This window comes from Nicotiana tomentosiformis, chromosome 2 (assembly GCF_000390325.3).
Source record: "Nicotiana tomentosiformis chromosome 2, ASM39032v3, whole genome shotgun sequence".
NCBI lineage: Eukaryota > Viridiplantae > Streptophyta > Magnoliopsida > Solanales > Solanaceae > Nicotiana > Nicotiana tomentosiformis.
In genome coordinates, this window is record NC_090813.1 from 126,532,694 (window position 1) to 126,604,782 (window position 72,089).

The window sequence follows — 72,089 nt, forward strand, 5'->3', positions numbered from 1 at the left end:
ATGCATTTGGAAACTGAGAAAAATCTTTTAGAGCCTGAACAGGATGGTAACATCATGTTGTCACTTCAACAGCCATCAATTTCATTTCCCGAATCATACTTTCCTTTGTTATCTAATGATGAAGAAAAAGAAGAGGAGATTGACTGCTCGGAAGATGTGTACACATCTTGTGAAGCGTTAAACAAAGCTGAAGTAGAAACTGTAGATCAGAAAAAGATCTTTAGCAAGGGCAATGCAGGTGTTTCCAAAAGTAATGATCCTTCAGTTGTGAAACTGAAGTTCAAGAGGGGGAAGGTAATTGATGGCAAAGAAAGTTGTAGCAATCCTAACTCAGGAAAAGTTGTTTTGAGACATCAAGATTTGCAGGAGAAGAAAGATGCTCAGGTTTTGCTCAATGATGTGATTGAAGAGACGGCAAGCAAGCTCGTCGAAAGCAAGAAGAGCAAGGTTAAAGCTTTGGTTGGTGCCTTTGAAACCTTAATTTCCCTACAAGAGAATAAGCTTACTGGACTGACAGTTTCTTGATTAACAAACAGAATTTCTATAAAGCCTGTAGTTACAGATACCTATAGAACTAATTTCAATGGTAATGTATGATAATGAGCTTTTCTGACAGGGCTGGGCACTGTTTCTCCAACTACTGTTTCTGACTAAGTTCTTATCCATTTCTTAACGGGTATTTCGATATTTTCTTCAAGACTGAATAAAATCCAATGTCTCAGGATGTTCTAGGAAAAGAAAATTGAAGCAAGAGTACCATATGTCTTCTAAATATGTGGTGTTTGAATGTAATATATATCTTCTGAGGTTGGATACTCAGTATAACAAAGTAACAAGTATTGACTATGTAAGTCATTTTATCAAGGATCTGTCCATTTTATTTGGAATAGAAGTGCATTGAAGATGACACAGCATGTCAAAAAAATACTTGAAAGCAAATTATTGGAACTCATGTGAGATCTCTTTTACTGTTTTCTGCTTGTTCTCTGCTTTCCGTGGCTGTTTACCTTTATTAGATTGTCTCACATTGGTTGAGAGGATAATTGTTGACTTCTTACATCATGAATTAGCTTTTGGGTTTGAGTCAGGACTTAGGTTCAAGGTATATTTTCTTAACCTCTTACTCTCTATAGGCCAGCTTGGTTTTAAGTTCTGCATCTTGTCATCTACTCGCAAAGGCATTTATATGTTGAACCCCTCTAAGGCTCCTGCGTCCATAAAACTAACACTAAAATCGTTGCAATGTCACTGTTATGGAAACATATAATTCCTCTTTACACATGACGTGTTTTTTACATAAACTATTCATCTCAACTTTATCTCTAATCGGTAAGTTTTTTCGTACACCAACACCCTCGCCCCCTCCAAGTGAAAAAGGTGAAAAAAGTTTTTTCGAACACCAACTTTATCTCTAATCGATAACGAGTTTGCGTTGCCAGACATCAGATTTCCTAGTTAGAAAATAAAGAAAATAATTGAACGGAAATGAAAGAAAAAGTCAGTAACTAATCTCCCGAAAAAAGGCCAAAATCAATCATAAGCAGCTGTTTATTCTAATCAATCAATCAACATTTCCTTATATTGTTTTAATCAACTGTAAAATACCTTCACGGCTATCATCACTGATAATTGATCAGGAGGAACTTGAGAATCAAAGGTTACATTGAGTAAATCCCACAATTTGATAAGTAATACTAGCTCGAAAATTCATCATGTAGAAGAGAGCAAAAGGTACAGCACTGGAAAAGGTTGAAAAAAAATACTACAACTACACCTCAATCTTAAACAAGTTAAGGTCAGTTATACGAATCTATCACTTTTACATTGAAATACAAAACATTGAAAAAATGAAGTCTCTAAAATAATCACATCCCCCGTGTATGCTAAAAACATGGAACACATAAGCAAAGGTCAGTGAGTGGAAACTTGGTAAAAAGAATTGTGTCTGATCCTATCTAAATATCTCTCAATCATACAAAACGTACCAATATGTATTACCTACGTAGTTCCCCAACTAGGGACTTAAAATTTTCCTATAATCTACAGTCTAAAATGATCGACATGATTTAGTCAAGAAACACAAGGGAAATGTGGGGGTGATGGCAACCAAATTGACAAGAGAAAAAATGAAATTAACTGAAAAGAATCATCTCAAACCTCTAACTGGGCCAAAGGGGCAGCCTTCAAACAGCGTCAACATCCTAGCTTTGCTTATCAGGATGTCCTAATTCATCACTGATAGTAATGGTGCGCATTTTATGCCACGCCCCAGTATAGACCTATGCTACATCCAGCTAAACGGAAATACAATGTACTTTGACCCATCAACAAACTAGGCGACGAATTTTTGTTTTACAGATGGGAAGAATGAATCTCATATCCATGCTAGTGATGCAGGTTCTCTTCGTAGAAGTGCGCAGCACTCCAATACCTGAATATATCCAACCAATTCTGCGAAGTATCAGAATCTCCATCTCAATTGGACTTGAAGTTCCCCACAAATATTCAGCACAACTTGTGCCATTTAAATTTCTTTTGTGTGTGTTGTCCTTGCAGCACAACCAATTAACTACTCCAATATGTGGCAACTCCTAATAAAATCATTGGAGCAATTAACATACTTGGTCCAAAAAGGACGGAGATGCTCAAAGCCTATGTCTAGCCAAGGCTTGGATTGGCCATTGTAATGAATTACAGCAGCCTTCTTCACATTCTCAATGTTGGTCTTATTCTGATAGCCCAAGCCAAGCATGTGCCACGAGGGATCAATTGGATGAACATGACCCTTGAATGCAATCAAAGCAGGAGGCAGCGTTCCAAGTTTCCACATTGTCAAGTTTGACTTCAGATTCTACAATGACCAAAAAGTTTCAGAACGCCAATTAGTAGCACATTTATTTCTGCTTAATAGAAAATTAAGATAATGCCAAGGACTACTTATCACATGATTTCAAGTTGAATCGCAATATATAAGCAGTTCAGATTATTCAACTCTTCTCCGAATAGAAATAATTGATCAATCCTTCGACTATCAATAAGTGGCATGATACAACAAAATTTAGGGACCTAACATCAAATCTACACCAACCCCAGGGGGAATAGAAGGTAAAGCAAAGATTCCATGCCCCACTTTCTATACTTCGTCTATTTAAGAATGGAAATAACAAAAGACAATGAAGACCTCTAGAACCTTTAAACTTCTTAATCACAATATTCGTGATGTCTCAAGCGGGACCAAGATCGTAAAGCTTATCTCATATAACAAGTGACAATGCTGAACTAGGACGTACTTGTGTCTCCTAGATGAACATGTCAATAGAAAAGTTAAACGAGCCACAAAGTGGTCAAGGATTATGGAGATATAAGCAGGAATCCTAGAAGATTTGCAGATGTTGAAAGATTTAAAAGAAGGTAATCTCCAGCTCTTGAAAGATAACAAAAAATAATCTCATAGATTTCAGAAAACTCACATATTTAAAGATTAGGTTAAAGAATCATGGAGATCTGAGTACCTCTTTAAGCCATGTATGATAAGTATCTCTTATACTTGTCTTTCTCCATGCACGCAAGTCAAAGATATTCATCCCATAAGCCCATGCACACTCGTCGGGGTTCAAATTCTTTGCTATCAGATGATGAGAAAAATTGAAGTAATTTCTGAATCGCTTGGACATCACCCACTTATCTTCACCTTTACATGTCTCAACAGCTCCATTCACCTTTCCATTCAGGTCAATTTCCCACAAGGGAGATAGGTCACGTTGAATTACGACATCATCATCCAAGAAAACCACTTTGTCAAGATTTGGGAAGAGCTGCAAAATACAACACAAAAATCTCAAACTTGTACTGGAAAGAGAGTGTTCATATCCAGACAATGCAAAAGTTGGAATACAAAAACATGTGAAAGAATAAAGAGCAGAAAAATGGCAAAATGTAAATTTTAAATCCAACCAAAAGCAAGAAGGAGAAAATAGAAGAAAATATTTCTGCATAAAGTGGGATTCTTGCTGAAATGAGAGAACACGGGGCTAACACATTTGTAGTCTTTATGGGACATCTTCAAAATGGCAGAACAAGAAGAATAAAATGAGGAATGAAGAACTGCTAATATACACACTTCACGCTCCAAATTAAGTATTTTAACACCTATTAATGCACAGTAGGGGGTGCAATGGTTTGTTCATTTGGACTAGAAGCTGATATAAGCTTGAAAATTGTGAGCAGATATGTTCCAAGCAGTGGTACATAAGACTCGGCCATTCCATTCTATTGGCATATAAATGGAAAATGATTGTGGAGCTCAAAAATCCGTGCTCTTTAGCAATATGCAAACATACCATTCAGGTAAGGAGTACAAAATTATATAGCCTCTCTGCTCACATGTACATACTGAAAGTTGATTATGTGTACATACTGCTTGTGTATAAATACTACAGCCTACAGAAAGTCTCAACACTTGACTAAATCTAGGTTGAGATTAATAAAGCAAATTCCATAGCAGGCATCTTGCTTAAGCAATAATTTTGCATAATTGGACCGATCATTTGACTCTATATTTATCCTGGTATTTTGTTCCTGAGGGGTAAAGTAAGCCTTTTAGACTTGACAGATTTTCTTCTTTTTTTGGGGGGGATTTTGGATATTGAAAACCACACTCCCCTCCAAACCCCTACCCAGGAGTTCAACAATGGCCCTTCCCCACTTTTACTCCTTTAGTGACTTGAACACCCAACCTTGTACTTACTAGGTTATCCCTCTCTTGACAAGCCTTTTTGACCTGACCATTTCATCCTTCCACAATACAATTTAGAGCATAGAACGCAATTTATGCCATATGACGAAGTGTTACCTCTGGCAAATATATGCGGAGATGATTTAGCAAGGATATGTATTTCGGACTTCTAGCCTGCAATTTTGAGGCAAAAGATCGCGGAGTAATATCACTGAGATTGGCACCTGCAACATGATTTCCATGGTAGTATTTCCGAATCCCATAATGGCTCTCAACTACTTCAAGCACTGGAACGTTTTCTCTTGTCAACCAGTCAAACTGATGAACACCTTTAACTTCCACAATAGCAGGAGAGACAGGATTCAGAGCAAACCATGAATGCATGCCTGCATATGTTTTCTTATCAGTGATGACGTGGAAAACAATTTTTTCAGGCTTTAGAGATGACTGCACGCCAGAATTGACGACAACTGACGCAGCTAGGATGTTATCAGTTGACAGTACAAAATGGTGCAATGAGTTGTCAGAAAGCAAAGGGAGTAGTTCTGGTGAAGGCAACTGTTTGCGTGCATGAGCATTGGTCGAGTATTCATCAGTCAACCGCAGTGAAAGACAGTGAATGCCTTTTGGAACTGCACTTGCAGCAAAGTGTTTATTCATCAACTCTGCAAATTTTGATTCTCTGATCTCCCTTTCAGATCTCTCCATCTGCAAAATAATGAATTCATTCAGATGAAAAGAAAAAAGTAAAGGAAAGTTTAACTAAGGGCTATATACAGATCATCCCAACGTATACACGGAATCCGAATGCATGCACAGGCATTAAAGAAGCACTACTATGTGGTAAATAATACATCAATCCCTGCCCAAAACAAAGTGGCAAGCACAACAATAAAGCCAAATGGAAATGCGAGTTAATACGTCTGAATAAATAGTACACAAAGAAAGAGAGGCCAATTACATGCACATACCATTCCCTTCAGCATCAAAGCAAATTCTTTTGCGCTGTACTTGTTGTTTTTTATTTCAGAAACCAGTTGACTATATGACTCTGGGAGCTTCAAGCCAGCTGGCACTTCCTCCGAGTTCACTTGATTGAGGATCTTAACAAAATCCTTAACAAGCTTCTGCTGGAACAGCAAAAATGATAAAGGCTTGGGTTAGGGAAAGGTATTCCACTTAAAACTTGTCACAAAAAGAAAAAGGTATTCAACTTAAACGCTCAACAGAAGATTGAAAAATTATAACATCAATCCAGCAACAAGAAATGTAGATAGAAGTTTATTTACCCCTGAACCATCAGATCGACCAAGGAGCTTTGGTCCCAATCGTCTGCCTAAACAATCTGAAGATCATGTGAAGGAAATGAAGTTATGGTCTGTCAGTATTTGACTATTTTCTTGCTGAAAATCATAAACAAAATGGAAAAGTAGCACCCTTAGCAGACAATATCTGGAACTGAATTGAGAAAGAAGCAGAAAATACAAGCATCACAGCTAGATTCTTATAACATTTATTTGGAACAGAGAAACAGCAGTTAAAAATATCTCAAAGCAACTGAGTGATATGATATGAACATGTGAACTAAAGAAACTTGTGATTCAAAACAGCACAAACACATAGGAAACAAACAATATTTACTGAAAGCATATGTGTCACATGCAAATAATAGCAGTAAGCATATCTGAAACTGCACTAGATACCAGTAGTGCAAAATACATGATACAACCCTAAGGACCCCCTCTTCTGCCACACAAAAAAGCGCACAATATTCACTACTTTAACTCATGTTGCTAATAAAAACATTAAGATAATTTCTAATTGAGATGGTAAGCATTTGTAGAATCAAATATAAACAAGTTGAAGATTGCAAAAACTTATTTGAAATTGTTTTAACATCCCTCTTTCCCTTTCTAAGGGGTATTTCATTTTCTTTGAGAAGGTAACTTTTGTGTATATATAAAATAAACTACACAAAAACGGTGTCGGTTTGGTTACCCGTATTTACAGAGTGGAATACAGGGAAAATTCCTAATCCTTTGTCTTCTCTCAAGGATTCTAAAACATCAAAAATAGACTCAAGATCTTCTAAGGACTCTTGCTTACACCAAAAATAGAAAGAACTAGACACTTCATTTTCAGCTCCGGTATATTACAGCGTTTATCTTCAAAGCACCTTTGATGTATCTCATTTCTAAGGGGTATTTCTTATCAAACTGAAATACTTGGATAGGTAATCAACACAACTTTAGTAAATTAGACGACAGCCAAAAAAACTAAGAAATAAAACAACTCCTAAGGCATTACTGGTGAGAGGGAAATGATGAATGCCTATTGAACTGTAATAAAATCCAGGCTACCTAATAATCAACCAATGCCTCAAGTATACCTCAACCCAAACTAATTGAGATCAAGGATATGAATCATCTAGATATTGTGTTATATTCAAGCCCATTTAATCCTATATTGATGAGTAATTTGCCTTTAAGGCAAATCATGGGTTCTCTAAAAAGAGAAGTTCTCTAAATCCCAAACTTATTCCTATCTATACCTAATGTAGGTGCAACTGAACCCTAATCCCAACTAATTAGTATCTCCCATATGGATCCTTTGCTTTCATTATGTTCTGTTTTTAGCAACTTTTGCGTTGATTCGTAGAGATTATAGCTTTCACAGACAACTTCCCTTCTGGTACTTCAATCACCATAATGTCACGCTTAACTGGTGCATTAGGGCGTCAACACACAAAAAATTACCCAATATTAATAAACTTAAGCTTTGTGCACCGACAGCGTAAATTCAATTAGGTCACAGAGAAGGTAATTGCAGGTAACTTTATTTAAAAAGCATTCATCGTACTGGTAAGTAACCTGATGTAAGAGGTTAAATTACAGTGATGGTGTAAGAATTCATTACACGATCATCGCATATAACTTGAATCCAATGATAATTTGGGAAAAAAGAAACATGAACATTTCCACCTCAATCAACAATTTCCAACAATGAAGAAACACATTATGATCTAAGGACCAATTGGACCGGCAATGAATATTACTAATGGAGAGTTAAAAATATCTAACTAACATTACAATAAAGGAAAATGGAGGGGAAAAAGTGAAGTACCAATTGAGGAGCACTTGTTGACACCTTCAAGAGTAACAAGAGCAGTAAGAATGAAGACAAAAGGCAACAAGAAAGCTAGGATTAATATGGTGCGAAAGAGCGTCCGATAAGAGAATTGGCGAGCTGCGAGTTTGATCTTCATCAAATCACCACCACCTACACATCCTCCATTACTATTCGATATTGTTATACTTCTCATGCTAGGTGAGAAGTGCAGCTGCATCTTAATAGTCCTAAGAAAAATTACCTGAAAAACAAAAAACAAAGTGCACATTGAATTTAAACTGACTAATTGCATTTAATAGGTAAAAGGATATTAACAAAAGCACATACTCTATGAAAGGCACTAGGTCAGATCCACCAAAACAACAATTTTGAGACCAATGCATTGGGTGCTCACGCTTTCGCCCAAAACCCAAAAGCGAGCTGCACCTTTTGTATAAATGGAAATGTCTAGAACTTTCTGTATCAGTTTCTATCTAAATACACACATAAATGGCAAATGTGTGTGCAATGAATTGAACGGAAATTTTTATCTATGTATGTGTATGAATGTGTGGATTAATCAAAACAGAATGAATTGAGTATTTGAATCGGTTGAATAAAAACCCGAGCAAAATCCGAGGTGGGAATTTTTTTTCTGCCGCATATGCTAATTTAACTCCCTGAGATCAGAAGAAGGAATAGAGAGAGAGAAAGTTTAAAGAAGGGGAGAGAGTAATTGCCTATTTTTGTGTTATTCTGTGTTTTTTCTAATTTTGATCGATAATTCCTTCTCTATTTTAGGAAGAAAAAAGAAAGAGAAAAAAGGTGTCAGAATAAATATAAAAATGGAAATGTGTAATAACAGAAAATGAAATGGAATGTGTAATATTTTTCTAGTCAAAGCATGTGGGCATATGGAAGCTGCCAAGCTAAAATAAAAGAGCTGTCCTAAAGTCCTAAAATTATGGTAAAGACTGTTCAAGAATATATTAAAATATCATTTCAAATTTAAAAATAGACGCAAACTTCGTACAATTATAATCTTGTAGCACATTCTTTTTTATTTTTAAAATAAATTCTACAATTACCTACTAAAAAGATTTGGTAGTTTAAATTTTCAAAGTGTGTTAAATATTTATGGATAAGTTTGTAATGCTCTGACTCAATTAACTTTATCTTGTTTGTTCCTCTGCCGCAAATATCGTTTTGTTTCAAATAAAGAAAACAATTATTAATATCCAAGGAAATAAATTAGTTTTCTATTTAATTTGATTTTATTTACATGTTCAGCGATGTCAATGACAAGTATATATTTATATCTTTTAGAAGTAAATTATTAATTCAAACCGAAGCACAAGTGTTTTTATTGATTAAAACGATAGGACGATGATGAAAAAATGGTGATAAATGTAATATAAAAGTTATAGGTTCTAATCTTCGTACTTGGAATAACGTCATTATGTGTAGAAGAAAAAATATAATATTTAATTTGTTTTGTAATCCATCTATTCATGTAGAAAGTAAAATAAAAAATGAACATCTCCTAAATTAAACATATTTTAAGATCAGTTCATCAGAAAATCTACTTTGATCTTTTATTTTTCTAATTGCGTTAATGATTGTCATCTCAAGAAGAATTAATCGTGTAAGGCACGATTCATTAGTCATTAATTAACAGTATTAGCAATTTCATTAACTTGCTGTCGGCAATCGGCCTGTCAATAATCATGCAAAGCGCTATTTTGCAGACATATTTGAGAGTTGAAAGTTGAAACTCAAAACCAAAGAGGTCCTTTTTTTCTTTAACTTTTTTTGGCTCGATGTGGATTTTAAGTCATTATTTTGAAGATTTTAACTTCTATCACAGACAATGTAAACTTTTTTATACACTATCATGTCATCAAAAATAGAAATACAGATTATTATCAATAAAAGTGAAAATAATCAGTAAAACAAGGCATGTTTCTATTAGGTCAAGTTTATGAATAGTGTTAGTGTAAAAATTCTACTGCCGATCCTCGTATATAAGTTAAATCCTATTTTAAAATATATTGGTAACACAACTAATTAATTTTAATTTAACTAATATATAATTACAATAAAAAATATCAAACTTAAAAAGCAATTTCAAGTAACTTTCTATGAAAATCATTAATTGATAATATGCAAAAGATGAGAAGTGAATTTATCACGTCTCAAAGGAATATATCAATTGTGTAAAAAAAATTACTACACTGTAATTGCATATCGTTATATCTTCCGGGTGCAACAATTGCCACATTTCTCTTCCGGAAAAGACTTTGTGCATTCATTACTATTGACTTGGCAATTCAGTGACCGACAGAAATTTTAACCTAAGGTGGTGAGTACTATTAGACTTTACTTTTTGTGAAATGTATGAGATAGGGATAGTCAAATGAGCTCTCAGAAAGGTACATGATTTCCAGAAACTTTTTTGCTGCCTTAACCTCGTCCATTTGATCTCTTCCAAAATTTATTATAGCCAAATCTCTATAACAATTAACAATCATGTTTGTTTGGAAATTCTATAACATCTATATTTATTCCGAATTTTTTTTGCTGCTATAATAAAGTGTTGTTAAAGGGAACTTATTTTATAACATAACATAACATGAAAAATTAGTTCCAAAGCAAACTTGACTATTACAGTGAAGTTTTGTTATAAAGAATGACTGATATAAAGAGGTCTAATTGTATCACAAACAACTACGTACTCCATGGAAAGATACAAAACCCCTGTGTTGATCATACCAACTATGTACTATATATCTGCTGTATAATCTGACCAAGGTAGGAAGCAAACTAGGTCATGAATGGAGACAGCTACGAAACGAGGAACTTGAACAAGGGAATTCAAAAAATATACAAGAAACTTTAAGGTTGCTTTATTATCATGTTACTAATTCCACTTATAATTGGTAGTTATCTTTAATTATCGGTTTCACCCAATCAACTAAGCAAAATCACTATGTTGTGGGATTTCATTGGGTTTGTTGTTGTCGTTGTTGCTATGCAATCGTACCTGATGCAGGTGCTGACCGCTGTGTGAACTGCTGGGAAGGCTTTGGAGGTTTGGAACACTTAGATTACATCAATAGTCTTGTTTATCCACACAAAAAACCACTTCTCTATGAACTGATAGCTGGAAAAAACTTGGTCTTGATGTTCTGGCTTAATCAGCTCCAATTTCAAAATTAGTGTCCACTTATTTTGAGTTTTTTATAAACCTGACACGATCCCTTGTGGTTTCAGGAAATCCATTGGCTTAAAGGCAAGGAATTATTATCAAACATATTACATATGATGTCATTTACAGTGACTAGCTAGTTATAATATCCATAAGAAACCTGAACAAGGAAACATGAATGAACGCCATCTCCTCTAAATTTCCTTCAAAATTCCCATTCTAATTTACAGGAACTACTCCAGCTCCAGATGCTTGCTTTTTCATGTTAGCTATATGCTTTTTACCAGCGAGATGAACTTTGAAAACAGTCTCACTGTTGCAAACCACGTTACACACAAGACAAACACGGACCTCATTTGTGGCTGCTCCTTCTTCCAAGACTTTTCGTCTCTTGGTCTCCAAATTCTCCACCATCTCAGCTGCCTTCTTCGCTGCATCTTGCCCATTTCCTAAATTCACCTTGTCAGGCTTCTCTTGTGGTCCAATAAATGTGTTAACTGACACCTCAGAAGGAGCAAGAGAGGCAGCAGCAGGGGTAAACTTCTCTTGCTTTGACATGTTAGCAATGTGCTTTTTACCAGCGAGATGAATGCTGAAAACGGTCTCACTGTTGCAAACCACATTGCAAGCGAGACAAGTGCGAACCTCGTTTGTGGCTGCTCCTCCTTCCAAAACTTTTCGTCTTTTGGTCTCCAAATTCTCCACCAGTTCAACTGTCTTCTTCCCTGCATCTTGTCCGTTCACTGATTTCACTTTGCCAGGAGTCTCTTGCAGTCCAACAAATGGGTTAACTGACACCTCAGAAGCAACAAAAGGGGTGAAGGCAGGAGTTGCGACAACACTGCCTCCTCTTAATTTGTCCAAACTTCTTGTGTGTCTTTTCCCTAATTTATGTTGGTCAAGAACAGTTTTGCTGTTAAATTCAAGTTTGCAAACCTCACACCATACAGGCTGTATCTTACTTTTCTTGTGGCCACTTTTCCAAGACCCACTACTCTGAGGCTGGATAAAAATGTTGGAATTTACATTTGCAGGAGTCGATTTCTTTCCACCATTTAGAGACAATGCAGCAACCTGTAGATAAAGTACTCAAGTGACAATCTTTTAAATAATGAGAGTACTTATAGACATTTCTAGAATACTGAAACTATTTAAACATATATGATATAAGACGAAGCAAGAAAATAAAGGAGACAGAACGCTGTGGATGAGAAAAATATTTACAGCAGGAAATGAACGACCTTCAAGTGAGATGTCAATCCCATGAAAGATTATCATCTAAGACAACCATATGGATGAAACACTTGGTCAGTCATTTTATAAGATCATTGCAGAACAGAAACAGATGAGGTAGATGTAATTAACGGGATCCAGCCTTGGCCCTTGAATGATGACAGGTGCATCACTTATCATCAAACATCTAAATTTAAGAGCACTAGTAAGCATCTAACCATGAACAACCAAACTATTATTGATAATTTCTGAAAAAGAAAACAAACTAGCAAAGGATCAACACCATCATGGACTGCCTCAATCAGGAAAACCGACCTTAAATATGTCAATTGATCCAAGATAAAATACTTCTATTGCCTTTGACATTATGGTCAATGAACCTCGGTCTCGACATGTATAAATCTAATCAAATTCCACAGCAAGTTCCCCTTTCCTTGTTTTCCCCCTTTCTAATCACTGTTTAGTTGTATATATATATAGAGAGAGTATTGGATGTAACACAGATGGCACCACCTTGGCGGTAAGAAAAATTCCTTAATTTACCATTTGGTTTACTGCATGTGACAGAAATAGTTTTGTAACACTCACGATAGAAGTTAAACGTTTGGTGCAAATCAAACAAATATAAGAGCTTAACCGAGACTTATGGATGATTTATGACTTACTTGGGATAAAAGTTATATAAACTGAGACAGTTTGGATAGTTTTAAAGTAGCCTTTGTATCATCCGCCCTTCACTGTTTCACTTTCTTATTTTTTACTTATCATCCGAAATCTTTTCTTTAAACCTTCTCGAATTTCCACCAAAATCAACTCTACAAAATAGGGACGTTTCTTCATCACAATACCTCTACCACCAGTACTCTTCTATAGGAATTAGAAGGTAAAGGGAGAAAGGACATATTTGGTAATTATTGAAAGAAACCAAAACCTTATACTCCCTCCATAATTAGAAGGAAACATGAGAAAGGAAACAGATGGTAACTGCCGAAGGACACCAAAATCATATACTCCCTCCATTCCAATTTTTTTTTTTTAACAGAGAAATCCCGAGCACTAGAGGTAGATCCAGAATTTGAAGTTTATAAGTTCCTGCAATGACCTCAGGTTAATATGCAATAATAGTTGGGTTTACAGACAAATATTTATAGATTTCTGTTAATTTTTTAATGCATATACAAGGTATGGACAGAAGTTACTGAGTTTCCATGAACTCATGCATTATACTCTGGATCCGCCAATGTCGAGGGCCTGTGGTGCACAGTTCAAAACTCAGTAGAAATGGACTCATCCCTCTATCTTTCTCCACTCAAGACTTTCATCTGTGGTAGGATTCGAACCCATGACATGCGCCTAACCCACTCATCATGTATTGCGCTCTTACCAATTTATATAACATACTTCCCATTTTGGGGCTTCCACCAAATGTTTAGTAGCATATTATTTTACACAACGTTAAACAATAGACTAAATTCAAATTATACTATATTAGCAGCGGCTCCCACCAAAACGGCACGAACTATGAGATAATGTCCACCAAGACTTAGGAAGACTAGAGGAATTCACTTATGATGGCTATACCAGATTGGAACCTTTGTTCCCAAGGTTGTTACTCCAACCGGTCCATTTAACTATTTATATCTTAAAACTTTCATATTTTGCCCCATCCATACAATACATGAAACAACTAATACAATACATAAATCAAATTAACATATCATGTAAATGGAACTGAGGAATTAAAATTCAAATTGCTCCAATCCCATGATATTCAAGGATGCCCAATTGATAAAAGATAACTAACAACAGTAGTACTATGACTGACCTCATTAAGCCTGAATTGTTCATTTGCTACCAAATTTTGATAATATACCGCCGTTGCTTCCACAGAGTTAGCAACATTGGCGTGGCCATAACCAAAGACCAAAACCTGTTGCTGGGATTCATGTCCTGAACTAAGTGTATATGAGCTAGGGTTAGGGTTTAGAGGCACAGATTGATGGGCAGGTAAGGAGGTAGATTGGAGAATGGAAGCATAAGGGTTCGTCAGTGATGGAGGGTTAGGGTATAAAGTTGGGTTTGGTTGTATTCCCGTCCATCCATTGTAATTGTAGTCCATTGTAACTTTGTATTCAGCTCCAGGTGATGAGAGGAACAGAGAACTTCATCAATGGCGTTCCCAGTGTCCGGGTAAAAGGATCGGGCTTCAGTTCTGGTTTCGCTTTGGTCTACGGTAAATAGGATCTTTACATAAATAGCCGTTAATATTCGTTATTTACTTTTTCTAGCCATATGTATAATTTATACATTAATTATTCCTAATTCTACATATATAATACATAAATTATATATATATTATACCTTCACCAACTATTTTTAGTATAAACAGTTGGGTGGGCGGCTATTTGGATTAATTTTGGAGATATTTTCACACGTATCCACTTTTTGGGCTACAGTTTAAAATATAACCAATTTTTGCAAGAAATTAAAAATTAGCTACAACTTAAAAGAGCAACAGACCTGCTTCTTCTACTTCGCTTTTTTTGCGTTTGCTATACTTCTTTTTCTTTGCACAGAAAAGAAATAGAGTGTGCACGTACATGATTATGGAATACTGCTTCTTGTGGCGAATACAAATTTGTATGCATAGAATTAGGGATGGCAATGGGGCGGGGCGAGGTGGGTTTGAACCTATGCGGAGCAGTGCGAGTTTGGGCTTGTGCGGGTGCGTTTGAACCTATGCGGAGCAGTGCGGGTTTGGGCTTGTGCGGGGCGGGGCGGGTTGATTGTTTTTTAAAAAAAGAGTTCTTGCGGGTGGGGGCGGTTGCGGGTTGATGCGGGTCTTGGTATGGGTTTGGCCAAGCTAGAAACATATATTGATAATGCAATCACGCAATAGATTCTGGATTGACAGAAGAGCTTTGATGCTTATAACAATCTAGTGTTGTACCATATAATCTCAATATCATTTGCACGCTTATGCTTAGTATCAACTATTTTTTTGGTAAGTCCTCCTCCTGCTTCTTCACTTGTAAATTTTTGCACATTACCATTTTAGTAGTTGTTACCTCTCAATTCTCATCATTGATATTGATTAACTTTGAGTATCTTAAATTCGTCATTTTGGTCATCGGTGATTTTGATTTATGTATTTTATCAATACAACTTGAATTATGAATTATCTTTTGACAAAAAATAAATTTAATAAAATAATTTACAGTTGCGTTCATCTTAAATCCTTAATTGACTCTGACCAAAAAAATCCTTAATTGACATGGAAAATTCCAATCAAAAGATCAAAAAGAAATAAAATTGACTAGAAAAAGAAAACATTTTGCGGGGCAGGACAGGTGGACACGGATGTGGGTGCGGGACGGGTGGACGCGTGTGAAAATGTTATGTGGGGCGGGGTAGGTTGAAATTTTATTGTCTAAGACAGAACCAGCACTGCACCGCTTACCATCCCTACATAGAATTTTCTTCAATTCGAACGTCAAGAATTTTCCTTGAAGTTCATGCAATTTTCCTTAAAGTTCAAGCAATTTGTTCAAAATTGATAGTTCAAACTTGAGGAAATTTTTCTAACGTTTAATTTGCAAGGACAGAGTTCGAAAAACAGTCACATTTTTAAGTTGTGACTATTTTCGAAATATTTTACAACAACAATAACAACAATAAACCCAGTATAATTCCACAAGTGGGGTTTGGGGAGGGTAGTATGTACGCATACCTTACCCCTACGTTATGAAAATAGAGAGGTTATTTTCGAAGACCATCGGCTCAAGGAACAGTAATAAAATCAACAAACAATAGCAACAACAAGGTAATAAGGTAATGGAAGCGAATAGCACACACAACATGTACTAATAATGAATCGGGAATAAGCAAATATAACAATAGGACTAGTTTTACCGACAAGCCTATGATAGACTCGCGACTATCTGTCAACCCTCAACCCTAACACTCGTCCTCCATGCCTTCCTATCGAGGGTCATGTTCTCAGTAAGCTGAAGCAGTGACATATCCTGCTTAATCATCTCAACTCAGTACTTCTTAGGCCTACCCCTACCCTTCCTTAGACCCGCCATGGACAACCTCTCACACCTCCTAACGGGGGCAATTATGTCTCACCTTCTCACATGCCTGAACCATCTCAGCATCGATTCTCGCAACTTGTCCTCCATAGAGGTTGTAAGAAAAATAGTAGATAATATTGACCAAGAATAGAATTAAATTATCGAATAAATACTGTGTCATGGCAAGCCACTGCCTTGAAAGTGATTTCGGTCCGATTGGGTACAAATCGTTAAGACCAGTCGCTTCCCAAGGTTCTACAGTACTTCCAAATACGTGCACTCATGGCTGGAAGTTTGGAGTTTGCAAAAAAGAAGTGCCCAGGAAAAATAGGAAGAAGAATAATCTTTTGAGAGGATGAGAGAATAATGTTTTTGGTTGGTGTTTTAGTCACAAATGATGATGTTTATATAGGCAAATCATTTACGTTTTCTTCCATCAGAAAATCGCAAGAGGCCAAATGTGAGTTAATGTTATGTAACATTTATTTTGGTTTAATGATAAAATTGTCATAAAGACAGTAATTTCAAACATTCTGAAAAGTTGTATCTTTTCACAAACGAAGTCACAAAAGTTAAGAAACTATCATATGAATGAATGTGAACCATTTATGAAGTAGTAACTTCATTCTCCCACTCTGCATATACATAAAATCTAGAAATGTTACAATAAATTAATGGTGGAGAGGTATGCCAATTAATCACGCATTAATTATATATTAGAAGTGTTCTTTGTTCTTTGCATTATCAAATTAGAGTAATGCCTAAAGAGGAATAATACCAACAATTCTCCACTAATGCAAAGATAAAGAATAAGAATAATTACTGGGCAAAAGGAAGGAACATGTACTTAAGTCTCAATATATTTTGATTTGAATTGACACGTAGTGAAATGAGGCAACGACTAATATCCACAAAGTGAAGTACTCTTGAACTGAATGGACATGAGTTAAGACCCTCAATACACATACTATATTCTTAATTTTATGCAAACTCCGCGATACTAATAAAGTACTTTTATGGTCATGCACACACCTTGGATCTCATGAGTGCTCTAGAAAGGCATCTCAAATCTTTCATAAAAGTCGACCGCACCTTTACACTCACGTAGGTGATTCCATCAAGTCTATCAATCTATAGACCACCTTAAAGCTATGGAATCATTAAGAGTAAAATAGGGTCAACCTTATAAAGCACTACCACATGTCATAGGGATAGGAAATATAGTGCATATTGAAGTCTCATATTGCTTTGTTTGACCACGAACGAGTATCCACCATACTTTCTCAATCCATGGGCTTTAGCCCCATCCCCCTCGACATTTCAAGGATAACTCTCCTTGCCAAATCTTTGGTTAAAGAATCCGCCAAATTTCTTTCGGATCTTACATATTCCAAGGAAATAACACTATATTTTAATAATTATTTCACTGCACCATGTCTAATGCAAATATATCTTCTTTTCCCATTGTACATACTATTCTTGGCAATTCTAATTGCCACTTGTGAGTCACAATGTAAAGACACTGGTGAAGTTTGTCTTCCCCACAAAGGCACGTCTGCCAATAAGTTTCTCAACCATTCAGCTTCTTGCCATGCTAACTCAAGAGCAATAAATTTAGATTCCATGGTCGAACGTGCTATACAAGTCTGTTTTGAAGACTTCCACGAAATAATACCTGCACCCAAAGTAAATACATAGCCACTAGTGAAGCTAACTTCATCATTGTCAGTAACCCAATTTGCATCACAAAATCCATCTAAAACAGCAGGAAAATTATTAAAATGCAAACACCAATCAATAGTACCTCTCAAATAGCTTAGCAAGCGATGAAGAGCATTCCAGTGTTCACTAGTGGGGTTGTGAGTATATCTACTTAATCTACTAACAACATAAGCAATATTAAACCGTGTATAATTTACGAGAAATATTATACTACCAATTATCTTAGCATATTCAATTTGAGAAATACTAGATTCTTTATTCTTTCTCAAGTGTATGCTAGGATCATAAGGAGTTCTCACATGAGCTACATTAAAACAATCAAACCTTTTCAACATTTTCTCAATATAATGAGACTGAGACAATGAAAAATCATTAGCAGTTCTTTTGATTTTAATCCCTAAAATTACATCTGCTTCTCCAAGATCTTTCATTTCAAATTTAGAAGACGACAAATTCTTAGTCTCATTTACAATATCCACATTAGGGCCAAAGATTAACATGTCATCCACATACAAACATATAATCACAAAATCTGATCCTACCATCTTGGAATAAACACAAGTATCAGATGCATTAACAACAAATCCATTATCTACTAGTGTGCTATTAAACTTTGTATACCATTGCTTAGGTGCTTGTTTAAGACCATATAGAGACTTTCTTAATTTGCATATTTTATTCTCCTGGCCTTGGATCACAAAACCCTCAGGTTGAGTCATATAGATCTCTTCCTCTAAATCACCATTTAGAAAAGCCGTTTTAACATCCATTTGATGTATCACTAAATTATGAATAGCGGCTAAGGCAACAAGAGTTCTAATAATTGCTATTTTAGTTACGGGAGAATAAGTATCAAAGTAGTCAATGCCTTTCTTTTGGTTAAAACCCCTAATAACAAGTCTAGCCTTATATTTCTCAATTGTACCATCAGGTCTCAATTTTTTCTTAAATATCCACTTGCTACTTATGGGTTTACAACCTTTAGGCAAAATCAGACAAGTCCCAAGTGTGATTAGAAACTATAGAGTCTAATTCACTTTTGATGGCTTCTTTCTAAAAATTAGCATCTATTGACCTCATTGCTTCATCATAAGTCTTAGAGTCATCTTCTATTAAATAGGTAGACACTAATTCATAATTCAAAAGATCAAGCTCAATATTTTCAGTCAAGAAAGTAGTGATAAAGCCAGGACCAAAGTTAGCTTCAATTCTACGTCTCTTAGGACCAAAGCTAGCTTCAATTCTACGTCTCTTACTCTTTCTAAGTTCATTTTCATGATCATTAGCAGTAATACTAGAAGAAGGCACAATATGAGAATTAACAGATATAGATGTAGAAGTATTATTAGGTACATCAGTGGGAACATTATATTTCAATGGAAAAACATGCTCAAAAAATTCTGCATCTCTAGATTCGCAAATAGAATGATCATTCAAAGATAAAAATCTATATCCAGCACTGTTTTGAGCATAACCAATAAAAGCGGCATCAAAAGTCTTAGGTCCTACAGTTACTTGTTTAAATTCATGTAGACCAACTTTAGCCAAATACCCCCACACTTTTAGAAATTTCAAGTTAGGAGCAAATCCTTTCCATAACTCATAAGGAGTTTTATCTAACTTCTTATGAGGAACTCTATTAAGAACATAACATGCAGATAAGACAGCTTCCCCCCACATCTTGTGAGATTAACCTGAACTCAAAAACATAGAATTCATCATTTCTTTAAGGGTTCAATTTTTTCGTTCAGCTACACCATTTTGTTGGGGAGTATAGGGAACACTAACTTCATGTATAATACCATTTTTCTCACAAAAAGCTTCTAGAGTATTAGTACTATATTCACCACCCCTATCAGACCTAAGTCTCTTGATTTTCCTGTCTAATTAGTTTTCTACTTCTGCTTTGTATTTTAAAAATATGCTTTCAGCCTCATCCTTAGACTTAAGAAGATATACCTTAGTGTATCTCGAAAAGTCATCTACAAAAGTGATGTAGTATTTCTTCTCACCCTTACTAATAGTGTTCTTAAAATCAGCTAAGTTTGAATGCACTAATTCAAGCTATTCTGTCTTTCTACTAGTTACATTTTTAAAAAGTTTTTTGGTATATTTTGCTTCTATACAAATAGGACACTTAGAAAAATTATCAACATTAATCGCAGGAATTAATTCTATTTTTCTAAGTCTTTTTATAGAAGCAATATTAATATGACATAGCCTACCATGTCACAAATCAATAGACTCAGCAATATAAGCAGAATTAGAAGTACTTACATTACTAGTAATCTCTTGAACAATGTTCAGTACAAATAAACCTCCATTGAGGTAACCCTTCCCAACAAAGTCTCCTCCACGAGAAATAATAATTTTATTAGATTCAAAAATAAGTTTAAGGCCTGCTTTTTTGAGAAGTGCACCAGAAACTAAGTTTCTACAAATGGAGGGAACGTAAAGAATATTGTTCAAGGCTAAAGTTTTTCCAAAAGTTAACTTAAGAAGAACTTTTCCTTTACCTATAACTCGTGCAGTAGTGGAGTTACCCATGTAAACAAACTCGCCATCAGTAGACTCCTCAAAGTCATGGAACAATTCCTTATTGGCGCAGAGGTGCCTTGAAGCGCCTGTGTCCAGTATCCAATCAGTCTTGTTAGCCACCATATTTGCCTCAACGATCACAACAGTAATCACATCACCACTTTCAGTAAGGTTAGCTTGGGGTGGAATTTTCCCTCCCTTCTTTGAGCTTTGTCCTTGTCTTTGGTTACACTGGAAATCCTTGTGAATAATTTTTCCACAGACATAGCAAGGTCCTTTCGACTTTTGGATTTGGCTCTCAGGTTTATTGAAGTAATTCTGCTTCTTTACATATCCTTTCTTCTGGCCTTTCTTCTGTTTTACCTTTAAACCTGTCTTTCACAAAAGTATTCGCAGATTCCACAAGGTTAGCTTTAGAAGAATTAAGAGAGAGAAATTTCATCTTATCCTTAAGTCGTTCTGCCTCCTCATCTTTGAGACAGTTTGCTTCCTCAGTCCTCATATGACTGGTCAATTCTTGAAGAGTTAAATTTTTCTTCGTGTATTTCAGTTGATTCATGTAATCACTCCAGGAAGGTGAAAAATTTTCAAGCAGAACATTAGCTTGAAGAATCTCACACATCTTCATGACTTCGTTCAGAACATCAGCAGTCAAATTCTCATATTCGTGAACCTGCTCCATGATTGGCTTATCATCAACCATCTGAAACTTGATCCACTTTTCAATTACATGCTTCTTTTTCCCCGCATTATCCGCACCATATTTCTTCTCCAAACTGTCCCATATGACTTTAGTAGCAGATTTATAATTTATAAACAAATCAAAGAGAGTATTAGTCATATGGTTAAGCAGATGCCCTCGAATAGTTTTATTATCCTTTTCAAATTTCTTTTTAGCAGCATTATCAGCAACAACCGTAGCAGTTATATTAGAACTATCAGCAACATTAGTAGTATTGGAAACAACATCAGCAGGAGGTTCGTTAAACAAAACGTAATCCACTTCTAATTGTTCAAAGAAAACTAGAAGTTTCTGGGACCAACACTTATAATTGTTGCCATCTAAAGGCTCAAGCTTTGACAGATCAGGAAGTGTTTTATTCAAAGTGGTAGCCATTAGTCAATATTATATACAAAATTGCTTTCAAATTGTAAGAAAAATAGTAGATAATATTGACCAAGAATAGAATTAAATTATCGAATAAATACTGTGTCGTGGTAAGCCACTGCCTTGAAAGCGATTTAGGTCCGATTGGGTGCAAATCGTTAAGACCGGTCGCTCCCCAAGTCCACAGTACTTCCAAACACGTGCACTCGTGGCTGGAAGTTTGGAGTTTGCAAAAATGAATTGCTTAGGAAAAATAGGAAGAAGAATAGTCTTTTGAGAGGATTAGAGAATAATGTTTTTGGTTGGTGTTTTAGTCACAAATGATGATGTTTATATAGGCAAATCATTTACGTTTTCTTCCATCAGAAAATTGTAAGAGGCCAAATATGAGTTAATGTTATGTAACATTTATTTTGGTTTAATGACAAAATTGTCATAAAGACAGTAACTTCAAACCTTCTGAAAAGTTGTATGTTTTCACAAACGAAGTCACAAAAGTTAAGAAACTGTCATATGAATGAATATGAACCATTTATGAAGTAGTAACTTCATTCTCCCACTCTGCATATACATAAAATCTAGAAATGTTACAATAAATTAATGGTGGAGAGGTATGACAATTAACCACGGATTAATTGTAGATTAGAAGTGTTCTTTGTTCTTTGCATTATCAAATTAGAGTAACGCCTAATGAGGAATAATACCAACAGGGGTCACTCCCACTATGTCCCTAATAACTTCATTCCTAATCTTGTCTTTCCAGGTATGTCCACACATCCATCTCAACATCCTCATTTCAGCTACTTTCATCTTCTGGACATGGGTCTTCTTGACTGGCCAACACTAAGACCCATACAATATAATCGGTCTAACCACTACTCTGTAAAACTTACCTTTAAGCCTTGGTGGCACATTTTTACCAAACAAACCCCGAATGCAAGCCTCCATTTCATCCACCTGCCACTAATACGGTGAGTAACATAGTATTGGCGCGAAAATACGAATAAAAAACAAATAAAACACTGGAGAAGCAATCTATAGCACAAACAAGCACAAATATCGGTTAATTCTATACAATAGCCCTAAAGTGACTACCTTTATAATTTGTCCAATAAATAGACAAAAAAGCCCAAATCTCACCCCACAACAAAAATCTGGGATTGGTGTAAATTTTACTCTCTCTTGCTTTGCCATGAAGACCCTTTAGCGCTAACAGAATGGCGACAATTAGAGAAGGGAAATGGGTCAAATTTGTCCTTGAACTCTACGAAATGGTCCAGATACCCTCATTAATAATTGAGTTCAAAGTTAACCTTGTCGTAACCAAATGGGCTAGATTTGCCCTTATTACTAACGTCATAAGTTTTCCCCCTCGTTGACCAATCTTATAAGAATAAGTGGTTAAAAATTGCCATTTAACTATGCCATATGGTTTAGATTTGGTGCAGTTCTAGCGCCGGGAACACCTCAATATTTAGAACTTCCAATGACTAGGTCTTCATCTCCCTAGCTCAAATTAACCACTGTCAAGCCTTAAATCAACCCAAATTGAACTCAAATAAAGAACAATTGCACCAAAATTAAATTTTCATCTTTGCTGGAACTCCATCAGACACAATTCCATCACCACCCCCTTCTTAGTTCACCAGAAATGATTTTATGCTCATCCCTCTCTTTGTGTGAGAACTCAGAGACTGCCAGAGATCTAATGGAAAGAAGCTCTTTGTTTCCAACATCCTTTGTCTATAAAGAGCAAAGCTTTGAATCAGTGCATTTCCTGGAATTATGTCTGAAGCCATAATGGAGTGGCGCACACATCATTACCAAGATTTATGATGATATTCGCGGCCTTTTCTTGAATTGTACTTCTCTCAATTTCCTGGAATTCTGCAACTACAATGACCAGCAACTTTCTGCCATGAACCCTTTTTTCTTTGCTGCTGAATCCATAATCTTCTTTTCATGATTCACAACTGACATTTTTCGTACAAAAAAGTTAATGATGTTATTATAATCCTTTCTATACAAAAGACAATCAACATGTATTTTTCATTCTCAGATACCTTTTAGTGCGATACCAATCTTCCAGTCAAGAAAGTTCAATGTTTCTTGCTCTATACTTGGTTTTTGTGTGACAAAGACAACAACATACCCCTCTTTTTGGACATAAGCAAGTTTCTATTATGAAACTTTTCTTGATGATAAATTTATTTTGGCTTATGTAAATATTCTGGGAAGTACGACAATATAATTCCAATAATTATATAGTTTCTGATCTCTCTACATCATTAACTATTCGAGAGTCTGGAGACATTTGTTAAGTGAATGTGAATTATTATATATTTATGCACATCAATCCGGCTCAGATGAAATATGTCACACGAGAGGGACACCAAATTCATACCCATTCCACGAAAAAAACATAGTCTGGTGCAAAACTTAATACCTTTATGAATCGAACAAGCAAATCCTCTGACAAGACAAGTGATAGAAATGACATCATCAAATCGAATACAAAGAAACATTGAACAGCGTACTGGCAGATCTGGTAGTGACAATGATGGTCCCTCAGCCTACATGGGATAAAACAAAACAGAAACTGAACGTGGTAAAAAAAGAATATAGTAAGAATCCCAGCTGACTGCCTCATATAACTAATATCTTTGATATCCGAACAAAGCCACTCGAGCCAAGTTATGCAATTAAGCGACAGCAGGCATGTCCTTGAGCCAGGCATCCAGCGGCTTACCAATTGAGTAGACTATAAACCCGATCTCTCTAAGCTTCTCCAAGTCCACAACGTTCCTACCATCAAAAATAAAAGCGGGTTTTTGCATGTTGTCATATATCTTCTGATAATCAAGAGTCTTAAATTCATCCCACTCTGTAAGGATGCAGACAGCATGGGCATCCTTTGTTGCTGTGTAGGCATCCCAAACAACGCTGACTTGTTTCACGGTTGTTGGACTCATTGGCTGAAGGTGAAGAGGATGATCCCAATCAAACTTGTTCATTGAGAGGTCTCTCTGAATTTGGTCCTCATTCACCTGAGGGTCATATATGCTCAACTTAGCCTTGTCCCCCAACAGTCCCTTGCAAACATCAATTGCAGGGGTCTCTCGAGTATCACCAGTATCCTTCTTGAAAGCAAAACCTAGAACGGCAACTTTTTTGCCTGATACTGTGTTGAACATGGAGGCAACCACGCGGTTGACAAAACGAGTTTTCTGATAGTCATTGATCTTGATAACCTGTTTCCAGTATTCAGCCACCTCTGGAAGACCATTGCACTCACAAATGTAAACCAGATTCAGAATATCCTTCTGGAAGCAAGAGCCACCAAAACCAACACTAGCGTTAAGGAACTTGGGACCAATCCTCGAGTCCTTTCCAACAGCATATGCCACCTGTGAGACATTTGCTCCAGTAGCCTCACAAAGAGCCGACATGGCATTCACAGAAGAGATTCTTTGTGCCAAAAATGCATTGGCAGCCAATTTTGAGAGCTCAGCAGACCACAAATTGGTGGTGAGGATGCGGTCTTCAGGGACCCATTGGGCATACACATCCTTCAATGCTTGGATAGCCTTCTGACCACCTGGAGTTTCCCGACCTCCGATCAGGACCCTGTCAGGTTTGAAAAGGTCTTCGATTGCGGTCCCTTCTGCAAGAAACTCAGGATTTGAGAGGATCTGGAAGTTAATGCCCTTGCTGTTGTGGGTCAAAATCTTTTCGATTGCCTCGGCAGTTTTAACTGGAACAGTTGATTTCTCAACAACTATCTTGTCAGATTTTGAAACATCTGCTATCATGCGAGCAGCACTCTCCCAATAAGTTAAATCTGCAGCCTTGCCTGCACCAAGACCCCTTGTCTTGGTAGGAGTGTTCACCGAAACAAAAACGATATCAGCCTCCCGCACGTGTTTCTCGACATCTGTGCTGAAGAAGAGGTTCCTGCCTCGGCATTCCTTGACTACATCCTCGAGGCCTGGCTCATAGATGGGGAGCTGGTCGCTGTTCCAGGCTGTGATGCGAGGCACAGAAATATCAACAACAGCCACTTCAATAGAAGGGCACTTGAGTGCTATGACAGCCATGGTGGGGCCCCCAACATATCCAGCACCTATACAGCAAATCTTCACCATTTTCCTTCGTTCCAAACTGCAATAGACAAAAGTTCATGACTTTGAGTACTTATGAGGCTGGACTTCTCACAACATAAAGGCAAGTCCATAATGTAAGGAGCAATATGAAGAAAACTGAAATGCATTTATAGAGGAACAAAATGGATCCAAATAGTGCGTGCACTTGGTAGATTGACTAATTGTGTTTATATATCTCCCTTCACTGACCCTATTCAGCAAACACTTGTCCTACAGTGACATCCACGATAAAAAATGATTGCATAAGAATAGTAACAGCTAAATACCAACCACAAGATCCACATTCTTAACATCTAATTGTAATACTACCTAAAGTTGGATTAGGCTTTCATGTATTTCAGTACTGCAAATTATTACAAAATTTAGTCAAAGAAAGAGTACCCACAGAATGACATTAACTAAAACGCTAGTTGATTTCCTCCATTCTGTCCAAGCGTTGATGGACCCTTGGACAAAGTTACCTGATACTTGTTACCAGTGGGAGGTAGCAGGTGGAACTAGTCGAGGTACGCCAAGTTGGCCCGGACAACACAGTACACATATTGTCACTTTCTATTCATTGATAAGATATGCACCAATGAACTCGGAATTGGGAGGGAACGTGCGAATTTCATTAATTCAACACAGAAAACAATGGCATTCCATAAGTACTTACATCACCTAATCATGATCTTGGCCGGATCTAAAACGAAAACAGTCAGATTTAGAGTCTACCTCTTGCTCTGAGCTAAAATTCAACTGACATTAGCAAAGATCAATTCTTATTACAAATCCACTAATGAATGATCGAAGCAGACTCTAGATCTCTACAGATACCGAGGATTATAGATCAAAATTAAGAAGACCGACAATTAAGCACTGTCATTATCCACACGAAAAAGAAAAAAGAAGCTTTGTTTTCTCAACAGATTGTTAAGAATACACAAAATTCACACTTGTCGATCTACGTAATAAAAAAAGAAATCTTTACGACAAACTGAATCAAGAACAAATCAATGAAGCATAAGTATCATTACACATGATATGTGACTAAGCAAATGGTATGAAGGGAAGAGGGAAAGAGAGAAGACATAAATATAATACCTGAACTATTACGAGAAGAGGGAGATGGATCTACAAAAGAGGAGAGCAACTTTGATAATTAAGGAAGGAAAGAGTAACATGTGAGCTAAGAAGGCGGGGGGACATCCTTAAATAGTCTGTTTCCCCGGATCTTAGATCTAACCCAACGGCTGTAGCAAGAGAGGCTGACGAGTCTTTTTCAAGGCAAATTGAGTAACAATAATTACTAGTAGTACTAAATAAATAATGTGCGTATATATATTTCGTACCTAATTAAATAGCAAGAGGTTAGGAAATCATAGGGCCCAAATTTTGTGACATTTCAGTTTGAACTTTCAACCATTTGACTATCCCTTTTGGAATATGACATTATACAAATATCATGATTTCTTAAACAACTAATACCACTCCAGGTTTAGGTTTAGTTTTTATACACAACTGATATAAATATTTGTTGCTCTATTAAATTAATTGAAAGTAATTTAAGGAAAAAATATAAATAATTTGTTATAAGTGATTACATGATATTAATGGTATAAAAATATCTTACACTATGTATATAACTTAGATCAATATTTCACGATTTAATCACTTATGTAGAGTATTTAATGACCCACATACACATTTGTCAAACACAGCAATATATCAACTATCATAGCAAGGTAAATTGTTGGTATTATTTTATGTGACTTAATATCATATCTACCTTTTCGGATAAGAGAATACTCCATTTTATGAAAATATATTATTTCTTTTTGAAAAATATAGTATATTTTTTTTAGCAAGGTATATTCAGTCTCTATAAAATATTTACCTCCTTTACTCGCATTTCTGAGTGGTGAGTTGTATATATTGAAGATATGGATACAATGCGTTCTTTCACCTCTCAAATTTTATCAATAATTATTACATATTGTTTATTTGTAAGTGTGCGTCCAATTAGTACATGTACATCCATATCAAATAATTCTGTAACATAAACAATGACAACTCCTACTATTGCGCTTCGACAAGTTAATTAAGGAGCGGAAGGGGAATTTGTCAAAAATACTTTTGCAGTATAGTTGGAAAATTAGAATTTGTATAAAAACTAGGAGAAACAATTGGAAGGGCTGACTGACAAAAAACTGAAAATGATTGAGCAGCAAGTGGAAATGGCAGATTCCCACGCGGTTTGACGCTTCACGCACCACCGCCAAAGTTGACACGTGGCATGTGTTTTTACCTTCCGAATTCAACGAAGCCTCTTAGCAATTCTTCGATTTGTATATATTATTAGTAATCGCGATGCACGGACAATATTAAAAAATATTAGTTAAATTAAATTGTGATCAGGCTTGTTTGGACATATTAGATCGTATTGCTTTAATAAATTTTAACTGCAAACTTATTTTTCAATATAATATACCCAATAATAAAATCCATATTAAATTAAAGAAACTTATATAGTGGTTGAATAACTTTTTTTTTTGTAACAACTGTGAAATTACCATTGATAACAAATAAGCTACAAATTAGCAACACCTAAAGAGCACTCAATTCCACTGCCAATGTTTGCACGGAGAGTTAGTCTCACAATATCATCTAGTTACACCTAAGTATAAAGTAAAATGTGCAGAAAATCTCTACTTCTTCTCGTTTTCCTAGATATCCTAAGCATACCTATCCTCTGTTTAATCTCTTTTTTAATTTGTGCTAACTCAATCTCTAATTGTACATTTACTCCCTTGAACATCTTCCAATTTCTGGCCCTCCAAGTATGATACACAACAACCCCCAAGATTGCCACTACCACTTCCTTCTTCAGACCTGTCCGTTGTTGCCTCTTTATTCTTTCCAAAGTTTATTGAACCTCACCAAACTGTATATGGATACCAGCCCATTGTATGAGTGGTTATCTTAGTGTTGTTTCCAATTACACTCTCCAAATATGTGCTGGGATATCTCTGGGATTTGATCATCACATAGGCAACATTGCATATCCTCCACTTGAATTTGTAGCTTGAGCAGTCAATCTTTTGTAAGAAATCTCTGTTGGTTAGCTAGCCATAGTATAAATCTATGCATTGGCATTACCATTCTACTCCATATCAGTTCAGTTGTATTTAATCTACTCTGTGGTTCAAGTAGTGCAATATAACTATTAGTGATTGAGTATTCCCCTCCTTCTGTAAGAATGTATTTCCCCTGATGATACCATGCATGCATTACCTCCTTCATACCATTTAGTTTTCTCCAATACCAGCTACTGTCTTGAGGTGCTTGATGTGACCATATATTATTATCAACTTTTATCTTTGTTTTTTTGCTTTTTTAATATTATGATTTTTTCTCTTTTTAATCAACATTATGGATTTACCTATAGAACAAAAATATTTTTTTTTAAAATAAAAAATAAAAAAATATTTTTCTAGCATTGTAATGTTGAAATAATAATATAATTGAGCATAATATTCAAGAATATGTAATGTATATTACAAAAATACTTTTATTTTAAATAATTATTTTCTATAGTACGTGCATGGAGTATATATTTTAAAACTTTATTTTCTTTCATTCTCAATTATGTAAATTAATTTTTGAGTTTTTTTTGTTAATATCAAAATTATTATTACGAACAAATTATTCTAATTAATTTTCTACTATGCTCAATATTTTATTATTCCAACACTATATATGCTTAAATACTATTTTAATTTTTTTAATTATAAATAAAATTTATTTATTCTAAGGTAAGTCCATAATATAAATTAAAAAGAGAAAAAAAAATATTATATTAGAAAGCTAAGAAAAAAAAAAGGAAGATAAAAGTTGATAATTTAGAGGGTAAAATAGGTATTTGACGATCAAAAATTTGAGAAATCTAGTTGGGTGACCTTCTGAGTGCTATTGACATAATTAAGTGACTTTATTATTACAAACGAAAGAAAGATGACTTTGGTAGATCATTTTGAATAGTTGAGTGACCATTTAAGTAATGGACTCGGTAATGAACACAAAGTTGAATGAACACCCATAAAATTTACTCCAAATCCACACATATACATTACTAATACATAGCAGCGTTCAGCTAAATATATTAATCAAACCTAAAACCATCATATTTCCCTCTTTAGTTAATTGGTGGATTAGTTATATTGCAAATCACCGTTTATCATATCTCTATGGCATTTACATATTCTTAATTGCCGAATCAAATTTGTTTTTGTTTTTTTGGGTTAAATTTCAACTTCAAGTCTTATTTCTGAACACAAAAACTAATTAAGGGAGGCAAAAAATTAAAGGAATTTTATTTGGGTATTTCTTTAAAGTATATATATATATATATATATATATATATATATATATATATATATATATATATATATATATATATATATATATATATATATATATATCAACTAATTTTGTTCCCTATAGCAAAAGTCTCACCTAACCCTAAGCTTCGATGTCAAGCTGCTTAGGTGCTGTTAGTTTGGTACGATAGTGTCTAGAACCAAAGATAACAGGAAGAAGAATCTTAGTTCAACTCGTAGTATTTTTTTATTATTTGTTTTTCGTGGCCTTTCTCAATATTTTCTGAAACCGGCCCTCACCGAATAGTAGTACTCCGTATTAATTTATATTTTGCTCCCCATACAATAATAAAATTGATAATATTTCATAGACCAATAAGCCAAACGTTTAGTGAGTTTGGTGAGGTTCTATTTGATGTAGATCTAGAATTTTAAACTCGTGAAGTGGAAATTTTCTACATGCTGCATTCTTGCTTGACAATAAGTAGAAGTATAATATATGCATTTATTTTTTTTAAAATCAAATATACATCGTTCGAGTTGAAAGTGTTTATGCACTTAAATTAGCTGCCAATAATATATAATGGGTTAGCCATAGGTGAGGTTTTAGCGGGGAAGGATTAATTAAGGTAGTAGTGATTAGGGGATCAGTTTCTTGAGCTGTGACTATCATTTGGCCTGCTGATTTCAATTGATAGTCAAATATAATAATTAGGGGAAAAATAAGCTTATAATCAAAGAATCAGGTAATAAGTCCGTTATATTAAGAGCACAACTAGAAGAAAAAGCTTTGACCTTTGAGTGATATGCAAGTTACGACCACCTTAATCAACGAACAAAACAAAACTGCTACTCATTTTGTCGTGTACAGTCCAGAGAGCCCATTCTTCTTGTTGGGAAGTGAGTAGTGTAGGCAAAATTTCAAGAAACAGGATGCCATTTTTTCATAGAATAGCAAATTACCCAATTGGCTTTTTGTCTCAAGGTGAACCCAAGAGCACCAGTATTTGGAAGATCAAGGGTGCGTTTGTACCAAGGAAAATATTTTCTAATTTTTTCATGTGTTGGCTTAAATGTTTCGAAAAATATTTTTCCCGTGAACTCATTTTTCTCCAATTGGAGAAAAATATTTTCCATGTCAAAAGAAGGAAAAATATTTTTCAAAACTCTTTTTCAACCATCTTCATCATGATATAGAAACGTATTTTCTTTCATTTCAACCAAATGAGTACTTTCTTTTCATGATATAGAAAAAGTATTTTCTTTCATTTCAACAAATTAAGTATTTTCTTTTCCTGATTTAGAAAAAAATTCTTTCTTTTAACAAAATGAGTACTTTCTTTTCGTGATGTATAAAAAATATTTTCTTTCATTTCAACAAAGCGAATACTTTCTTTTTATGAGGTAGAAAAAGTATTTTATTTTATTTCAACAAAATGATTAATTTCTTTTCACGTTGTAGAAAAGATACTTTACTTTTCAACAAAAAAAATATTTTCTTCTTGGGAAATGCATAAGTACCCCCAACCTATTGCCGAAGTCCCGATACACACATTTCCTTTTAGGGTGTCTTATTACCTTCCTGAACTATTTTAAAACACAATTGTTGCACCCTTGAAAGGCCGCAACCACAACATAATCATTGAAGCCACGAGCTAGGTGCATTTCATTAGGAATTTTTTTATCTTTTCTTATTCTTTCCCTTGTTTTTTGTTTTATTATTCTATTTTTTTTCCTGTCTTTTTCTTTCCCTTCTCTTCCTCCAATTACGTACCTTCTTCCCAAAACATGACCACCCCCACTCCCACAAACTTCTTTCCAGATTTTCTTTTTTATGTAATTTTTCTTTTTTATTTATCAAATCTAAATTTGTTATTTAGTTTGTGGTTATGCAACAAGAATATAACTATAAATGGTGGGATCTGATGTTAATATGAAGGACCCGCTGATGAAATTTATGCAAAATTCGATCGGAAAAAAAGGATTTCGATTGTCGAAAAATTTTCCGCCGAGGTACTTCTTTCAGATCCTGGTTATTTTTCTTGCAAATTTATGGACCGATAATAGAAAAAATTTCTACAACCCCGAATCCTTCATAGATTTGTTTAGTTCTCAAATCATTTAAAATGAATCTGCAATTACTGAGTTGTTTAAATAATCTTTGTCTTCTTGAAAAGCTAGTTACACTATCTTCAGCGTGGTGCTTCAGTGGTATTTCAGTGGCTTACTGTTGATTTTGAAATTGGGTGTAGGGTGGCCTCTTGGTGGATTATGGCAGCAGGGGTTGCTATATACAGCTTGTGGCAGTGGCGGAGAAATTTGGGAGTTGCGACGCGAAGGTTGCATCGGCCACGTTGCTAGTCGGGTAGAGGAAGAAAAGAAATTAAAAAAGAGATAGAAATAGAAAAGAAAGAAAAACTAAAAAGTTGTACTACATATATATTTAATAAAAGGCATATTAAAAATATAAATATAGTACTATTTATTTTCTTGCTCACTCTCTTATACTCACTTTGCCACGTAAGCATTTAGGGATGTAATAATTTTATTTTAAAATAGTTTACGGGAGTAATAGGACCCCCGAAAAGAAAAAGTGTGTAGTTAAAACTTCGGTCATAGGTTAGGGGTACTTATGTATTTTTCCTTTCTTTTTAGTTATCGAGCTCAAATTTCAACATTGTTCTTGTGTGAAAAAGTGAAGTAGCACGTTAGTTCCTTTGGGTTTGTGTGAAAATAGTTAAATTCTTGAAGAAAATAGAGTCTCGGAGGGGGAGGGGGAGGGGAGCGAAGGAGTATAGGAAACATGAGGATTTTGGGGAAGGTGAGTTGAGGAGAGTAGCATAAAAAATTATTTTCTTAAAAATATTTTATACTCTCTAACCAAACACTAGAAAATATTTTTCAGAAAAATTTTTTTCACTCACCAACCAAACAAAGGAGAATAAATGATAAAATCACTTATTTTCCATGAAAATATTTTTCAGGAAAAGATTTTTCACATTTTTCAAGAAAGGTATTTCATGAAAAATATTTTCCATCATACCAAACACACCCCAAAAGTTGAATTTTTAAAGCTCAAGGAAATGTGCTTTTTAGAATAAATTATGCAACTTTCATATCAAGATTTTTAGTACTAGCATTACTAGAAATTCGGCCAAAATCGGCCGTGCAAAAAACCGACCGAAGTAGGTTGATTTTTTAAAATATTCTATTTTTAATTTTTTTTTTTTTTTTGGCGCAAAAATGCGGAAAATTATTTTAGCATCTCGCGAAATTTAAAGATTAATATTCAAAAAACCGACCGAAGTTGGTCGGTTATTTTAGTAAGTCATTTTAAAAAACTGACCGATTTCGGTCGGTAATTTTGTATTTTTAATAAAACGACTGAAATCGGTCGGTTATTTTAAAAGAAAGTCATAAACCAAATTGTACCAATAATCTAGTGGTAGAATAGTATCATGTCATAGTACAAACCCTAGTTCGAGCCCCCGACGGTGCATGTTTTAATTGCATAATTAAAAATACCGACCGACTTCGGTCGATTTTTTCGGCAGATTTTTATTTTTGGGTCGTTTGTGAAAATTAATTTTACCGACCGAAATCCGTCGAAGATTGCGACCGACTTCAGTCGCTATTTTTTACCGATCAACTAAATTTCGACGGATTAAAGTCGGTCGGAAATCGGTCGGTTTTTTTAGTTTTCCGACCGATTTCATTCGGTATTTCTGGACAATTTTAAGCAGTTTTCTAGTAGTGACTTTTAAGTTGTAATTAACTTCTAAGTCTTCCCTTTTTTCTCGCGCAACTTACTAGTTTTGGCCATATTATCCCCTTTTTAAAGTTTTTACACACCATTTAGAGAAGATATTACGTACTTATTAGCTTTAACTATAAAAGTATTTATGGGTAAACTACTTCATATTTCTTCCTTAGACGTTTTATTCATGACACCAAATGCATTTGAATAAATTAACTATGATTATGTGTCGTAGAACTCTTCTGCTCGTTAATTATAGTAGAAAAGTCTAACTTCTAAGCAAATGAGATCTTTTTAGAAACAAAACGAAATCAAGCAATCTGTAAAATTTAGTGGAAGATAAAAGTAGAACTTTTAAGAGGAGAAGCTTACAAAAGAAAGGACAAATTCGCCAAATTATAATTTTTTATGCTAATGGTGAATAGACTAAAAGTATTTTGAGAAGCAAAATAAACAATAGCCGTAGGCTAATATTGTACATATTACAATACAAATTTATTTATTCGTTTTAACTAAAGTTGGCTATTTACCAGAATTAACTATATTTTCTTTACAAATCATATACATGCCCCCCAAAAGGCTCCAAACCATAATTAGTGTATTTAATTAAGTGATTCAATTAATTTTTTTCCTTTTTTTCTCTACTTTCCTCTCTCTTCTTTGCCGCCTCCCTCTTTTTTTCTCTGCCATTTCTCCTCTCATTCCAACTCGTCCGCGCATTAATAGACAATTACCATCATGCAATAATTTATTTTATTTGTTTTCTCATTCCCTTTTTGTCATTGCAATTTAAGAATATTGAACACCATTTTGACAAATCAAATTAGTCCTGACGTTTAACTTATATCATATGAAGCCAATTCTCGAATCAAAACTGTAACGATCCGACCGGTCATTTTGCCTACTAGACCCCCGTTCCTCTAATTAAGGCTTCCCATATGTGCTTTTACTATTTTATGACTTGCGGGGATGACTGGTTTAGGTTTGGAAGGGTTCGGGTTGAAATCGGATCACTTAATTCCTTAATAGTGGCCTAAGGCGGCCAAGTTTGATTTGAGTCAACATCTTGAGTAAACGACCTCGTAACCAAGATTTGAAGGTTTCAATAGGTTCGTATGATAATTTTGGCCTTGGAAGCGTATCCGGATGTTGATTTAGAGGTCCGTAGGTCGTTTCGGCTTAAATTGGCGAAAGTTAGAAAGTTCAAGGTTTGAAAGGTTGAGAAGTTTGACCGGGAGTTTACTTTATTGATATCTAGGTCAGATTCCGATTCCGCAAGTTGGAATAGGTCCGTTATGCCATTTATGACTTGTACGCAAAATTTGGCGTCATTACGAGTTGATTTGATAGGAATCGGATGTGCATATGTGTTTTTAGAAGTTTTTGAGTTTCATGACTGAATTTATGCTAAAACGTTTTAGTGTTCGATTCGTGATTCTAGATGTTATTTTGGTGTCGATCGCACGAGCGAGTTCGTGTGATATTTTTAAACTTGTGTGGATATTTGGTGTGGAGCCCCGAGGGCTCGGGTGTGTTTCAAGTGCGGTTCGGAGTGTTTGGAAGAACTTCAGTTCTGCTGGTTTTTGGCTGGTGCTTCAGGTCTCGCGAATGCGAGATTTTGTTCGTATTTGCGAACCTCGCATTTGCGATTAGGGCTGCACATTTGCAAGGTTGGGGTGGCACTGATGTGTTCGCATTTGCAAAGGATTTTATCGTATTTGCTATGTCACCGGGGCGTGGCATTTTTCGCATTTGCGAGCCTTCTTCCGCTTTTGCGAGATGTCAAGCATCACATTTGCAAGCCTTTGTGTTGCATTTGCAACTGAGGCAGAGTTGGTCAGGCTTCGCTTTTGCGACGCCTTTGTCGCATTTGCGACCATCGCATTACAGATACTGCAAATGCAACATCTGCGACTGGTGCAAGTGCTTTTATTACGGGACTTAACTTCTTTTCCCTCATTTCCTACTTGGTCTTAGGCGATTTTGAGAGCATTTTATGGGGGATTTCATCAACATCAAGAAGTAAGTGATCCCTATCAATTCTTTAGCTAAACACATGGATTATGGGTAGATTTAATATAAGATTAAAGGAAAATTATGGGATTTTTGGTAGAACCTAGGGTTTTTGTAAAAAATAAGATTTGACCACAAAATCTATTATGTAATTGGAATTAAATTATATATTTGAGTTCGTGAGGTCATGGGTAACATTTATATTCGGAAATTTCCGAAATTCAGGTACGGGGGCCCGGGGGTGAATCTTTCAAATGTGGTTGGATAATTACTCTAATAGCTAAAATATGAACTTTTGAGCATATATTTATTAGTTTATACGACTTTTGGTTAGTTTCAGAGTCCTCAGCGTCGTTTGAGGAGTTTTAGTGAGGTTGAAGGGCCAGATTGAGTACTTGGAATCGAGGTAAATCTCTTGCCTAACCTTGTAAGAGAGAACTTATCCCCTTAGGTGTATTATTGTTGTGTGCTACTTGTTGTGGGGAGCTACGTGCGCACGAGGTGACGAGAGTCCGTACGTAGCTATATTTCATGATTTGTCTGGGTAGACTTAGACTCACATCATGCCTTAATTATACTGTTTATTTTTATCATGTGTATTATTTGTCTTGATTAGGACTGAGATTGAGGATTTAAATTTGAGATATCGACTTAGTCTCTTACTTTAGAAAAGTTGGGAAATACTTGATAAACTATGAATTTGTCTTCTCATCTCGCAAGTGATTCCGCGAACGAGGTAAATTCTCTACTCTTATGGGATCGGGTCGTTCCCCTCGGCAGTGATATCATCTACTTTTATGGGATCGGGTTCGCCTCGGCAGTGACATAAACTACTCTTGTGGGATCGGGTTGTTCACCTCGGCAGGTTGATAATACTATTCTTATGGGATCGTGTCGTTCGCCTCGGCAGTACTGAATACCACTATTCCTATGGGATCGGGTCGTTCGCCTTGGCAACTTCGTGCTTAATAATTATAACTGGAATTGGCTTGGTAATTATTGAGTTAGTACCTTCAAGGCCGGATATGAAACGTTTATTGATTTGACATAGCCTCATGTGTGGACTTACTTGTCACGACCCGAAATTTTCACCTTCAGAACCGTGATGGCGCCTAACATTTCACTTGCTAGGCAAACCAACGTTAGAATAATTTTAACCATTTTTAACAATTCATCTTAATTAAATAGTAAAGAAACCAACAACCAGAATAATATCTGAATTTTAAATGAACAAACTAAAATAATAACGATGTCTAAATATCATACCAAAATTGGAGTCACAAGTGCACGAGTTTCTAGAATAATACAAATAAGGGTCTAAATAAAAATAATGTTGTCTGAAAGGAAGCACACAACTAAGATAATATAGAAGGGGACTTCAGAGCTGCGAACGTTGTGCAACTATACCTCAAGTCTCCTATGATAGCTGAATCCGAGCAAATCTACAGTACGCCACTGGGACCAACTCCGGTATCTGCACAAGAAGTGCAGAGTGTAGTATGAGTACAACCGATCCCATGTACTCTGTAAGTGCCGAGCCTAACCTCGACGAAGTAGTGACGAGGCTAAGGCAGTCAACTTACATTAACCTGTACGCAATAATAATAATAATAATAATAATAATAACAAGAATAGAGGTAAGACAGGTAAATCATATCAATAATTGAAGTCAATTCAGCAGTCATAACCCTCCAATTAATTTCCGTTGCGGCATGTAACCAGCTCCAACAATAAACTTAACATAAAATCCATTGCGGCGTGCAACCCGATCCAACAATATAATCTTTCGAATAAATTCCGTTGCGGCATGCAACCCGCTCCAATAATATAAACTTAAATATAATCCGTTACGGCGTGAAACCCGCTCCAACAATATATTCTTTCAAATGATTTCCGTTGCAGCGTGTAACCCATTCCCCCAATATAATTTAACAACACTCATGTAAAACTACTTTAATAAATTCAGCAATTATTACGTAAATATGTGGCAACAAAGCATACAATAATTATGATTTTTTAGGAGACAAGTAATGACAGGTAGCAATTAATTGTAGAAATCAGGGAGAAATAGGCAATTTAAAATTTAATATGCTAATTGTCAAGTAGTAATTAAGACACATAAGTCAAATAAGCATGTAGCAATTATCGCATAAATTCAAAACATAATTTTGGGCAAGGAATATGAGAAAGATAATTAATACAATAATTTATTCATAATTTAAAATAATTTATGATTTTTAAATAAATATGCAAACAATAAATTTGATGACGTATAGACACTCGTCACCTCGCCTATGCGTCGTTACACATGAAATTAGCGTAACAATTAATTCAAGGGTTCTATTCTCTTAAGTCAAGGTTAACCACAATACTTACCCCGTTTTGTAATTTCAAGTGATCACTCGACCACAAATTTTCCTTTCGAATTAGTCTCCTATCAAATTATTGGCCAACAGTTCAATTGCAGCTTTAGAAATTATTCACATTTCAAAAGAGACTTAATTTAAGTCATTTTCGAAAAAGCCAACCAAAAGTCAACGTGGGACCCACTTTTCGAAACCCGACGAAAAATTACGGAATTCGTACACCCGTTCCGATACGAGTTCAACCATACTAAAATTATCAAATTCTGACATCGGATTGTCTTTCAAATCCTAAATTTTTGTTTTTGGAAAGTTTTATAAAAATTCCAATTTTTTCCATCTAAATCCGAAATAAACGATGAATATAAATATGGATTTATGAAATATAATCACTTTCGGATATAGAACACTTACCCAAGTCGATGTCGTGAAAAATCACTTTGGAATCGCCCAAATTCGAGACTCAAAACTCAAAAATGAGCAAAAATAACTAACACCCGATTTTATGTATTATGTCCAGCATTTTAGCATCTGCGGACAAATTTTCGCATATGTGAGCTCGTATTTGCGAGAAAAAATCTCGCATATGCAAAAAAGTCTTGCCAGATGAGTGTCCGCATCTGCGCAAATTGAGCAGCATTTGCGGTTGCGCAGAAACGCATGAAGAGCCGCAGAAGCGGTCTCTTCGCATTTGCGGTCGCTGAGCCGCAGAAGTGATGGGCACACCTGTGACCATTTGCTCGTAGAAGGTAGAAGGCTGCCCAGGCTCCAGATTGCAGAAGCAACAAGGCTCTCCGCGGAAGAGGGGCCGCACCTGCGCTCCAAAAGTCGCAGGTGCGAAGCACCAGAACGAGACCTGTGTTCTTGAACAAAAATGGTCTGAAACTCGTCTGAAACTTACCCGAGCCTCTCGGGACCTCGTCCGAATATTCCAACAAGCCCCGTAACATAATTCGGACTTACTCGGGGTCTCAAATCACGTCAAATAACGTCGCAATTACAATTCACACATCGATTCAGACTTATGAGTTTCAAACTTTTCACTTTACAAAAGTAAACTCACACTGAAACTTATTAAATGAATCTAGAATGATTTCAAATTTGGCGCAAAAGTCATAAATGATATAACGGAGCTATTCCAACTCTCGAAATCTCAATCTGAGTCTGATATCGATAAAGTCAAATTCACAGTCAAACTTTGGAAATCTTTAGACTTTAGATTTCTAGTTTCAGTTAAATGGCGATAATTCGAGCTAGGGACCTACGAATTCAATTTCGGGCATACACCAAAGTCCCAAATCACGATACAGACCTACCAGAACGTTTACTCAAAACGTTGACCAAAGTCAACTCAAATGCGTTTTGAAGCTCCATTTCACATTTTAATCAATTTTTCAAATACAAACTTTCTGAAAAAAAATTGCGGACTGTGCGCGCAAGTCGAGAAATACTGAAAAGAGCTATTCGAGATCTCAGAACACAGAAATAAATGTTTAAAATTAAAGATGAGATATTGGTTCATCACATTCTCCACCTTTAAAACAAACGTTCGTTTTCGAACGAAATTAGAAAATTCCCTGAGCTGGTGAAATGGTGTGGATATCTATTCCGCATGTTAGACTCGGACTCCCAGGTAGCTGCCTCAATCGACTGACCTCTCCATTGCACCCGAACTGAAGGATAACTCTTAGACCTCAAATGTCGGACCTGCCGAGCTAGAATATCTACCGGCTCCTCCTCGTAAGTCGAATCCTTATCCAATTGGACTGAGCTGAAATCTAACACATGGGACGGATCACAATGATATTTTCGGAGCATAGACACATGGAACACTGAATGAACTGCTGATAAACTAGGTGGTAGTGCAAGCATGTAGGCTACTTCACCTACCCGTTCAAGAATTTCAAAGGGCCCGATATACCTAGGGCTCAACTTGCCCTTCTTTCCGAATCCCATTACACCTTTCATAGGTGAAACCCGGAGCAATACTATTTCTCCTGCCATGAATGCAACGTCACGAACTTTACAGCCGGCATAACTCTTTTGCCTATACTGAGCTGTGCGAAGTCGATCCTGAATAACCTTGACCTTATCCAAGGCATCGTGTACCAAATCATTACCCAATAATCGAGCCTCTCCCAGTTCAAACCAGCCAACTGGCGAACGACATCGCCTCCCATATAATTCTTCATATGGAGCCATCTGAATGCTCGGCTGGTAGCTGTTATTATAGGCAAACTCCGCAAGTGGCAAGAACGGATCCCAAGAACCTTCAAAGTCTATAACACAAGCGCGAAGCATATCCTCCAATATATTAATAGTGCGCTCTTAATGTCCGTCTATCTGTGGATAAAATGTTGTACTCAACTCAACTCGCGTGCCTAGCTCACACTGTACATCCTTCCAAAAGTGTGAGGTGAACTGTGTACCTCGATCAGAAATGATAGACACAGGCACACCGTGAAGGCGGATGATCTCGTAGAAGTAAATCTTCGCTAACCACTCTGAAGAATAGGTAACAACTACTGGAATGAAATGTGCTGATTTGGTCAACCTGTCCAATATGACCCATACTGCATCGAACTTTCACTGAGTCCGTGGGAGCCCAACAACAAAATCCATAGTGATACGCTCCCACTTCCACTCAGGAATTTCTAACTTCTGAAGCAAACCACCAAGTCTCTGATGCTCGTACTTGACTTCCTGACAATTTAGACATCGTGCTACATATGCAACTATATCCTTTTTCATTCTCCTCCACCAATAATACTGCCACAAATCTTGATACATTTTGATGGCACCTGGATGAATAGAATACCATGAACTGTGGGCCTCTTCAAGAATTAATTCACGAAGCCCATCCACATTAGGCACACAAATACGACCCTGCATCCACAGAACTCCATCTTCCCCCAGAATAAGCTTCTTGTCACCATCGTGCCACACCGTGTCCTTAAGGACAAGCGAATTAGGATCATCATATTGCCGCTCTCTGATGCGCTCATATAAAGAAGACCGAGCGACTGTGCAAGTTAGAACCCTACCGGGATCTGAAACATCTTACCTCATGAACTGATTGGCCAAAGTCTGAACATTGCAGCTAACGGCCTCTTACCATCTGGAATATATGCAAGGTTGCCCATACTCACAACCTTTCTACTCAAAGCATCGGCCACCACATTGGCCTTTCCAGGGTGATACAAAATGGTGATATTATAGTCTTTAAACAACTCCTACCATCTTCTCTGCCTCAAATTGAGGTCTTTGTTTGAACATGTACTTTAGACTACGATGATCAGTGAATACCTCACACGAGACACCGTAAAGGTAATGCCTCCAAATCTTCACCGTATGAACAATGGCTTCCAATTCTAAGTCATGAACATGGTAATTCTTTTCAGGAATCTTCAACTGTCACGACGCATATCCAATCACTCTGCCATCTTGCATTAATACTGCACCAAGCCTAATGTGAGATGCATCATAATATACCGTACAAGATCTTGAACCTGTGGGTAATACCAACACTGGCATTGTAGTCAGAGCAGTTTTGAGCTTCTAAAAGCTCAACTCACACTCGTCTGACCATCTGAATGGGGCACCCTTCTGGGTCAATTTGGTCAGTGGGGATGCTATGGATGAAAACCCCTCCTCGAACCGGCGATAATAACCTGCCAAACCCAGGAAACTCCGGATCTCTGTAGCTGAAGTAGGTCTAGGCCAATTATGAACTGCCTCAATCTTCTTAGGATCCACTTTTATGCCTTCTGTCGATACAACATGCCCCCAAAAGGCAACTAGTCTAACCAAAATTTGCATTTTGAAAATTTGGCATATAATTGATTATTCTTCAAAGTCTGAAGCACAATCCGAAGATGTTGCTCATGCTCCTCTTGACAGCTGGAGTAAATCAAGATATCATCAATGAATACAACCATAAAAGAATCCAAATAGAGCTTGAATACCCGGTTCATCAAATCCATAAATGATGTTGGGCATTTATCAGCCCAAATGACATCACTAGGAATTCATAATGCCCATACCGAGTTCGAAAAGCTGTCTTAGGGACATCTGATGCCCTAATCTTCAACTGATGGTAACCAGACCTCAAATTGATCTTTGAAAACACCTTGGCACCCTAAAGCCGATCGAATAAGTCATCAATTCTTCGCAATAGATACTTGTTCTTGATAGTAGCCTTGTTCAACTGTCAATAATCTATACACATCCGCATTGAACCATCCTTCTTCTTTACAAATTACATTGGTGTACCCCAGGGCGAGATGCTAGGTCTAATGAATCCCTGGTCAAGCAAGTCTTGTAACTGCTCCTTCAATTCCTTTAGCTCCAGCGGGGCCATACGGTATGGTGGAATAGAAATAGGCTGGGTGCCCGAAGCTAAATCAATATCTCTGTCGGGTGGCATCCCCGACAAATCTGCAGGAAATACATCTAGAAACTCACGGACAATTGGGACTGAATCCATAGAAGGAACATCCACACTAGGATCATGAATATAAGCTAAATAATCTAGACACCCATTCTCGACCATACACTGAGCTTTCATATAAGAGATAACCTTGCTAATAGAATGGCCAGGAGTCATTTTCCACTTTATTCGAGGTAACCCCGGCATGGCTAAAGTCACCGTCTTGGCGTGACAATCCAATATAGCATGATAGGATGACAGCCAATCCATATCCAAGATGACATCAAAATCTACCATATAGAGAAGTAGAAGATCCACGTTGGTCTCAAGACTCCCAATAGTAATCACACACGAACGATATACATGATCTATAGCGATAGAATCCCCCACCGGCGTGGACACGTGCATAGAAGCACTCAAAGAATCACAAGGCACAATTAAATATTAAGTAAAGAAGGAGGACACATAGGAATAAGTAGATCTGGGATCAAATAGAACTGAAGCATCTCTATGGCAAACTGGAACAATACCTGTGATCACGACATCGAATGACTCGGCCTCAGGCCTGACTAGAAAAACATAAAATCGGGGTTGAGCCCCACCTGTATCTCTAGGACGGACCCTAACTGGCTAACCTCTACTCTAACAACCTGACCTCCACCTCTAACAACCTGACCCCTGCCCCTAGCTGGCTGGGCAGGCGATGGAGCAACTGCTACCTATATGATGGCATGAATCCTGTTGAGATATGTTGCTCGACAACCTAGGGCAATATCTCCTGATGTGACCAATATTCCCACACTCATACCACCCATCCTGCTGTTGTGGCTGCTAAAGCTGAAGCTGACCCGAACGGGCCGGATAACCACTATAGCGACTCTGGAGCAGTGGTGCACTGATAGGAGCCGGATGTGCACTAAATTTCGGCTTCCTAGAGAAAGGCATAATAGGATCATGACTCCCTGAAGCACTGTGAGATGCTTGAAGTTCTAAATTAAATGGACTGGGAGGATGACCCCTACTATAAGTACCCCTGCCTTTAGATGAGACGCCTCTGAAATTACTGGAATGACGGGGCCTCTTATCTGACACTGGCCCTCTCTCCTGAGCACGAACTAACCCGATTCACCTAGCAATATTAATAGTTGTCTGGAAGGAAATATCACTTCCTGTCTCTTTGGCCATCTGAAGCCTAATAGTATAATTGAGTCCATTAATGAATCTCCCCACTCTCTCTTTTTCAGTAGGAAGCAAGACGATGGCATGACGTTCTAAGTCTACAAATCAGGTCTCATACTGGGTAATTGTCATACTACCCTACTGGAGACGCTCAAACTGCCTGCGGTATTCCTCTCTCAGTGTAATAGGAACAAACTTCTCCAGAAACAGTTGTGAGAATTGCTCCCAGGTAAGTATAGATGAATCAGCTGGTCTAGTAAATATATAATCTCTTCAACACCTCTTGGCGGAACCAATCATCTGAAACACAGCAAAATCAACCCCGTTGCTTTCAACTATCCCCATATTCCGCAACACCTCATGGAAGCAGTCAAGATAATCCTGTGGGTCCTTAGTATGGGTACCACTAAAGTGAACTGGAAAGAGTTTAGTAAACTTGTCCAATCTCAATAAGGCCTCAGAATACATGGCGGGCCTATCACCGGTATGTGCCACAACAACTGGCTGAACCACCCCAACTGGCAGGACTGCTGGAGCCTGATACTAGGGAGAAATCTGCTTCGGAGCGGGAGTAGTGGGAGTTTGTGCTCCTCCCCCAGCCTGTGAGACGCCTGATGCCACTGGAAATGTACCATTATGGGTCACACCCTCCATTAGGCTCACCAAACGGACTAAAGCGTCTTGAAATAGCTATGAATCCTTCCAGGACCTGAACTGGTCCAATAGGTACAATCTGAGCTGGAACCTCCTCTTCAAAATCCACCTGAGGATCCACAACAGGTGCTGCTGCTCGAGCTCGAGGCTGGGCTCTGCCTCAGCCTCAGCCTCTAACGTGACCTCGACCTCAGCCTCTACCCCTGGACATAGTTGTCACAGAGGGCTCTGACTCATGTCCAACGGTAGATGTAGTACGTGTTCTCACCATCTACGAGAGAACAAGAATAGATTGGTTCAATCATCGATGATAGAATAAAAATTGCACGACAGAATAAGAAAGAAGTGATATTGTTCCTAAACTTCATAGGCTCTGGAAGATAAGTACAAACGTCTCTGTACCGATCCTTCAGACTCTAATAAGCTTTCTCGTGACTCGTGAGACCTAAGTAACCTAGTGCTCTGATACCAACTTTGTATCACCCCGAAATAATTTTGAAGTACTTAAGCACTATTAAGGAAGTTGATGTGTGCTAATTATATTATTTTATGTAAAGACGAGGGCTATTAATATGATAGATATCAATTGGATATGATAATAAGTGTACGAGGCATATTATAAGTGACGTGGGGTCTAAGAAGAGGCCTAAGTCTAAGCCAAGTTGAAAAATACATGATAGACTAAAGTTCCAAATGAGTACGCACAAGACCAAACTTTGGACGAGTATATCTACATATATATAAAGATTTATGTGATGAACAATCCATCAAATGAAAGATCTTCGAGTCTAGTTTCTAACGCTTCAAGCCATTCATTATTTGGACACTCCTACAAGAGGTTATGACTAAATTACCAAAAGCTAGCAAAATGTGACACTACCGCGCCGCCCCATGTGGCATGCCTGTGGGGATATCCAAAACACTTCAAATTTTAGTTTATAGGCACCTTTTTCACTACCGTGCCGTGCGCCACCCCATGCGAAGCGGCTGTGTAAATTTTGAGGTTTTTATAACCCGGCCCCATTTTAATAAATAGCCTTTGGGGCTTTATTTGGGATGATATTCTGTTGAGTCTAGAGAGAGGTGAGAGCATTTTAAAGTGAGAAGGAGAAAAGCTAACCTCCCAATCATACAATCTTGCATCAATCTTCAAGAATCAAGGAAGTCAATCACTAGAATATCCTTCATCCGGTTAAGTCCTACTTCTAAGCTTTCATACAAGAGGTTATGAGTTTAAATATATTGTGGGGTTGAAAATAAGCCATGCATGTGACACAAAGTTGTAGTATGTGGGGTTAATGAACTATTTTGGGTAGTTTCTTGTTAAAATTGGTTGAGGGATGAAAGGATCTCCATTGTAGAGCTTTGTAGTCTATTTCGCATGTTAGGTGTTTGACAAAATCCTAAGAGAGTTACATCATGGAAAACCTTCTAATTATTAACCGATTTTCACTATCTTCCTATAGATTGTTATTGCTAGAAGTGTTGGGAGTTGTAATAACTTAAGGAAAGCTCGGACAAGGTATGTTGGCTAAACTTTCTCTCTTAGAATCGAATTCCATAATGTTCCTGTAAGTTCAAGTATGGTTGGATCAAGATTTCTAATTTCTATATTCCGGGTTATCTCCTATAAACTTGACTATTCCGAATGAGCCTTAATTCGAAAGATATATGTTCAAAGTATGGTTTGCGTATTAAAATATTATGACTTTGAGTCGTGTTTTAAATGAAAACTAGTATACCAATTGGGTGAGAAAAACTCGATGTGCTTAAGACTCTAAATTGCTTGATTAAAAATATCTTGTTATTGATAATCTATAAAGATGCTTGAAAATAAAATAAGTTAATTGGGGATATAGAGTGTGGCCAACGTGCCAAGATTTTAAGTTATGATTGTGGCTAGTAGTGCAAATAAAATGAGAGGATGCGATAAAGAATATGAAATGAGCCTCGACTCAATTGTTTAAAAATGATTTCGAAAATAGAATTGCCTAAAAGCTTTTGTACTCAATTCACGCTCATAATAGATGCTTTAACTAATGCTTTGCTTTATAAATATATCCAGTGTGATTCGAGTTCTTATATTCTCAGGTGTTGAAATTGTACATTGTCATTTCTGGGGAAGAGTATTGCAAGAATAAATGGTGTATTGATTGTTTATGATTTTGATGTGTGTTTCTATTGCTGGTTGGTATGCCCCATTCTTTAGGAAGAAACCTTTTGTGTTTAAAGTTCCCATTACAAATGGATTAGAAGTATATGATTTTTGAAATATTCTGTATGTTGATATTTGATGGTGGTCCTTGAAAATAAAAGAGGTGAAAGTATGGAACATGAAATACGTCCACCGTGCTAGGAATAAAGAATCTTATAAATGGCCAGATGAGCCAAGGAAATATTATTATTGTGAGTGACTGGAAATACTAATGAGAATTTATATAATGTGAAAGAGGTTGCGGTGAGTACAATTGTATTTATATTATCTTTGTGTGCAAATCAAATATTAAAAATATTTTTGGGAGTATCATTAGCAAAACTGAGGAAGGGTGGGTCATATAATTTGGATGAAACTGGTAATAGTTGTGAATTGGAAAAGTTACCCACACAGCATATGTCGGAAGTCGGCCTAGCTAATTGGGTGGAGATCGGACGCCATGTTGGGCACATGGTGGTACTACTCTTGGTAACAACTTTCTTTCGCATCACATGTCAAACTACATTGTTCGTGGGGAGATGGCCTAGCCGATCGGGCGTGACCGGACTCCGTGCTAACAAAGACGGTGGTATATCGGTGCTAATTATCTCCCAACCAAAAATATATATTATTTTTGTATTTTGAAAATTGTTATGTTTCAATTGGTCATTTGGATATAGTTGATTGTGATTGGCTATTTCTACAGTTTTTCTTTTCTTATATGGTCATTCTATTTTGAAAGAGGACTTTTAGCTTTACATAATAATACTGTTCAACTGTACTAACGTCCCTTTTGTCGGGGGCGCTGCATCTTTAATAGATACAGATGGTTCTACAGCAAGCAACATTGATCAGTTATAGCGGTACACTCTCTTCAACTGGCTTGGTGAGCCTCACTTCATTTCGGAGTCATGTATCTTTTGTTTCTCATGTACTTTGTGGTTGAGGTATAGCCGGGGCCTTGTTGCCGTCTTTTTCATATTTCTCTTCTGTTGAGCCTCCGTAGACAGGTTGTGGGTGGTGTTTGATGTTGGAAATTGAATTAGAACTGTTGGTATTTGGCAACATGTTTTTCATTAAAACTATAAACTCGTACTATTTTAGAAATATTGAATGATGATGTTAATGAGAATGAAATGGAAGTGGTTAATGAAATCTTTTCAGTATTTGATTAACGGAGTATATCTCCTCTTTATTCATAGATGAATTTGGGTAGAATGAAATCTCACAGGCTTGCTTAGTCGGGTTTACTCGGTTGAGCGTCGGTCGTGCTCCCCGCGTTTGGGGCGTGACAAACTTGTCACGACCCGACACTCCCTCCTTCAGGACCGTGATGACATCTAACATTTCACTTGCTAGGTAAGCCAGCGTTAGAATAATTTTAACCATTTTTAACAATTCACCTTAATTAAATAGTAAAGAAAAAACAACCGAAATAATATCTCAATTTTAATTGAACAAACCAAAATAATAACGATGTCTAAATACCATCCAAGAACTGGAGTCACAAGTGCACAAACTTCTAGAATAATACAAATAAGGGTTTAAATAAAAATAAAGTTGTCTGAAAGGAAGCACACAACAGATAAAGTAGAAGGGGACTTCAGAGTTGCGAACGCTGTGCAGTTATACTTCAAGTCTCCTCTGATAGCTGAATCCGAAAAAATTTACAGTATGCCGCTAGGACCAACTTCGGTATCTGCACAAGAAGTAATGACATGTAGCAATTAATTGTAGAAATCAGGGAGAAATAAGCAATTTAATATTTAATATGCTAAATGTCAAGTAGCAATTAAGACACATAAGTCAAATAAGCATGTAGCAATTATCGCATAAATTCAAGATATAATTTTGGGCAAGGAATATGAGAGACATAATTAATATAATAATTAATTCATGATTTAAAATAATTTATAATTTTCAGATAAATATGGAAATAATAAATTTGACGACGTATAGGCACTCATCACCTCGCCTATATATCGTTACACATGAAATTCGCGTAACAATTAATTCAAGAATTTTATTCCCTCAAGTCAAGGTTAACCACGACACTTACCTCGTTTCGCAATTTCAAGTGATCACTCGACCACAGCTTTTCCTTCGAATTAGTCTCCTATCAAATTATTGGCCAACAATTCAATTGGAGCTTTAGAAATTATTCACATTTCAAAAGAGACTTAATTTAAGTCATTTTTGGAAAAGTCAACCAAAAGTCAACATGAGGCTCACTTTTAGGAACCCAACAAAACATTACGGAATTCGAAAACCCGTTCCGATACGAGTTCAACCATACTAAAATTATCGAATTTCGACATCGGATTGTCTTTCAAATCCTAAATTTTCGTTTTTGGAAAGTTTTAAAAAAATTCCAATTTCTTCCATCTAAATCTAAAATAAACGATGAAAATAAATATGAATTTATGAAATATAATCACTTTCGGATATAGAACACTTACCCAAGTAGATGTCGTGAAAAACCCCTTTGGATTCGCCCAAATCGAGACGCAAAACTCAAAAAGGAGCAAAAATGGCTAACACCCGATTTTATATATTCTGTCCAGCATTTTCGCATCTGCGGACAAATTTACGCATCTGCAAGCTCGCATTTTGCGAGAAAAAATCTCGCATATGCGAAATGGGCCTGCCAGGCGGGTGTTCGCATCTAAGGAAATTGAGCAGCGTTTGCGGCTACGCAGAAGCGCATGAAGAGCCGCAGAAGCGGTCTCTTCGTATTTGTGGTCGCTGAGCCGCAAAAGCAATGGCTGCACCTGCGATCATTTGCTCGCAAAAGCGAGAAGTCTGGCCAATCTCCAAATTGCATAAGCGACAAGGCTCTCTGTAGAAGCGGGGCCGCACCTGCGCTCCAAAAGTCGCAGGTGCGAAACACCAGAACTAGACCTGTGTTCTTGAATAAAAATGGTTCGAAACTCGTCTGAAACTTACCCGAGCCTCTCGTGACCTCGTCTGAATATTCCAGCAAGTCCCGTAACATAATACAGACTTACTCGGGTTCTCAAATCACTTCAAATAAAGTTAAAATTAAAATTCACACCTCGATTCGGACTTATGAGTTTCATACTTTTTACTTTACAAAACCCGTGCCGAAATGTATTAAATGAATCAGGAATGATTTCAAATTTGGCGCACAAGTCATAAATGACATAACAGAGCTATTCCAACTCTCGGAATCTCAATCCGAGTTTGATATCGATAAAGTCAAATTCAGGGTCAAACTTTGGAAATCTTTAGCCTTTAGATTTCTAGTTTCCGTTAAATGGCAATAATTCGAGCTAGGGATCTCCGAATTTGATTCCGGGCATACGCCAAAGTCCCAAATCACGATACGGACCAACCTGAACTATCAAAACACTGATTCGGGTTCATTTTCTCAAAACGTTGATCGAAGTCAACTCAAATGAGTTTTGAAGCTCCATTTCACATTTTAATCAATTTTTCACATAAACATTTTCCGAAAAAATTTACCGACTGCGCATGCAAGTCGAGTAATGCTGAAAGGTTCTATTCGAGGTCTCAGAACATAAAAATAAATGTTTTAAATTTTAAGATGAAATATTGGGTCATCCCATTACTGTGGTTAGTTTAATTTGCTTCGCTGCTTCTTGTTGTGCACTCGCCATGTCTTCTTTATGTATTTATACTGTTATTTGACCTCTATTAAGTGTCAAATTGACCGTTTGTCATTACTTCTTCGAGGTTAGACTGGATATTTACTGGGTACGCATTGTCTTCCGTACTCACCCTACCCTTCTACACTGATGTGCAGATACTGAAGCAGGTACTACCAGTGGTCATGCGGGCTCGCAGCCGATCATATACGGATACTTAGTGGTGAGCTGCTTGCCTTGCTACGATCCGCGGCACCGGAGTCTCCCTCCACTTTATTTATCATTTTTGTCTATCACTTTCAAACAGTAGTTGTAGTAGTTTTGTATATTCTCTAGATTTCTCATGTACTTGTGGCGCCGGATTTTGGGGATTTTTAGCACTTATATACTATTGTACTCATCATTTCTATCACTATAGTGGATGTACTTATAATACTGGTATTTGGTTAAGAAAAGAGTAGTTACAGTTGCATGAAATCTTGTTTATTATATTTCTCTTAGAAGGAAAATAATTGTTTTAAATAGTAAAAAGAGATAAATAAATAGTAGTTTCATTGTGGGCTTGCCTAACGGAGGTGTTATGTGTCATCGCGACCTATTATGAGTTTTTGGTCATGACAATTTGGTATCAGAGCTTTAGGTTTACATAGGTGTAGGCCTAGTAGAGTCTTGCAGATCGGTGGGGAGACGTCCGTACTTATTTTCAACAGGCTATAGGGTGTTAGGAAACTTTTCTTTCGTCATCTGCTATCGTGCAGTTGATATTGTGCTAAGTATCTTTCTATTGATCTCTTACAGATGGTGAGAACGCGCGCGGTAGATATACCAGGCGGTAAAGGAGCTGCTCCCCCATTGCTAGAGGCTGAGGTGAGGCCGGGGGAGGGCTCCAATTTTTGTCAGAGGATGAGGGCATCCTAGAGTTTCTCCTAGTGTACCACCAGTGGATCCAGTGGAGGATCCTGTTGTTGAGGAGCAGGATGCGACGCTTGTAACTGTACCAGCCCCAGCAGATTTCATGATTGCGCCGGGATTCTAGGAGGTCATGGGTCATATGTTGCGGTTCATGGACTCCATGACGCATGCTGGTTCTTTTCCAGCGGACCCTGCCATATCTCAGGCAGGAGGGGGAGCACTGACCCCTACCGCTCAGGCTCCATGGCACGCCGCTGCCGTTTATCCGACCCCATGTGCACTACCTGCGGGCGGAGCCCAGCCAGTTGCAGCGACTGTGCCATAGGCTATACCAGTCACGATCGTTGATCAGTAGACGTGGCTGGACAGATGGACTAGGCTTTCCCCCCAACTTAGGGGGTGAACGGTCAGAGGACCTTCATGATATCATTGACCGGTGCAAGGATAGACTCCGGAACATGGGGATATTGGAGTCCCACTGGGTGTACTTTACCACCTCTCAGCTTGAGGGTAAGGCCCGCATATGGTGGCAGGCTTACCTTCATAGCAGGCTAGCAGGTTCACCTCCCTAACTTGGAATTAGTTTACGTATCTGTTCTTGGAGAAGTACATTCCACCTTCTGGGAGAAAGGAGCTTTGAGTTCAGTTTGAGCGACTCCGTCAGGGTCATATGTGTGTGACCGACTATGAGGTGAGATTCACTGACTTGTTTCACCATGCAGCTATTTTACTCCCCACAGACGCGGAGAGGGTGAGGAGGTTCATTGCGGGTCGAGCGTATATAGATCAGGCTGTGGATATAGATCGGAGGATCGAGCGTATTCGCAACCGCAACGGAGAGTTTCCGCCAAGGGATAAGAGGCCCCAGTAGTTTGGAGGATTCATTGGCGCCCCACCTGGGGGCAGAGGTTAGTTCATGAGGGTTAATCCCAGCATGCCCATACAGTCAGCACCACCACCTGTTCGGAGTGCTCCAGCACGACACTACTTCAGTGTTATTCCAGAGAGTACTTACTGTCTGCCACCTATTCAGAATTCCTCCAGTGGGTATTCATGCTATTAGGGTTAGACTTCAGGTCAACAACCCACTACTCCAAGGGGTTGTTTCGAGTGCGGGGATCTTGTCCACATGAATAGGTTTTGTCCCAGACTTCGGGGCAAAGCCGAGCAGCAGGACCATCGACCCATGATTACCGCACCAGCTACCACACCGCTCGGTCGGCCGGCTAGAGGCAGAGGGCAGGTGGGTAGGGTTCGTCCTAGAGGTGGAGGCCAGACATGTGGCACTCCAGCTAGATTTTATGATTTCCCCGCTAGGCCAGAGGCAATCGCCTATGATGTAGTGATCACATATACTATTTCTATCTGCCGTAGGGATGCCTCAGTATTATTTGATCCAGGGTCTACTTACTCTAATGTTTCTTCTCTATTTGGTCCCTATTTGGATGTACCTCGCGAGTTCTTAGGCATCCCTGTATATGTGTCCACACAAGTGGGAGATTCTGTTATTGTGGATCGGGTCTACCGATCTTTGTGTCATGACTTTCTGTGGATATGAGACTAGAGCGGAGCTTCTATTGCTCGATATGGTTGACTTTGAGGTTATCTTGGGCATGGAATGGTTGTCCCCATACCACACTATTATTTATTTCTATGCCAAGACCGTTACCTTGGCGATGCCTGAGTTGCCCAAATAAGAGTGGAGGGGTTCATTTATCGGTACCTCCAACCGGTTTATTTCTTCCTTGAAGGCTCGACATATGGCCGAGAAGGGTTATTTGGCCTATTTGGACTTTGATCGGGATACTACTGCAGAGACCCCCGCGTTAGATTCAATGCCGGTGGTACGAGAGTTTTCCGATGTATTTCCTGCGGATCTACCAGGTATGCCGTCGGATCGGGATATCGATTTTGGCATTGATTTGGTGCCAGGCACCTAGCCTATTTCTACTTCGCCTTATCGTATGGCTCCCAAGGCGCTGAGGGAGTTAAAGGAGCAGCTTCAGGAGTTGCTTGAAATGGGGTTCATTAGGCCTAGTGTGTCTCCTTGGGGCGCACCGGTGTTGTTTGTGAAGAAGAAGGATGGGAGTATACGGATGTGCATTAATTACCGCCAGTTGAACAAAGTCACCATAAAAAATAAGTACACGTTGCCGCGCATTAATGATTTGTTTGACCAGTTGCATGGTGCCAGGGTGTTCTCTAAGATCGACTTGAGATCGGGGTATCATCAGCTGAAGATTCGTGCTTCGAATATTCCGAAGACGGCTTTCAGGACTAGATATGGCCACTATGAGTTCTTGGTGATATCCTTTGGCTTGACTAATGCCCCGACATCATTTATGGATTTGATGAATCGGGTGTTTAGTCCTTATCTTGACTCATTTTTCATTGTCTTCATTGACGACATATTGATCTACTCGCGTAGTATGGAGGCGCACGAGCAACATTTGCGATTAGTGCTTCAGACCTTGCGGGAACAGAAGCTTTATGCTAAGTTCTCCAAGTGTGAGTTCTGGTTGGATTCTGTGGCTTTCTTGGGGCATGTTGTTTCAGGTGAGGGTATTAAGTTGGATCCAGGAAGATTGAGGCAGTCCAGGGTTTGACTCGTCCCACCACAGCGATAGAGATCGGGAGTTTCTTGGGATTAGCAGGTTATTATCGTCAGTTTGTGGAGGGCTTCTCCTCTATTGCAGTGCCATTGACTAGATTGACCCAGAAGGATGCTCCGTTCAGATGGTCCGATGATTGTGAGGCGAGCTTTCAGAAGCTCAAGGCCGTTTTGACTACAACACCAGTGTTAGTGTTGCCCTCCGGTTCAGGGATGTATACCGTGTATTGCAATGCTTCGCGCATTGGCTTGGGTTGTGTATTGATGCAGGTGGGGTGATTTATTTCATATGCTTCACTTCAGCTGAAGCCCCACGAGAAGAATTACCTCGTTCATGGTTTGGAGTTGGTCGTGATAGTTCATGCTCTAAAATTTCGGAGGCATTATCTCTATGGGGTGTCCTGTGAGGTTTACACCAATCATCATAGCTTGCAACATTTGTTTAAGCAGTGGGATCTTAATTTGAGGCAGTGCATGTGGCTTGAGTTACTTAAGAACTATAATATTACCATCCTTTACCATCCGGGCAAGGTGAATATGGTTGCGGATGCCTTGAGCAGAAAGCCCGAGAGTATGAGTAGTTTGGCATTCATTTCGGTAGAGGAGAGACTATTGGCTCTGGACATTCAGTCCTTAACTAACAGACTTGTGAGGTTTGATATTTCAGAGCCCAGTCGAGTTCTTGCATGTGTAGTGGCTCAGTCTTCATTACTTAAGCGAATCAAGGCTCGTCAGTACGATGATCCGCACTTGTTGGTTCTTAGAGAGACGGTACTATAGGGTGGAGCCAAGGAGGTTTCTATCAGCGAGGATGGCATTCTGCGACTCTAGGGTCGCTTATGTGATCCTAATGCTGATGTCTTGAGGGAAAAAATCCTAGAAGAGGCTCACAACTCTCGGTATTCTATCCATCCAGGTGCTATTAAGATGTATCGCGATCTAAGGCAGCATTATTGGTGGCAGCAGATGAAGAAGGACATAGTTGAGTATGTGGTAAATTGCCAGCAGGTCAAGAATGATCACCAGAGGCCATGTGACCTACTCCAACAGATGGCTATACTAGAGTGGAAGTGAGAGTGCATCACTATAGACTCTGTTGTTGGGTTGCCGTAGACGTTGAGGAAGTTTGATGCCGTTTGGTTCATTGTCGATAGGCTAACCAAGTCGGCACACTTTATTCTGGTGGTGACTACTTACTGCTTATAGAGGTTGGCCCAGATTTACATTTAGGAGATTTTTTGGTTGCATGGTGTGCATGTTTCCATCATATCAGATAGAGGCCCTCGGTTCACTTCACATTTCTGGAGAGCCATACAGAGCGAGTTAGGTACTCGAGTAGAGCTCAACACAGCCTTTCATTCGCAGATCGACGGGCAGTTGGAGTAGACAGTTCAGATTATAGAGGATATGCTCAAAGCTTGTGTCATCGACTTTGGAGGGTAGTGGGAAAGATTCTTGCCCTTGGCCGATTTTGCTTACAACAACATGTATCAGTCCGGCATCAAGATGGCTCTATTTGATTCTTTATATGGTCGGCAATGTCGTTCGCCCATCGGATGGTTTGGGCCCGGTGAGGCTAAGTTATATAGCACTGATCTAGTGAAGGATGCCTTGGAGAAGGTAAAGTTGATTCAGGAGTGGCTTCGTATGACACAGTCCGGATAGAAGAGTTAAGCGAATCAGAAGGCGCGTGACTTATCATTTATGGCGGGCGAGAAGGTTCTCTTGAAAGTCTCGCCGATGAAGGGCATCATGAGGTTTGGAAAGAAGGGCAAGATGAGCCCAAGTTTATTGGCCCATTTGAGATGTTGAGGCGAGTTGGAGAGGTTGCTTATGAGCTTGCTTTGCCTCCCAGTCTATCAGGAGTTCATCCGGTCTTCCACGTGTCTATGCTACGGAGGTATCATGCCGACATGCCGCATGTGTTAGATTACAACACGATTTAACTAGATGAGATTCTGGGGTTATGAGGAGGAGCCAGTTACCGTTGTTGACAGGCAGGTTCGCCAGTTGAGGTCCAAGAAGATTACTGCGGTAAAGGTCCAGTGGAGGGTCAACTAGTCGAGGAAGCAACTTGGGAGGCCGAGATGGACATGAGGAGAAGATATCCGCACTCGCACTTATTCGTCACTCCAGGTATGATTCTGGACCCGTTCAAGGACGAACATTTATTTAAGAGGTGGAGAATATAACGACCCGACCGGTCATTTTGCTTACTAGATCCCCGTTCCCCTAATTAAGGCTTCCCGTATGTGCTTTTACTATTTTATAACTTGTGGGGATGTTTGGTTTAGATTTGGAAGGGTTAGGGTTGAAATCAGAATACTTAGTTCCTTAATAGTGGCCTAAGGTGGCCAAGTTTGACTTGAATCAACATCTTGAGTAAACGACCTCGGAGCTGGGATTTGAAGGTTCTAATAAGTTCGTATGATGATTTTTTACTTTGGAGCGTATCTGGATGTTGATTCAGAGGTATGTAGGTCGTTTCGGCTTAAATTGGCAAAAGTTAGAAAGTTGAATGTTTGGAAGGTTGAGAAGTTAAATCAGGAGTTGACATTATTGATATCGGGGTTGGATTCCGACTTCAAAAGTGGAATATGTCCGTTATGCCATTTATGACTTGTATGCAAAATTTGGCGTCATTCCGAGTTGATTTGATAGGAATCGGACACGCGGATGTATTTTTAGATGTCCTTGAGTTTCATGATTGAATTTATGAATTTTGGCGTTCGATTCATGATTCTAGATGTTATTTTGTGTTTCAGTCGTATGAGTGAGTTCGTGTGATATTTTTAGACTTGTGTGGATGTTTGGTGTGGAGCTCCGGTGGCTCGAGTGTGTTTCAAGCGCGGTTCGAAGTGTTTTGAAGAATTTTAATTATGCTTGTTTTTGACTAGTGCTTCAGGTCTAGCAAATGCGAGATTTTGTTCGCATTTGCGAACCTCACATTTGCGAGGAGGGCTGCGCATTAGCGAGGTTGGAGTGGCACTGATGGGTTCACACTTGCGAAGGATTTTTATCGCATTTGCGATATCACATGGGCGTGGCATTTTTCGCATTTGTGAGCCTTCTTCCGCTTTTGCGAGATGTCAATCATCGCATTTGCGACTGCGGCAGAGTTGGTCAGGATTCGCTTTTTCGACTCCTTTGTCACATTTGCGACCATCGCATTTGCGAACCAGATGTCGCAAATGCGACATCTGCGATTGGTGCAAGGCCTTTTATTCTGGGACTTAGTTTCTTTTCCCTCATTTCCCACTTGGTCTTAGGCGATTTTGAGAGAATTTTTGTGGTGGATTTTATCAACATCAAGAGATAAGTGATCCCTATAAATTCTTTAGCTAAATACATGGATTATGGGTAGATTTAACATAAGATTAAACGAAAATTATGGGATTTTTGTTAGAACCTAGGGTTTGGTAAAAATAAGATTTAACCACAAAATCTATTATGTAACTGGGAATAAATTATATATTTGAATTCGTGAGGTCATGGGTAACATTTATATTCAAAAATTTCCGGAATTCAGGCATGTGGCCGGGGGGTGAATCTTCCTTGTGGGGTTGGGTAATTACTCTAATAGCTAAAATATGAACTTTGCGCATATATTTATTGGTTTATACGACTTTTGGTTAGTTTCGAAGTCCTCGACGTCATTTGAGGAGTTCTAGTGAGGTTGAAGGGCCGGATTGAGGACTTAGAATCGAGGTAAGTCTCTTGCCTAACCTTGTAAGAGGGAACTTATCCCCTTAGGTGTATTATTGTTGCGTGCTACTTGTTGTGGGGAGCTACGTGCGCACGAGGTGACGAGAGTTCGTACGTAGCTATATTTCATGATATGTCCGGGTAGATTTAGACTCACATTATGCCTTTAATTGTACTGTTTATGCCTATCATGTGTATTATTTGTCTTGATTAGGGCTGAGATTGAGAATTTAAATTGGAGATATCGACTTAGTCTCTTACTTTAGAAAAGTTGGGAAATAATAAACTATGAATCCGTGTCTTCTCGTCTCGCAAGTGCTTCCGCGAGCAAGGTAAATTCTCTACTCTTATGGGATCAGGCCGTTTGCCTCGGCAGTAACATAAACTACTCTTATGGGATCAAGCCATTCACATCGGTAGTGACATAAACTACTCTTATAGGATCGTCGGGTCTTTCGCCTTGGCATGATGGTAACACTACTCTTATGGGATCTAGCCGTTCGCTTCGGCAGATTGGTAATACTATTCTTATGGGATCGGGCCGTTTGCCTCGGCAATACTGAATACCACTATTCCTATGGGATCGGGTCGTTCGCCTCTGCAACTTTGTGCTTAATAATTGGAACTGGAATTGGCTTGGTAATTATTGAGTTAGCGCCTTCAAGGCCGGATATGACGTTTTTAGTGATTTGACATAGCCTCGTGTGTGGACTTTCTGTAGTTACTTTTATTTGCTTCGCTGCTACTTGTTGTACACTCGCCATGTCTACTTTATGTATTTATACTGTTATTTGACCTCTAGTAAGTGTCAAGTCAACCCCTCGTCACTACTTCTTCGAGGTTAGACTGGATATTTAGTAGGTACGCGTTGTTTTCCGTACTCACGCTATACTTATGCACTGATGTGTAGTGTCACGACCCCAAGATCCAACTAGTCCCGATGGCACCTAACCCAACCCACTAGGTAAGCCAATTAGCAACAATCCTACTCAAATGAGATCTACTTAGAGAAATAATAATATTATAGCTGAACTTTTATACAAGGAATCCCCAAGGATTGGTAGTATAAATCATGAGCTTCTAAGATTTAGAGTTTACAAAGCTAGTATAAAATAAATATATCATTTGTTTAAAATATACATAAATAGATTTTTATAAATCTTAAGCTACCAGAAATGAGAGGCAGCTACAACCGGAATGTAGGTTCATCTTCAAAGCCAGCTCTTGCCATACACAGCAATATTAGTTCCAAACTCTGCACGCAAGGTGCAGAAGCTTAGTATGAGTACAACCGACCCCACGTACTAAATAACTAACAAACCTAATCTTAGGTTGAAAACAGTGATAAACTTGGACAACGGACAGAGTCCATCACCAATAACCAACAACAACTCATAACAATATAATAAAGGCCAAATACATAGATATCCCCTTAAACTTGGCCTCAAATTCCATTTAAACACTTTAACAAAGAACTTATACTTATTAGACACTTCAACTCTTACCAAAATATACCTATTGAACACTTCCTGCTTATGTGGCACAAAAAGTGAATCTCACTTAGAGTGAGGCGCGTAAAGCTAAAATATACTGTAATTCATTTTTCTTTCTTCCTATTTCTTCTTCACATAACTCCCTCCCACAGTCCCACAATGATCATATTCTTCCACTATAGAAATGTTCATCCATAGCCATATACCTCATATAATTAACCAAAACCAAAAAAACAAAATTCAAAATAAAAAGAAAAGAAAAAATGTTGAAAATCTCAGCTTCGGAAAAAAGACGAACAAATAAAACAAGTTGAAAGGAGAGAAATTAGAAACGATGGAACAAAAACCCAGCTGATAGCAATTGAAAAATGAGAAAAAGGTTAGAGAGGAAAAGACAACTCATCCAGAATAATAATAGTAAGGATTAAAGAAAAGCAAGCGAAATTTTTAAAGCTTTTTTACACCGACTACCGGCGGCGATATCGCATTGCCGTTGTTTCATCGTTGAAGACCCACCACGCCTTTGAACCTCTTCAAATTCAAACCCACAAGAGTCATTAAAAACATGGGCATAAAAATTAGAGAAGGAAGCAACATCACCGGAAATATTTTGGCCGGAAGTGTGAGTACTTACCGGAACATTCTCTGGCAATCTTCCCTCTTTCATATTGTCTCCTTCTTTCTTTTTAAAGTACTTCTCTAAGAATCATTAAACTCCAAAATCAAAAAAACATAGTAGCAAATATCCTTGATAGCCAGAAAACTTTCCGCCAAGTCGTGGCGGAAATATTTTAAGGGAACTTCCCCCCAAGAACGTGAAGAAGAGAACGAGGGGGAGATATTATTAAAAAAAAATGGTCTTAAAAGCCTTATTCAAGTCTTAATTATTTTTTATTTTATTTTATATGTGTTACCTATTAATTGGTCCACTTTTCCATGTCAACACGATTGGTATTCACGGGCTTCATATGAAGTGATGCAGTAATCCAAGTTGTCAATAGACACATTTTAATGTGAGTTGAAGTGTCTAATAGGTTTAATAGGTTTAAGGGTTTATTGAAGTGCCTAAATGAAACTTGGAGCCAAGTTTAAAGGGTTGTGTATGTATTTTGGCTTATAATAAAAGTAGTACAAGAAACAACTCAAAGATATAATACTCAGTTCGTTCACAGTTATGGAAAAATAGGTATACTTTTCAAGTATAAGAGTAAAACCCAAATCTTTCACCGAAATCACTAAAATATGAGTAAGTCAGAAATCTATGATTTTTCTCAAAAACTTTCAACAACAGATAATATGTTTCAATCTTAGTACCATGAGGAAAATACATCTCTATGCCTACATGTCAATGTGCATGTGAAGTCATAAATATCACAAAACCGTGTAACATGAGGAAATACATCTCTATGCATGTATGTTAAGTATGCATGTCAAATGCAATGCATCAGAGTGATGAACTCATGTACTCACACTCTCAGAGTACTCAATATCACTGTCTGACACTCCCACTCATCACGCTCAATCACTCAGCACACTCAGTCACTCAGCACTGTACGGTACCTGCTATGACGCGTAACCTGATCCCATCATGAATCAATAAATACTGGTCTCACTGCTGGTATGTTAGACTCCGGAGGGGAGGATCCTTCCCAAGCACCAATATAAGCCATCATAGCCTGTAACCCGATCCCATCAATAATATATATAAAGCCCATAGGGCTTGTTGCGGCGCGCAACCCGATCCATATAATAATAATAATACATATAAAGCCAATGTGGCCTGCTGCAGAGTGAAGCCCGATCCCATCAATAATATATATAAAGCTTATAGGGCCTGCTTGTCACGACCCAAACTGATGGGCCGTGACGGGCACCCGGTGCCTTACCCAATCGAGCACCAATGTAACGTATCTTTCTTATCATACCATCATGGGTAAATGGGCCAGAAGGGCCGTCATGATATAACCAGAATAAAATATAAGGGGATACTCGACATAGAATGACCCAACATGGAATATAAACTTATACATGGGACATACAGGCCTATAAGGCCGACATGATCATTTCTACACTCAAAACATAGGACGACAAGGCCATACAAGTATCCATATACATGACATATGTCTACAAGCGTCTAAGAGTACATAAATATCATAAAGGTTGGGATGCCATACCAATCAATACATGTCCAAATCATATTGACCAAATAGGCAACTCCGGAGCAAGTTGAGTGCACCAACACCTTCAGATGAGTTAATAGTCTACTAAGAGGACTCTCAACCTGTCTATCGGGACCTATGAGCATGAAACGCAGTGTCCCCAGGCGAAAGAGACGTCAGTACAAATAAAGTACCGAGTATGTAAGGCATGAAAATAGTATATAAAAGACATGAAAGAAACATGGAGTAAAGAACTCAACCTGTAAGTCTGAATAGCTCTGTGAATCATGAAACATTTATAATGCCATGCATATGCATATAAATGTCACATCATGCATAAGTATATGTGTATCTAACATCATCAAGCCTTTGAGAGCATCCCATCATATCATCTCGGCCTCGGTGGGCGAAATCATCAATGTATACCAGCTGATCAGGTGGTGGTGCATATATAACGCCATAATCTTTCCCATATCCCATATACATATAATATACATATATATAACGCCATTTGGTCATGGGTCAATGTACATGTATAAATGAATGCAATGCATAATGAAGTAAGTCAATAAGATCTCTCGGATAAACTTTATCAACTTACATATTTATCTAATACACATGAACAGATAATATAATAATAGAACACATGGGGAATCAAGAACATAGTCACTCCTAGTACTTTTATGAATAGAGTCATTTATGAAAGTTGTGCATTTACATGTTTCGTTTGTATCATATGGATCATGCCATAAGGAAAGAAGAGATATCCTTAACATACCTCAAGTCGTCATGAGTCAATGTACATGTATAATTGATTGCAATGCATAATGTACCTTCATTTTGGTATGATATATGTCCCAAAATAACATCATAAAGCTTAAGAATTTAATTTCTCAAAACGGCTTGTTACAAGGCAAATCTTAACTTGATTTTTCCGTAAGTTAAATTCGATTTCTCCCAAACTTTATATTTTATATCCAAATATCATATATAGTCATATTATGACTTTACACCCATCTAAATTATGGTTAACAAGTCTCATATTCATTATACGTCATTTTGGGATGCACATAATGTAATAATTATCTCATTTATTTTTTTTCAAGTCTCATTCATCTTAACTTACTTAAGACTTCGATAAACCTTCCTTATCCTTGTAGAAGAATTTTATCTTTTAGAGCTTAAATTAGATAATCTTATAATGACAGTGACATCTGAAGTACGGGGTGTAACATCCTTCCCTCCTTAGAAACATTCATCCCCGAATGTTAACTCTTAAAGGCTTGCGAAAATGGGGCGTTACATCATTCTCCCCTTTGGAACATTCATCCTCGAATGTTGACTGATGCTCTTATCATTATCATAACCTATGGATATTACGAATAATTAATATTGTCCTTTTTCATCTAGGCAACTGTTCTATGAATAAATCCAAAGACAAGGGCATTCCCTCCTTTAGGCCTGTTTCGGAAGTTGAGGAACAAAGAAATTGCACCTGTAAAGGTATTATGGTGAAACCAGCAAGTCGAAGAAGCTACTTGGGAATCCGAGAATGAAATGAAAAAGAAGTACCCTCATTTATTTAAATAGCCATGTAATAGCTCTATAAAGTTGCCCCTCCCCCCCCCAAATTTTGTATCACTTGTTCGGCTAATATAAAGACACTCCGTTCTAGTTATATGTCCCCCATAAGGCTTCAGTTGGTGTTATTTTGCATTCTATTGTCTCATTTAATTCTATATATTTTGCTAAGGTGTGTTTTGGGGGCTCTCTAGCAGGTGGATAGGCCAAAATACAAAGGAATCTCTAGCGAACTTTTCAGGAAGTTAGGAAGTTAGGCAAATTTGGGGCTGATGGTATGTGGTATAAATGAAGCTAGGTTAAGTGAACCTTGATCCTCATTAGAGGATGAATGATCTTAAGAGGGGGAGGATGTAAGGCCCCGTACAAATTTTAACAAAAAACTCGAGGTTTCGTGGTGCCAACAGTACCCTACGGACTTAGAGGAAAATGTTTCGCACAAGAACGCGTTTCTATGGCCCATTATGCGGCCGCATAATCACTCTGCGAACCGCATAATGGCCGCAGAGTGAAGCAGAAAGTTTGGCCAATTTTATGTCAACTTTGCGGTCGATTATGCGACCGCATAATCGATATGCGGACCGCATATTGGTCGCATAATTCCTCTTGGGTTTCTGCGGAGGGAGTTCTGCGGTGCATTATGCAATCGCAGAACAAGTATGCGGACCGCATACTGGTCGCATACTTAGGCCGAAAGTTCAGGCCCTAACGGCTATTTCTGCGGTCACTTTGCAGACCGCATAACCCTTATGCGGTCGCATATGCGAATACAAACCTGTGTCGGGGCACCTTTTTTCTTAATTTAAAACTTGACCCTCATTCCGTTAAAATACCCCTTTAGTCTATTTTGAAGCTCATTTCTGATATTTCTAGAGTGAGAGAGAGAGAGGGTTCTAGAGGGAGGGCCTAATTTTCATCAATTAATCTTCAACCATCACTCAAAGCTTGGAAATATTCAAGTAGAGCACCCAATTCTTCATCCAAAAAGGTAAGACTTCATCACCCCAGCTCTTAATTTCAAACATAGCTATAATGGGGTATTAGTGTGATACTTCATGGGTATGAGGGTGGTTCATTTTGCATGCATGTGATAAAGAGTGGGAAAAATAAAAAGTGAACTAGAACCATGAACGTTTTCCTAATTTTGGGTTCAATTTGTATATTGCTAAAATAGATTGAGGTTGCTAAGGGTTCCAGATAATTGTAGAGTCTAAAGAGGCGCAATTGAGGTATGTATGGCTAACTCTCTTCTTCCTAGAATCGAACTCCTGGTGTTCGAACAATTGGTGTAAGTTCCGACTTGATCATACTAGAATTGTTTGTCTTAGTGTGTTGGGTTGAAAGATTCATGTTCCCTAATAGTTTTAGATGTTTACCATGTCATTATGCTATTTGAGAACGTAGTTATGATTCTCCAAGCTCCTTCCCTTATGTGTGCAATGCCTTATATGATGGTACTTATCGACATGAATGATGATGTTATTTGAACGAATAAAAAAGGGAAAGACTTGAATTATAAAATGTGCCCAAGTGCCAAGAACTACTTAATAAATGAGGTTGTCTGTACCATGTTATTAAATATGGGAAAGAAATGTGAATTGAGTGAACAATTAAAAGAGGTTATGTCTCAAGTGAGATGGCTTAGCCGACCGGGCCGAGATCGGACGCCGTGCTGTATACATGATGGCATTTGTATTGGAATTATTGATTTACATTGTGGATATGAATATGTCTCATTTGAGATGGCTTAGCCGGTCGGGCCGATACCGGACTCCATGTAAAAACACGGTGGCATTGTGAGTTGTGGCATTTGGCACTAAAGATTATTAACTTAAAAAGATGGAAAGATTGAATTGGAAACTATGTGATCCTTACTTGATGTTCTTTGTATTTCTGTGAAGCACTTATTGATTATTATGACTGCCTTCTCTTTGTTTCACTGTCCATTCTACTAAGATTGGTGTTTGCCTTACAAACTAGTACTATTCGACAGTACTAACATCCTTTTTGCCGGCGGCGCTATATCTTAGAATGGATGTAGGTGGTTCCATCGCAGATAGCGCTAATTGCAGATAGTGGTGCTCTCCCTCACACTCATCACAGTAGTCTTGGTGAGCCCCATTTCTTCCTGGGGTCATGTAGTTCTTTTTTTTTTATATAAGTTACCACATTTTGAGGTATAGTCGGGGCCTTATTGCCGGCATTGTCATGATTGTATTTTGTATCATTAGAGGCTCCGTAGACGTTTATGTGGGCCGTGTATGGGTATCGGAGTGGTCATTGGACTAAGTTGTATTTTGAAAACTTAACTATGGCATAATGTATATAATGAAAAATGGACTAGCAACGTTTATGCATGTATATCTGATCTCTCCCCTATTTAGCAGATGGTAACGTGTCCTCTTTTTCGGATCATGAATGAGTCAGGTAGGGAAGGTCTAATAGGCTTGCTCAACCGGGTTCACTCGGTTGAGCGCCGGTCGCGCTCCCCGAGGTTGGGGCGTGACAGCTTATGGCTCTACTACATCTAGGTAGTTCAGACTATACCATAACACTTACTTCGATTTATTATTACCGAGGTCTGCTACCCACCTCCAAGTTACTCTCTCGCTGCTTATCCTATATGTATAAACCTTAGTTCTTTAATGCTTCCTCATTACTGTTCATCTTAAGAATGACAACCTAATCTCATCTCATACTTTGTAACTTTTATCCATCAATTGTTTATTCACCTTAATGTTGATCTATAATCTACCACCGATAACTTGAAACCTCTTACGCAATACATTTTCACTAGGGCTCATGTCTCATCGAGAACATCTGCATTTATTTGCTTGATCCACCTAGGGATGCTACTAAACTTCAATTGCCATATTTCATAGCATGCCAATGTGATTCATCTAATGGGGGTATTCTAATCCCATGCAATTCATGCAATGACTTCTATTTGATTCATTACTCAATCAAAGGCCTAGATTTCATTCCCTTATCATTTATCACAATTGCACCCTTATTCTACTACCAGGGTAGCATAACCTCTTTTCTAAATGCTCCTACTCTTAAACTCCTCCGAGTTCATTCAAGTTGTATTAAGCTTTTTATAACTTACGGAAACCATCAACTCTCTAGTTTTGATGGGCTTAATTCCAAGGCCTTACTTATTCTTGTTACCTTATCACTCACCTTTTCTTATCCTTACTCCTATCTACCTAAAACCTTGTCGCTCTACCATACTTTAGCTTGTGATCTACACATATCTATTTATACTACTCACAACCTTCCTTTAACTTGCTAGCACCATAGATTTCCTTTCATGCCTTCTTGGTTGTCTTCAAATGTAAGCAATTACTTTTCATGGTTGTCCTGTCACTTGCTACATAGATACTTGGCTTATCTTAGTGCCCACGAATACTGGAATTCCCTGTAACACTCTCTTTTATTTCCGTAACACTTATTCGGTACCTTTAACTACCCTAACTCCTATCTGAATATTTCTCAAGGATTATGACATCATATCTGTGAGATTGAATTCATTATGTTGGGGTTCACTACATTTATCTTGCATAATCTACTGATTTGTTTGTATCCTCTTGTCTAGCCATAACTAGGCTCTTCCTGAATTAACTACTAACTACTCGTTGGTCCATTCTAATATCTATATTCTACGTAATCTCTCTTGGGTTATGTCCTTTGTCTTAACTTACCCATCGCATTGGCTCCTTATGTATCAAGTGTTCATTTGCACTTAATTATCAATAACATCTAGTGTTGGAACCCTTACTGCCTCTCCCCGTCGTCGTGCTTGCATAATGTTCTAGCTTCGTATCATATCCGTAGGATCTGAATAAATACAATCTCATTCCTTTCGCCTTTCTACCACATTCTTCCTTTACTATTCCATAGTTACCTCTTTATCTTTGGCGTCTTTTCACATCTTCACGAACTCTTACTTGCCTTGCGGAAACCCTTTTGTACTAGGGATAACTGAATTTCTTATGCACGAAGGTGGCACCTAGTATAAATGGCACACTCAGTTCCTTAAGATTAACTCTGCTCACAGTGCTTGCTTTAGGAAAGCATCTTCCTGAATGACACTTAAAGGTTATTCTTTTCTTGTCCATTCTATTATTGCCGGAACACGATTTCTGAAATTATTACGATGTCGACTATTATCAAATCCTCCGGTCCCTAATTCATGTTTGGTTTTATCTTATTTACTAGACCATACTAATTTCTATTACTACAGGGGGTCTAACTTAACCTTCTGGTAATCACGTTGGAGTCACAAACTCATTTCTCGAAATGAGGATATGACCTTTGGCCTATACTCTTTTATTGTCTCAAGGGCTGTCACCTCTTGTCTTTTATTTCACTTGACTATAGACTCTGTCATCGTGTCATATTTTGATTTATCTTTATCACCCATTTATCATATATCACTCATAATGCTTCATTTACTCTTTTCTTACTCTCCTACTAATATTTATGTCTATCACTTTATTCTGAAAAATTCAACCAAACATTCTTTCACGTTTAGCTCCCCTTTCTTCATCTCACTGGCTCTTCGAGTCGCCTAACATTCTCTTTTTTTCCTAGGGGCGGGAGTCATCCTAAGGTAAATATTTATCCCTTCTAGGATGCCACTACCTATCTTCTGAAATTTCTGAACATTCTAGTATTCGTATCTAGTTGTTCTATTCTAGAGTGCACCATCTGGGTGCAATATCCTTCATAAATGTCAGCTAACACTAACAATCTATCCACCCTTTTGGGTTACTCTAATCCCAGTTGGATCCTGATATCATATCTTTCTCTTAAACTATATCTGTAACTCCCATAGGGCATAATTGAGATGAGTGTGACCAATTGTACATACCTCTGTTACTGTCGAAGGTAGCTCAAAATGCTTATATTTCTCGGCCTGAATTTCTTCACCTTACTTCTTTTACTTGTTGAAACTTGTATCTACCATATGATTCTCTTATTGTTATGGGTGAATAGGTATTCATGCCTTAGGGCTCCTTATCAAGAAACTTACACGTCTTAGTATACACATGATATGCTGAAAACATCACATTTACTCATCATAAGCATGATGCCAAATCGAGTTCCTCTGACTCAACTCTTCCACAACCATATTCAATCTCTTACCAACTATCTTTCTGGATGTATGTATCGTTGTATTACGAATAAAATAGAATTTAGGAGTTTGAATTCTTACAATTTAGCTCTACCACACGATCTTAGATTAAGAAGAAAGAGTAACAATCCTAAATGTCATGTAGCCTCCTACTTATAAGTGTGGCGCACTACACACCCATAAACAAGACTCTACTAGACACGACTTGCAGATTCCTTAGGACAGAACTGCTCTGATACCACTTTTGTCACGACCCAAACCGATGGGCCGCGACGGGCACCTGGTGCCTTACCCAATCGAGCACCAATATAACATATCTTTCTTATCATACCATCATGGGTAAATTGGCCAGAAGGGTCGTCATGATATAACCAGAATAAAACATAGGGGGATACTCGACATAGGATGACCCAACATGGAATACAAACTTATACATGTGACATACGGGCCTATAAGGCCGACATGATCATTTGTACACTTAAGACATAAGCCGACAAGGCCATACAAGTATCCATATACATAACATCTATCTACAAGCCTCTAAGAGTACATAAACATCATAAAGGTCGGGAAAGGGCCCCGCCATACCAATCAATACATGTCCAAATCATACTGACCAAATAGGCAACTTCGAAGCAAGTTGAGTGCACCAACACCTTCAAATGAGCTAATAGTCTACTATGAGGAATCTCAACCTGTCAATCGGAACATACGGGCATGAAACACAGCGTCCCCAGGCAAAAGGGACGTCGGTACAAATAAATTACCGAGTATGTAAGGAATGAAAACAGTATATAAAAGACATGAAAGAAACATGGAGTAAAGAACTCAACCTGTAAGTCTGAATAGCTCTGTGAATCATGAAACATTTATAATGCCATGCATATGCATATAAATGTCACATCATGCATAAGTATATGCGTATCTAACATCATCAAGCCTTTGAGAGCATCCCATCATATCATCTCGGCCTCGGTGGGCGAAATCATCAATGTATACCAGCTGATCAGGTGGTGGTGCATATATAACGCCATAATCTTTTCCCATATCCCATATACATATAATATACATATATATAACGCCATTTGGTCATGGGTCAATGTACATGTATAAATGAATGCAATGCATAATGAAGTAAGTCAATAAGATCTCTCGGATAAACTTTATCAACTTACATATTTATCTAATACACATGAACAGATAATATAATAATAGAACACATGGGGAATCAAGAACATAGTCACTCCTAGTACTTTTATGAATATAGTCATTTATGAAAGTTGTGCATTTACACGTTTCGTTTGTATCATATGGATCATGCCATAAGGAAAGAAGAGATATCCTTAACATACCTCAAGTCGTCAATGCAACTCAACAACAAGCTTATGACAACTAGCGCACCATCCCTATAACAAAGAAAAACATGTACAGCTTAGATGGCGCTAGTATATCATGTATCTCAAACGATAACTCAATTTTAAATAAAACGAGCAGCATTTCCCTTGATTTTACTGCTCCCTCAAGCCTACTACAGGAGAGATACAAACACCATACAATCAACAACTCAAAAATAACCAAACTACAATTTAGGACCTTTAATACAACAAAAACCCCAAATATACCATAACACACCCAATCAACAAGTTATCAATTAGCTTGAAATTGCAACGACGAGCGACCAGCCCACTACCCTACCACATGTGGCATTTCTCCATGCCCTTTATCCTTCGAAACTCCATAAATCAGAAGCACAAGAGGCCAACACGAGTGGACTACAAAACAGTCCGCTAAAAGTGGAATAAATCGAACTCACAGCTTTCGATCATCGTCTCGTGAGTTCTAACTATAAGGAAATGAATTTATCAACCTTCCTTGATATTTAAAAGCTTAAATTCAGAAAGTATGCATTTTCTTAACTATGAATTACCTTCCAAAAATCAACTACAAAGAAAAAGAGAGGTGGTATAATGATACTTACATCGTAGGGATCGTTCTAACGTTATCGCTTCTTGATTTTGTACCCGGGATGTTAATCTTGCTTGGAATTACTTGGAACAGCCTTGGAGAGCTTGAGAGTGTTTTGGGGTAACTGTTCTCTGAATATTGATGAGATATATACGGGAAAAGATCACTTATAAGCCCACCGCCTCAATTCACTAAGCATGTGGGTAAGTTGCTTGCTTGGCAGCTTGAGTGGTGCAACTTCGTACGCTTGTATCTCTCTACTCTTGCATCGTATTGACAAATGGTTTGCAGAGTTGGAAACAAGACACATGGGGCTTTAATTACATATAAAGAGCTCCCTGTAACTCTCAATATTTGGAGAAAACGGCCTCGCAACCTGGCCTACAAACCTACCAGTTTCTCCAAAGTGCGGCGATGTGACTTGGTGACCCTACTTTAAAAATTCATATTTCTCTACCCTGATGTCGTATGAATAAGTGGTTTTGACCATTGGAAATTAGGTTCCAAGACCTTAATTTTGGTATGAGATATGTCCCAAAATGACTCATAAAGATTACGAATTTAATTTCTCCAAACGGTTCGTTACAAGGCAAATCTTAACTCGATTTTTCCATAAGTTAAATCCAATTTTTCCCAAATATTATATTTTATATCCAAACATCATATATAGTCATATTATGACTTTACACTCATTTAAATCATGATTAACAAGTCTTATATTCATTATACGTCACTTTGGAATGTACAGAATGTAATAATTATCTCTTATTTTTTCAAGTCTTATTCATCTTAACTTACTTAAGACTTTGATAAACCTTCCTTATCTGTGTAGAAGAATTTCATCTATTTTGAGTTTACATTAGATAATCTTATAATGACAGTGACGTCTGAGGTACGGGGTGTAACACTACTGCGACGTGTAGCCTGATCCCCTCAATATCGCCCATAATCTGGCACTCAGGCCCCAACTCAGTCATCAATCTCTTTAGTCTCTCGGGCTCACAAATCTCATTCCAATCAGCCCAACAATGATAGCATGATGTGACAACAAATGATAACAAAGACTGAGGTATGATATGCAAATGAATGAATATGATTAAGTATGTAAATGCGATTTAAGCAAAGAACTCAACAGTAGAAATGGCCTCAGTGGGTCCTAACAGGATAAGCATATGGCTTAAACATGGTTTCTAACATGGATTACAGCTTAATTATGCTAGCACGTAGAATTTCATGGATACAAATCAGATTAGGTAACTACACAGTACCACAGAGTCAATAGACTCATAATTCACACGGTGCATGCCCACATGCCCGTCGCCTAGCATGTACGTCACCTCAACACCAAACACATAACAAGTATATTCAAGGGTTCATACCCTCAGCACCAAGTTTAGAAGTGTTACTTACCTCGAACAAGCCGAATCCAATACCGACCAAGCCAAACAATAATCCAAAAATGCGATCCCACGCGTACCGACCTATGAACGGTTCGAAACTAGCCAAAAGAAACTCAAGAACATCAAATAATGCCAAAGGGAATAAACCCAATCGATAAAGGTGGAATCTTTAATCAAAAACCCAAAGTCAACCAAAAGGTCAAACTTGGGCCTGCACCTTAGAATCTGACGAAACTTACAAAATCCTATAACTCATTCAATTGCGAGTCCAATTATACTAGTTTCACTCAAATCCGACTCCGAATAGATGTTCAAAACTCAAAAATTTACTTTATACAATTTTAGACCAAACCCCCAAGTTTCACTTTGGAATCATCAATCAAATGACAAAAATAAAGATGGATTCATAAAATATAACCAAAACCGAGTATAGAACACTTACCCCAATCCATGTGGTGAAAATTGCCTCCAAAATTGCCCAAATCTGAGCTCCAAACTCAAAATATGCCCAAATAAACAAACCCTCGATATTATATGTTTCTACCAATTGTTCTACCTCGTTTCTCATGCCAAACAATCCTGAAACTCGCTTTTGATGTCTCCATTGGATTCCTCGTGACATTTGAGTCAATTTAGGCTTTTGAATTACTCCATTT

General features: G+C 37.8%; 4 protein-coding genes and 2 long non-coding RNA genes across 7 annotated transcripts in view; 2 read left to right on the top strand and 4 right to left on the bottom strand.

The window, feature by feature from the left end:
• Positions 1-525, top strand: part of LOC104085352 (uncharacterized) — a 2,287-nt gene extending 1,762 nt beyond the window's left edge. Inside the window, exon 2 of the mRNA XM_070194096.1 lies at positions 1-525. This exon is cut by the window's left edge and continues 609 nt beyond it. Coding sequence (XP_070050197.1) covers positions 1-525 — 525 coding nt within the window.
• Positions 526-1,896: 1,371 nt separating this feature from the next.
• Positions 1,897-8,652, bottom strand: LOC104085339 (probable galacturonosyltransferase 14). Its single transcript, XM_009589347.4, has 7 exons — positions 8,192-8,652; positions 7,859-8,105; positions 6,025-6,080; positions 5,707-5,862; positions 4,853-5,443; positions 3,513-3,815; positions 1,897-2,851 (listed from the first exon to the last, which is right to left on the bottom strand). The coding sequence occupies exons 2-7, from the start codon at positions 8,079-8,081 to the stop codon at positions 2,570-2,572; spliced, it is 1,611 nt and encodes a 536-aa protein (XP_009587642.1). The 5' UTR covers positions 8,082-8,105; positions 8,192-8,652; the 3' UTR covers positions 1,897-2,569.
• A 2,472-nt stretch (positions 8,653-11,124) lies between these two features.
• On the bottom strand, positions 11,125-14,513 carry LOC104085340 (uncharacterized). Its single transcript, XM_009589348.3, has 2 exons — positions 14,110-14,513; positions 11,125-12,125 (listed from the first exon to the last, which is right to left on the bottom strand). The coding sequence occupies exons 1-2, from the start codon at positions 14,401-14,403 to the stop codon at positions 11,271-11,273; spliced, it is 1,149 nt and encodes a 382-aa protein (XP_009587643.1). The 5' UTR covers positions 14,404-14,513; the 3' UTR covers positions 11,125-11,270.
• Positions 14,514-22,743: 8,230 nt separating this feature from the next.
• On the bottom strand, positions 22,744-27,160 carry LOC104085341 (UDP-glucose 6-dehydrogenase 3). The gene is given in 4 exon segments (XM_009589349.4): positions 22,744-23,701; positions 24,175-24,441; positions 24,443-25,889; positions 26,975-27,160. Coding segments are annotated over 3 exon segments (1,704 nt in total). The 5' UTR covers positions 25,874-25,889; positions 26,975-27,160; the 3' UTR covers positions 22,744-23,695.
• Positions 27,161-31,961: 4,801 nt separating this feature from the next.
• On the top strand, positions 31,962-32,720 carry LOC117273985 (uncharacterized). The gene is made up of 2 exons (XR_004504031.2): positions 31,962-32,262; positions 32,502-32,720. It is a non-coding gene; the product is annotated as an uncharacterized lncRNA (long non-coding RNA).
• A 15,549-nt stretch (positions 32,721-48,269) lies between these two features.
• On the bottom strand, positions 48,270-60,034 carry LOC138906677 (uncharacterized). Of its 2 annotated transcripts, none has more exons than XR_011414228.1 (2): positions 59,660-60,034; positions 48,270-48,537 (listed from the first exon to the last, which is right to left on the bottom strand). It is a non-coding gene; the product is annotated as an uncharacterized lncRNA (long non-coding RNA). The 2 variants fall into 2 exon arrangements; XR_011414227.1 differs by having other exon boundaries at positions 59,651-60,034.
• Between the last annotated feature and the right edge of the window lie 12,055 nt (positions 60,035-72,089).

Bases quoted from the DNA above. Each gene is read 5' to 3' on its own strand.
- LOC104085339 (XM_009589347.4), bottom strand. From the start codon at position 8,081: ATGCAGCTGCACTTCTCACCTAGCATGAGAAGTATAACAATATCGAAT. The intron at 5,863-6,024 runs GTAAATAAACTT...CTGTTCCAGCAG, and splicing joins GTCGATCTGATGGTTCAGGG to AAGCTTGTTAAGGATTTTGT. The intron at 5,444-5,706 runs GTATGTGCATGT...ATTATTTTGCAG, and splicing joins CTTTGATGCTGAAGGGAATG to ATGGAGAGATCTGAAAGGGA.
- LOC104085340 (XM_009589348.3), bottom strand. From the start codon at position 14,403: ATGGACTACAATTACAATGGATGGACGGGAATACAACCAAACCCAACT. The intron at 12,126-14,109 runs GTCAGTCATAGT...CTTTATCTACAG, and splicing joins AACAATTCAGGCTTAATGAG to GTTGCTGCATTGTCTCTAAA.